The 63,859-nt window shown below is 30.3% G+C and overlaps 4 protein-coding genes and 1 pseudogene across 5 annotated transcripts; 3 read left to right on the forward strand and 2 right to left on the reverse strand.

Moving 5' to 3' along the window:
- Positions 1-3,155: 3,155 nt before the first annotated feature.
- LOC114373788 lies at positions 3,156-5,767 on the reverse strand. Its single transcript, XM_028331332.1, has one exon. The coding sequence runs from the start codon at positions 5,324-5,326 to the stop codon at positions 3,461-3,463; it is 1,866 nt and encodes a 621-aa protein (XP_028187133.1). The 5' UTR covers positions 5,327-5,767; the 3' UTR covers positions 3,156-3,460.
- A 14,252-nt stretch (positions 5,768-20,019) lies between these two features.
- On the reverse strand, positions 20,020-20,394 carry LOC114373286 (cysteine proteinase inhibitor 5-like). The gene has a single exon (XM_028330784.1). The coding sequence runs from the start codon at positions 20,392-20,394 to the stop codon at positions 20,020-20,022; it is 375 nt and encodes a 124-aa protein (XP_028186585.1).
- A 7,022-nt stretch (positions 20,395-27,416) lies between these two features.
- LOC114374836 (adenylate isopentenyltransferase 5, chloroplastic-like) lies at positions 27,417-29,381 on the forward strand. Of its 2 annotated transcripts, none has more exons than XM_028332541.1 (2): positions 27,417-27,701; positions 28,172-29,381. In XM_028332541.1, exon 2 carries the CDS (start codon positions 28,205-28,207, stop codon positions 29,198-29,200), a length of 996 nt encoding a protein of 331 aa, XP_028188342.1. In that variant the 5' UTR covers positions 27,417-27,701; positions 28,172-28,204; the 3' UTR covers positions 29,201-29,381. The 2 variants fall into 2 exon arrangements, with proteins under 2 accessions (XP_028188342.1, XP_028188343.1); XM_028332542.1 differs by having other exon boundaries at positions 28,241-29,381.
- A 12,937-nt stretch (positions 29,382-42,318) lies between these two features.
- Positions 42,319-44,939, forward strand: LOC114373312 (annotated as a pseudogene).
- Positions 44,940-54,892: 9,953 nt separating this feature from the next.
- Positions 54,893-60,241, forward strand: LOC114376460 (probable serine incorporator). The gene is made up of 6 exons (XM_028334590.1): positions 54,893-55,220; positions 55,914-56,153; positions 57,885-57,996; positions 58,077-58,251; positions 59,313-59,550; positions 59,726-60,241. The coding sequence occupies exons 1-6, from the start codon at positions 55,046-55,048 to the stop codon at positions 60,016-60,018; spliced, it is 1,233 nt and encodes a 410-aa protein (XP_028190391.1). The 5' UTR covers positions 54,893-55,045; the 3' UTR covers positions 60,019-60,241.
- Positions 60,242-63,859: the final 3,618 nt, after the last annotated feature.

Raw genomic sequence — 63,859 nt, forward strand, 5'->3', positions numbered from 1 at the left:
AGTTATTACTAAGATTAGATTAGATTGTTAAAACTAAGATTAGATTAGATTGCTAAAATTAAAATTAGATTGGTGAAACAATTAATTTTTAATATTGTTATATTATATTTGTTTAACTTTTAAAAAAATTTGAAACAAATATTTAAAAGATATTAAATTTGTTACTTATGAAAAACATTGAAATCATAATTAAAAATAATTTAATTTTTTTAGTTAGAAAAACTATTTAATTTTTTTAAATGATTAAAATTTGCTATAAAAATATTGAAACATAATTTTTAATTGTACGATAAATCTGTTAGTTATAAAAAATTATGAAACCAAAATTTAATATGATAAGATTGTTCGTTTAAGATAATGATTGAAATCAAATTTAAAAATATATTAAATTTGATGGTTATAAAAAATATTGAAACCAAAATTTAAAATATGATAAGACTGTTAGTTTAAGATAATGATTGAAATCAAATTTAAAAATATATTTAGTTTGGTAGTTATAAAAAATATTGAAATCAAAATTTAAAATATGATAAGATTTTTAGTTTAAGATAATGATTGAAATCAAATTTAAAAATATATTTAATTTGGTAGTTATAAAAAATATTGAAACTAAAATTGAAAATTTAAAATTTAAGTATTAATCACTATATGGCCATGTGGATTTAATTTTTTTTAAAAAAAAATTCGTATGACCATACAAATTGGTAATCCATATGGGTCATACGGATTGTTGATCCATATGAATAATACAAATTGTCAATCCATATGATCATACGGATTGATGATCCGTATGATTCATATGGATTGACAATGCTTATGTTTCTAAAAAAAATTTTACGTACCTCTTCTTCTCCAGTGATGAATAATTATTCAACTTCATCGTATCCTCTTAAACAGTAGACCACCGAAGACAAAAAAACGCTTAGATAAGGAGACTAACTTAAGCTAATAAAAACAACTTACACTAAGGGTGTGAAATTTTGCGGAAAAAAAAAAACACTGCAGAAATGAAAACCTATTTGTAACCAAAAATACTCATAAGGGTATTTTCAGGATTTTTAAAAACTGTTGGGTGTCCCAAGCAGTTGGCTTAAATCAAACCTAGTTTGCAGCCCAAAAATGCCATTGAGTTGAAATACTAGCTCATGCCTAACTTTTAAGTTAAGGAATAGTTTAGGTTGTTGTTAAGTGCAGCCAAAAATATTGCTTGTGCACCCAACAATTTAAGTGAAGTAGCAAAAATTTCCTTCACTTAAATTTTAAAAACCCCCTCCCTCTCATCTCCCTTGCCCAGTCCGTACTTCTTCCGCTGCAATGCTTCTTCGTCCTCCTCCGTCTCTGTGTTATCTTTGTCGCGTAGTTGCCGTTGTCAGCCTTCATTGGCTCTGTTCAGGCCATCCACACCACCTCCGTGGTTTTTTGCCGTCGAGGTAAGGTTTTTTTTTTTCGTGGTTCATTATCGCTTTTTGTATCCGTGTAACACATACAAATTAACCAATTTGTATGACTTATATGGATTACGTAATCCGTATAACTCATACGGATTAACCAATTCGTAAGTTATAAAGAACTTATAGATTAATCAATCTGTAAGTTTTATATAACTTATAGATTCTTTAATCCGTATTTACGCAAAAAAAAAAAATAAAGAACATCGACGTACCTCCAATGTACCTCCGTTAACAATCAAATTAACCACCGCCACAACCACCACCGACGTACCTCCATAAAACTTTCACCTAGACCGAATTGGCACAATGCACCTCTCACGACAATGAAAAAACTAGAAGAAACTAAGACAAGAAACGAATGAGTGCGCTACTGTAAAAAAATTTACTTAAAAGCAAGCAAAAAACACTAAAGGACATTTTGGGAATTTTTTTAATGCTGGGTGCACAAGCAAATATGCCTGATGCACCTAGCAAAGCCCAATAGTTTATGGTAAGCTTGAGTTAGTTACTATTCGAAATATATAGTTTGAAATAAAATGTGAACAGTATCTGAAAATGTTGTTCTAATTTATTTACATATATAGATATAGATGATGATTTGGTTATCTGGTTTTAAAAATTGATTTTGCTTAAAAACTGGTTTTAAAAAGCCAATTTTAGTTTTAAAATGGTTCTAAAAACAAGTTTTAAAATCAATTTGTTGGTTTGAAAATCTGGTCTACACATTTGGTTTTAAATTGAATTTAGTTGTTTTTGTGCAAAAATAAAACCATGCACTCACACACACTATTTGAGTAGCCTAATATTATCCCATAACTTGAGAGCACGTGGAAAGAAAGAAAGAAAAAACTTGAGATCACCTGGTAGCTCCAGCAACGAATTTCATGTTTCGTCATGGTTTGCATACTCCAAACCATAGTTTAGAGATTGAGTTTTATCCACATATATGTTTAACAATGGTTTGACCCTTCTTGTTAACACGTGGTTAATTAAAACTCAATCTCTGATAAAGTAGAAAAAAAGTGCTTTATTTAAAATATCTCATAATTTTGTCTAACTTTAAATCGATGGTAGATTTACTTGCGCTTTCCTATTGTACACACTCACTTTAAAGAGTTAAATCTGTTCAACAAAATAATAGTTGAATTGTGTTTGAACATATTTGGATCCCAAACCATAGTGTGGGTAAAAGTAAAAAAAGAAGTTACGTTGTCCGTTGAAACAAGTCATGATTTTCACAAACTGTAATTCAAATACACCCAACATGATCTCCTTTTTTATTATTTAATTTTCACTTGTTGTTTGGTGGCAAAATGCCAATTGTCATAATTTCTTGTAAGGTGCTGCTCACTCTAATCGCAGAACGTGTACACCAAGAATCTAATCAAGTAGACAAAAATTCTTACTAGAAGGTAGAATAAACTGAAGAGGTTTGCATTTGAAGTTTCACCTTCAGTTATGAATTCTCAATCTCATAATTTTATATTGGTTGTTTAAGAAAATTAGAAAGCTATGGAAAGCCCAACAAGGATCTATTTTGACGTCGTTCCCTGTCAACAAGAAAAGTTACAAAAACTATCTTATTCAACTTATGTAACTAACCACAAGCCTGTATAGATGACATGCAAGTCATTAAACAATTGGTTAGTAACTATGTTGTTGCACACATGTACTCAAATAGAAGAGATTTGCAAATCAAGCATATACTATAAACTTTGATCTTTATTATCCGTAGACAAATCACAAATGTGTTTTGAGGGATATATAAATCCCCTGCTAATCTATAAATGCAGCTCATAAATACACAACTCAGTGCTTATAAATCAATGAACAAAAGAATGCTTAATCTAATTTTATAGTGGAGGCTACTTCCATAGTTTTTTTTATCCAAACACCTGCTATGGTATGCATTATTCTACAGGGAATGCCTACATTTCCAACCCTATCCACTTTGCAGACAAGTTTTTTCTTTTCTGATTGTTTCCTCTCTTCCAACTGAAGCTCCAAGGTCATCTTGCACATAGTGCATTGAGCAGAACATGAGCTAACATGAGATCCACAAAATACTGATGACCAATTTTGCCATCTCGCCACTTCATCTTTGCAGGAGCCCTTCCATAGTGAACTCCATCATTACACCGGTTATCAAAATGCCATGAAAATGTCATATCAAAGTCATCAATCACCCCAGTGATGATGCCAGCTTTCTTCAATTTCTCTATGAGCACTCCATTGAACACCTCCATTTTGTAAGGATTAAATGCTAGTGATCTTGCGTATCCCCCAGTTGCAACTGTGGAACGATAAAAGACTCTTGGCCAAGCTAACCCCCTTTGCTTCACTGAGATCATAACATCTCCCCAGAATGATGCTGCATAGTCTGCTCCAGCAGAAAATGCTCTTATATTACGCCAGTGAACGCCATCATGCAATCCTGAGTTCATGATCACAGTATCTGGGATTGTGTCTTCTGAGAAGTACTTCTTCAACAGATTTTGAAACCCTTTATCTCTCAGAGAATCCAATCCTAGATAGTTTTGTGTTTCATTCCAATGCCCATTAAAAATGCTAGTGATCCTAACTGTTTGAGAAGGGTCTTTTGGGTTCGAAAAGTTCATGTCAAATCTCCTAGGGACAGAATGTATATTGGGCAAATCTAAGACAAAATTGAGCATATTACGTATTGTATCAACATGATTTGAATCACCCCAGAAGAAAATCCATCTATTCTTCAAGCACTTCCAAGCAGACTCAGCTGAAAACATCTTGAATGAGCAGTGAGTTGAATACACCCAACCATTACTCTCTATAACTCCCAACGAACCATCACACCATGGAGCATTACAAGGAAAATCTGGTGCCAAGCATCTGTACCTACCATCATTACCTATTTGGCAGCCATCATTCTTCGCATGCCTTGTCCACCTTCCACACCACACATCCTTGCCAAAATCAGAAGCTTTACAAGTCTCAAGTTCTGGTAACTGAGCACTGCTTTTGTAGAACCTGATTGCAACATTCCAAACCACTCGATCGTAGACAAATCTCCATGGAGTGAACTTCAGACCTTCAAAGTGTCTATAAAGCAGAATTACAGTCAGATTGTAAACCCCAACAAAATCAGGATGAACTTGCAGGGAAATAGAGTAAGAACCATTACTGAAATCTTTCACCAATGGCCTAGATTTCCATGACTCCCCTGCAAGATCAGTCTCAAAGTAATCCCCACCTAAACAACGAGGTTTCCCTAAATCATCCAATGCCTGAAAACCAAACTCATGCACTTCCCCAGCTGATAGCTCTATCAGTTTCCCATCATCCAACCCAGGAATTGATATTCCCACTGTCTTAGAATCTTTACAAGGTTCTCCCCCAGGAGCTAACCATCTTGCTAGAAGACTTGAAGTCAAGTTTGGCTCTAATTCACTTGAAAGCCAAGTTGAATGCCCCTTGACTTCAGGCTTCAGTGGGGTTTTTGTGTCAAGCTTATCAGACACACCACTACTACTATAGTTCTTAGCAGAAACAGTTTCACTGTGCTCAGACAATGTGATGTTCACAAGATTGTGGGGACCAAAAAGGGTAGTAGCATTGGTTTGGTTTTGATTCAAACTAAGTGGACCATATGGGGAGCTATAATTACTCAAAGTGAGATTTTGATGACAGGAGAGAGTGGAATTAGGAGAATGAGACCTTAGAGAAAAAGAATCTTGACGATACCTCCAGCTCCAAGCTTCAATAACGTTCCTAACAGTGAAGCCATCAATGGTCCAAACCACAACCATGCCACCCAAAACAAGAGCAGTGAGCAACCCAAAACGCCAATGAATAGAAGCAGACCAAAGAGCCCTGTGGCTCTCTACCTTTTCTGGCATCACAAACTTCCCAGATCACCACCACACAGCAGCAACAAACAAAACCAAAAAAGCGCCAAAACCAAATTCCAACTTATCCACAACACCCAACACAACAACAAAGAACAAAGTTGTTATCTTTGATGACAACACTCCAAAAGGGTGCTCTCAAAGCAAAAAAAATGTAAATTTTCTCCAGAAAGAAACAAAAAAATAAATAAAAAAATTGTGGGGTTACTCACAAGGTTGGTTTAATGTCATGTAAGTAGTGAAACAAGATTGTGAAGCCACTAACTACGCAGATATGGCTAATGGCTCAGTCACAGTTCTCAGAGATTTTTCCAAACTTTGATACAGCTGTGTGCGGTGCCTTTAATGCTTCATTTACCCCTGTGTCTAACGCGTTTTAGCTTTTTTCTTATTCTTCTTCTTTGGAGCTTTCGCCGAATATGTCAATAATATGGTCCAACCACTGTAGTAGTTATCTAGTTTGTTATGGTCACTGTGGAAGTTGGATTCATCAGAAATTCATTATGAAGACATTAATTATTGGGAGTTGCTGTTACCTCTTTTTTAGGTTAACAGATACTGTAATAGGGTATCATTTACTACCATCCTTTATTAAATTTTATCACTTTAAGAACTTAAATGAATTATTACGCTACTACTTGATATTTTTTTCTGTAAGAATAAAAAATATTTATTAAAAAAATTATAATAACTTACATATTTTAACTGGCTGAATTAAATTTTGGTATTATTTTGAGATTTTAAACTATAGTAAAATAAATAATAAGTATATTTAAAATATGAAATTAGTTTTGTATTATAGTGATACTGATATGATAATAATGATATCTTTACGTGTTTTTTTACTGATATGATAATAATGATATCTTTACGTGTTTTTTTTTACTGATATATCTTTGGATGCGAAATTGCTGATCATACGTTTTTTTTTTTACTGATATATCTTTGGCTACAAATAAATAAGAATAACTATAAGGCTATAAAGGGTACAAAAAAAATAAGACATGCCCCAATATAATCTCAATATAATTTTATTTGATTATCATTAACCTCATAATACACGTCCAAATTTAGAAGATGATATTCATTTGACTTGGAACGCAATATTTTTAAATAAATATAAAATATATTAAGAAAAAATTATAACTATTATGTAAATGTGGTTTTAATTCAGTTTAAGCCAGATTAATTTTAAAATTTGAATTTAATATAGATTCTTGTTCAATTAATGTTTTATTTTAAATTATTTTTTATTTAATTTTTAACCAGTGGTTTAGTCTGCACATAGTATATAGAATAAATGTTTTTTTTTATATAATTAAAATTTAAAATAAGTAAGTAATTTTAAAATATAAGTTATATTATGATTAAAATCATAATAAATAAACATTTTGAATATATAATTTTTTAGATTTATAATTAAAATTTTAAACTATAATGCAAAACTATTTTTTATTGACATTTTTATAATAAAAGAATTATATTTAAAGAGATAAATAATTAAGAAAATCAAACACAACAAAGTTTATCAAGCTGATAAAGATAGAATTGATATCTTATAAAGACGAGTTAGAATATCACTAAAAATCTGTAAATAACTCTATTTTTTTTGTTTGAAATGATTGAGAGGATATTTTTTTATTAATTACGGTGATGGTACGTGAAATATATATATATATATATATATATATATATATATATATATATATATATATAATATCACATCAAGGTATAGTTGTGAAATTTGGGTTGGCCGACCGGTTAGACCGGTCCAATCAGGATTCGGTGTCCTAATTGAATCGGTTCTATTATTAGATCAGTCACATAGTTGATCCAGGATTATCGGGCCAAACTTGGTTGGGTAGGTATTAGATCTCGATTGGACCGGTCCGACCCAACCAATTTTACAAAAAATAAAATAAAGTAAAAAAATGGATCACCTCTACGACATCGTTTTTTATGTCACATTATTATCAATTGTTATTTTATATTTTGGAGTATGAATGAACTTTTTTTATTAAAATAATGTTAATTATATACTTATATATAATAGATACATATATAATTTTAAATTTGTAATATATATCGGATCAAACCGAACTAATTACTAACCCACCAATTGGACTATTGATCTACTATCTCGAGTGAATCAATAACCGAGTCAGGTTTCACAACTATGCTTTTATGTGTCAATATTATTTTAGGTGGGAACATGATAACAAGTAATACCAACCACTAGATCATGATTAAAAATAATTAATGATTGAGATTAAAATATTTAAAAATTAAAATTAAAATTTAATATAATCATTAAATCTATAACAGATTCATCAAACAAACAATTAACATTCTAAAATATATCAATTATAATTAACATATTATCACTATGGTCAACCAACACCACCTCGATCGTCATAAATGTGGTCACTATTGTCACCACCATTGTCACAACAATGATGGTCATGGTAGTTGAGATGGTATTGGTTGACGATGATGGTAATACAGTTAATGTCAGTGATGGAGGCAGCGACAACAATTATGACAATGGTTATGATAGTGGTAGCAAAGATGACGAAGATCTTGATAATAAAGGTGGTGATGAATGATTGATGACGATGGTGATGGAGGCGATAATTATAGTGATGATCGCAACGATGGTCATGGTGATAACAGTGACAATCACGTGATTGATAATAAATTAATTGAGATACTTTAGAAAATGATAATATTTTTATAGATTTATTTGTTATTTTGTTAATCTTCTAGAGATTTTATGATATATTAAATTTTAATTTAAAATTTTAAATATCTTAATTTCAATTATCTATTATTTTTAATCTTAACCTGTTGATATTGATTGTTGTCATGTTCTTAATTTTTTACACAAGAGTGGTATGTGTATATATAAAGTTGGAATTAGATTTTATGATAAATTTTTTTTATTATTTTGACTACTATTTGCACTGAACGGTGTGGTAACGAGGGAGAAACCGACAGATAGAGGTACTGAGATAATAAAGGAATCACCGACACATGGATACATATGATTGGAATTTTGAGGAGGCGACAGCATTGCATTGAAATGTATCATTGGTGGGGTGGATAAATGAGGCACTGTGATTGTGTTCACATGACCTCAAACATGTGTCGGCCAAGCCACAATTTGATACAACTGAATTCTCCCTTACTAAGGATTCCTTACACATTCATCCAGTTACCCAATTGTAAATAGTATTGAATGCAGATTTCTTATGGATTCTTTTTAAGACTAAAATACACATTTAGTCCATGTCTTAGATTATATTCATTTGTTTTTTTATATTTTGAAAATTATGTTTTTAAAATAAGTTAAAATGATAGCTTCAAAATAATTATCGTTTTTAATTTTGAGATACAATTTATTTTTTTAACTCTATTGTGACTTATGCTTGACGTAAAACTTATTTTATTAGATTTGCGTATATTACAATTATAAATATAACATAAAAGGGAATTAAATGAAAAAAATGTAATATTACATGTGAGACTCATATTTATTGCTCCTGAGACCCATTTGGAAACAACTTAAGTCTAATAGACTAGTGCTTGTAGTAGAAATTTGTTTTCTTCTCCCTGTGCACGTTTAAGTTGTCCCTAGATGGAGTATGCTTAAGCCTTATCAGTGAATTCCAAGTGTCATCTTTTTCTTATATATTTTTTTATTAGTATTTTTTATTTTATTTTCTTATATATACATAAAGGATCTTAAAGGAAAACAAGACACCCTATGAAGTACAATAAGGGTTGACAATTTGAATGATTCAGCAAAAAGAATAAATGAGATAGACGAAAAAGGGGAAATTTGGGGAAACTAAATTTAAAATTACATAAATGTTAGTTAGTTTAAACTCATTTACATAAATTTATTTATTTTTGTAATTCATTTGTTTGGACCTTTTGAACTTGCTTTTGTTTTGACATTAGAATTAGGGGTGTTTTCTAATGCACTTTCCATAATGCTTTTTGAATGGTCATTCAGGAAGTAATACGAGAAGTGCATGAAATAATCCAAGAGATTATTCTAGAAATAATATGGAAAGTGCATAAAGCAATTGCCTAAAATTAAGTTTGCAAGAATGAAAGGAAATAGACATTGGATCAAATTTTGGGCCTAAAATTTAAGTCACAGGCCTATCGATTGAATTCCACAAGTGGACCCAAGAAAAATGAATTCTTTTTTTTTTCTGCCACAAAAAATGAATTCTATACATATTCGTTATCTATGCTATATGAAAGCATTCGGGGTATTATTTTGATATTTTTCCCCATAGGTATATATAGTAAGTAATTCCGTTTGAAATACTGTTCACTCAATGGTGGATGCCTAACATAAATTTGAATAATTCTTTGTCGATTTGAGAGTGATTAATCCTTTTGCTGTACTCATTTGGCAATCTTTGTTAATCGAATGATCATTTTTTTAACTCAAATATTCACTCAAAATGGTTCAAAGTATATCCTTACTGCCTTACATTTGGACACAAAAACGAATATTGAACTATCTCTCACTTACTCACATCTAATGCAAAAGGAGTCTTCTTTCCTTTAATTTACATAATGAACCCCCAATTTCGAAAGGGCAATGGTTATAATCTAAATGTCAATATATAAAAGCAAAATGGAAAATATATTTTTATTTTGTTTAGGTTTTAGGATTTTTTTAACAGATATTGATGAAGATAATTAATGAAGGGGGGAAAATTAAGGAGTGTGATTTTTATTCTCCTTCACATGCCTTAATCAATTTTGCTTTCTATAATAATAATAATTAGATTTTATAAACCAAATTAGAAGAGCTTTATTTTGGGTCCAACATTCCCAAAAAAGAAGCAACCACTATCCCTCTGAAACGGAAAGAAGTTGTGTGTTAGAGGAAGAAAAAACAATGGCCAGCCACATGTTCGGGATAATTAAGAAGCAATTCGTGTTGGAAACAAACCCAACAATGACACAAACCAGCACCATTAGTGCAGGCCGAAAAGAAGTTGAAACTATCACTATCCAAACCCAAATTCTTTTTTTTTTGGTCAAGTTTCTCCCATGCTAACCTTTCCCTATGGTGAGCAAAAAGCCTAACATCCCAAATTAAATCCCACCTTCTGATAATTAATTCGTTATTTTTTTAACCTAACCTTTCCCACCCACAAAACAAATTAAGCTCTTTTAACCTACCCAGTTTTTTCCCATGCACGGTGCTCCATAATATATAAAAGGGGAAAAAATAATAGCAAAAAAACTGGATTAACCTCGTAGCTATCCTTCTTCATCACCACCTTTATACCTACCTTGTTAGAGTTGAATTCAGCTATTAATCCATTTGCGAGTCATCAACAAAGTTGAGACTAGATGGAGTTTCAGTTGTATACATGCACGTGCTCAAATACACTACTTATATACTTTCTCTTTCTTTTTTTTTTTTAAGTATACACTACCCATATACTTGAATTAATGTGCTCATTATACGAGTTAACTAACCGAGTTGAGTCTAGCATAAATGATTCGTCTCTCACAGTGTGGTAACTAATGTTTAAATTTTTAGTGGGAGAGGTGGCATATAGTGTCTAACAGTGAGTGGAACAAAATTGCCATGGAAAAAATAAATTAAAATATTTTTTTTTATAAAATTGACAAAGTTTAGATTTTATTCCCGTAAAATTTGTTGTCAATTTTTTATCTCACAAAATTATAATATGTCATTTTTTTAACTTAAAGTAAAGTTCGATTATAATTGAGCTTGGATGATTTTTTTAGATTAATTATGTATATAATTAATATACATAATTAATATAAGTTTAACATTTTTTATATTGATTATATGTATAACTAATATAAAAAAATTATACACGTCACAACCCAGAATTAACCTTGTATAAAAAAGTTATACAGTTGTATACATTATTGATTATGAAAAAATTGTACTCGTTTGTAAAAACATGGACATTGTTGACTTTTAATTTGATGGACTTTGTACTACATTATTAATATTTTTCATGTGTCGGTTGATGATAATTTTATTTTTGGTAGTGAATAGAATCAACACATAGTTTGATATGAGTTTAAGTGATTCCATCAAATGTCTTTCATGTCAAATACTGAACAGACACTTTTCCAGTTGTTACTAGCTAGTGCTTAAAAATCCTTTCATGTCAAATACTGAAGAGTCATCTTTTATATAGTTGTGACTAAAGCTTAAAGATCCATTTCAAACTTGTTCTCCTTGTATTCTATTCATGTTCATGAAAATTTGATTGTTGTACTAGCTGAAAGCAAGTTGGGTATAAGTCCTCTCGAACCTAGATGATTATGAAATTTAGATCTACCCTACTTTATATTAGCATGTCTATACGCAACAATAATATTAACTTTTGAAAACCACCAATAAATCTACGAATAAACGGATACAAGTTGTTTTAATCTATTAAGTGATTTTAAGTTAAAATTCAAAATACATATATAATTATATTAAACATTTATTTAAAAATTATGATTCATAATAACCATATTTAATTAAATAAAATTGTTTCACATAAAAGATACCGGAAACATGTACTATAGAATATTATAACTACCAAAATCTGGCAATATATACGTGCAAGTCGACTCTTTTATTGATTTGATGCGCACTTAGGATTCCCTAGCTAGTGAATGGCGATTGCTGTTGACTATTGCTGAACTCTAATTGATGGATCGTACGGTGTCTCAATAAGAGAATAAAGCAGAAGAGATGATGGCAAAATAAAAAGTCTATAGTGGTGGCCAATTAAAGGTACCTCCGCCGCGCTTCCCTAAAAGTGATATCATGCATATTCTATTTATGTGTAAGCTGCAGGTCAAAATATGTTATAACTTATAACCAGTTGCTAACCATTATTTCTTATGGCCCTCATACTTAGTTTCATATAATTAAATAATTTTAATCTCTTGTTGTGGTCATTATTACTAATTTAAGAAATCAAAATGCACAGACCTCTGAGTTCTTAATGGCCATTATTAGATTTACCACAAATATCATCCACTAATCAATTATATTCAAACTAGTTAGGATTATCATGATCGACAATTTTTTTTTTAAGTATTTAATATAATTGTATATACTCAAAAGTCAAAATAAAAAATACAGGTTAAATTAAAATAAATTCATATAAGTTGATGAATGCTCTTGGTGTGGTAATAATATACGTGTGTTTTAGAAAATGCAGAAATATTTCTTTGTAAAGTGTTTGGCCCCTGTGTAAAAGACATTCCCGTGGATATCATTATTGTTTAAAGCTTGATTATTATAACAGAGTCAAATCCATAAGACCATATTCACGTCCTGGAGTCTTAGTTTAGCATATAAAGATTTGACTATAATGATATATTTCTTAGTAGAAACCTAACCGTGCATGAAGACTAAGGATGGTCTATATTGAGCTATGCATGTGATGCTGGTTTTTTTTTTTACAACCCCACTACATTTATTCATATCGAACACATTAGTCAAGAGACCCACATCCAATGTTGAGTGTGTCTAAAAATTTTATATATACAAAAAGAAGTTGATTGTGGAGGAAATTATTTGCTTAGCACAATACATATATTGATATATATGTTGAGAATTTAAAGGTGAGTGGAATGCAGGTACGAGTGAAACAAGTTTAATATTGGATAGGAATAATATAAAGAAGGTAAGAATCATATAAAATTAGAATCGAATGACACTTGTGCGGGAAAGGTAGGGTCCTGCAATAAACTTATTTCTATTATTTGCGTTTAAAAAGAACAAAATTGTCTTCGATCGGACTCATTTAATTTCCATAGATAGTAGCTTTAGCTAAGGTCTATCTTTGTGGTTTATGGGTATAGTTAGGTATCCATATTTAGACTTGTTACCTATTATTTAATTATTATGTAATTTTAAAAATGTTATTTGATATTTTAATTATAAAAAGGAATTGTTATAAAGCGACTAAAATTAAACCAGATATGCTTCTTGATCAAGAAATTTTAAAGACAAATGTCTGTAATGGGATTCACTTTGGAGCTTCAATGGAGAACATTTTTAACTACTTCTCTGTCTTCTTCTTATGTTACGCGTTTGTTTTATATTATTTTGTGCCTAATGATTATAGCATTGTTTGAATTACTTAATTGCATGCTTTTTGTGTCAAATTTATTTTACTATGCTTAAAGCTTTTGGTAAGATAGAAACCATTCAATTGTAGCTAACTTAAGGTTAACTCGAGAGAGATTTTGTGTTAGAGATATAAAAAACTGAGACATAATATAATGTGCATAAAGTCTCTAGAAACGAAGTTGTGTTGTCCTCTTTTAGAATCTTATGTATAATGCTTAAGTGCTTAATGAGTGCACCTAAAGAATTAGGGTATTCACTTTGACAACCAGGACATGTTGCCAAGTAATTGAGAGAAGGTTCTAATTAAGCAGAAGTTGAGTATTGAACGATTGTCGAGTGAAAGTTTTTTTTAAGTCTTTTGACGGATTTTGTGAACTAAGCCTAGATTTTATCATGATTGAAACAAGTTGAAAAGGTCCACCTTTAATTCAAGTTTACAATTTCAACCAAAAGAACAATATTTGCTCAATTTTTCTTTTAAAATTTTTGTATATTTTCATTTATATATATATATATATATATATATATATATATATATATTTATAGTGTATTTATGCAGTAAATTTTATTAAGGGAGTTTACATGTATGCTCAAGTAGATGATTATAGATTTTATCTATTTTAATTTGTACTAATTATGTAGATGATTTTTCTTTTTCTATGTCGTTGATAAATTTTTTTAAAAAAAATAATGATCAAAAGTTAATTCTAGAGAATTTTTTTAAAAAAGAAGAAAAAAATTAACTTTCACATAATTAATGCCTTGAGAATCCAAAGATAGAAGGAAAATGCAATAAATTTAAGGATTCTAAATATTTGTCTTAGTATTATTTTTGTTATGAACTTTGTGTTTAAATTACAACTTAAGTTTAAAATATATACTAAAATATTACATATTAGATTAAATCTTTTTGTTTCTCCTTTCATTTTCAGTTGAAGCTCCGCCACTAACCATAATGTGTTTGGTAAAAATTTAAGAACATGCGTCTAATCTAAATCAAGCCATCTCTAACCCAATGCTACTCTCTGCAAGTTACGTTCAAAATGCAAGTATGGTTGGAGAAGACGCGGATCCAAACACGCGGTAAATTGCATCGTGGTGAATCCAAGCGCAATATTATGAACACCTTTAACGACTAAAAGCGTGTTTGTTTTTTTTACACTTTAGCAAGAGCGTAATATCATTTGTCGATATTTCTGTATAATTGACACATTGACTTAATTCTTGTTTAATCTATTCGGATACACATGCATGAGCCTACGAGTCTATAGTCTCATACGATGTTTAATTGAATAGTGGGTGTTAACAATGCAATAAATCGACAAAAAATATATATTACACAATATCAAACAATAATAAGGATTACTACTATGAATTTATAAACAAATGATAATGGCAAATCATCATACCGATGAGCGCTGCATGCGCATCATGTAACTAAGTATTATTTAACTTGCTAATTGATTATACCCATACTACCAAGCCGCTATTTGTCATGCATGCGCTGATCATGTTACACTAATACATGCCTTAAAAAAGAAATTGTGGCTGATAAAAAGAAACGTAGCACTTTTTAATTTGGCTGCACCTGCATATATAAAATATTCACTAATTTTAACTGATATAGAAGAATAAAACCCATAACTTTTTGCATTCGATTAAGAGTGTTGACAGCGACATGTCTAGGGAGATATAAAAATGTGAGAGGAGTGAATCTTTCATTTTACAGTTAACACGAATGATTCACTATTGATAATTTATATATGAAATATAATCAAAATTAACTTCTCTAATCCTTTTATTAATTGTCTTACTTTACATTTTTTTTTCTGTGCACAATTTTAAATGAGTATTTCGATCGCACCAAAATTTATTGATACTCATAGGTGGATTATCTCCTTACAACAATAATTTCTTCATACTCACAAGTCACAATTTGAATCATTGACCACAAGCTTAATTAAGGAGTTCAAGTCTTATTCACTTGAACTAATTATTATTGGTAATTGCTCATCTTACTTTGTATTATGAATATGGAATGTGATTTATATTTTTAAGATATTAAATACATTCATTTTATTATTTATTATATTTTTCATAAAAATAGAAATTGTGGAGGATATCATATTACTATTCTTTTATTATTTACTCAAATACTTGCTCTCTTGTGATAATGATCATATATTTATATAGCAGCACAAAATTAGACAAGTAGGCTAGCTACAAAGTCTGGAATCTGCACATATTGACATGCCCTTAAGCACAAATTTACTGCTAATATTGAGTTCTATACGAGTTATTTTAGTGGCAAAATTAACCACTTTGTACAACAATTTAAGCCAGACAAACTAGGCTAAAAGTCTCGGGAATCTGCACAAATTGAAATGTCCTTAAGCAAAAAAATATCGTGTTCTCAATGAAATGAGTACTTTTTTAAGGTTAAACCAGGTTCCACAATTATTTAAGTAGCATATTAGATTAAAAAAAAATAGACAGACACGCATATGGGGATACAAAAATGGAAGTCTAGCTGGGACGAATGCACTGAACAATTGTGGGGTCATTAGGAATCAGAAGAAAGTGACTCAAATGTCAAGAAACGACCCTTGATTAAAGTATGCATTCATTTCATATATATATATATATATATATATATATATATATAATGGATTTTTGCACGGGTAGAGCCTTGGGGGTTATCATGAGTTAAATTTTAAAATGATTGATGATATACCATTGTTGACTCTACAATTCCCATGATTGCCTTTCACTTCAGCCGCATATTGATTATTAGCTGAAGATACGATGAATTGATGATCTCTACATGCCATGGCATATATATATATTGTAACTAAATCTCAAAAGTAGAGACGAGATGACTGTATTGCTTTTTGATTTGGTGGATGTGAAATGGTGAAAAGACCAGAAAATAGAAATCATCGTGCGCTATGCAGATTACACGATTTATTATGGCAAACGCAATTACATACAACTAGCAAGGGATTTATCATGATTCACCATTATTTTGTCAATATATATTAACCAATTATGAAATAGTCCGATAAATATTACATTTTTATTAATAATTATTTTAAAATAACTTTAAGTGAAACAATTTTTATAAATAAATTTAAGTGATTCTAAAGAGTTAATATTTCTATTGTGAAATAAAGCCTCCTTCTTTGTATGAAGACATTCTCTCAACTCTTATAGTCACCAAATAGATATTAAAAAATATTAAAAAAAACCTGTCTGATCATAATTATCGTATAAGAAAAAAATTATTTTAAAATAATTAATTATTATTTCATTTTTTTATTTAACATCAATTAGCCTTTTTTACTTATGTTTTCTTATAATATTAATGATGAACAATAAAATTTATAAATAAATTAATATATATAAATAATTTTGTAAAATTAGTACTCCTTTTTATTTATTTATTATTTCTTTTTTACGTAAAATAATATAAGACAACAACTATTTTTTAAGTATTTTTAAACAAACAATGCATAATTTTTCGTCAGCAAAAGGAACTAACGTCAAGAAACTAGAAGGATCCATGATAACATGACGAGGGTGCGTAAGAACACTTTTCTTAATAAGCTAAAAAAATATAATGATAGAAATGCTTGGAAGAAGAAGTACAGAGTGTGCTCAAATCAAAACTTGGATAACATTCTCCCACACCAAGAACAAAGTAATTAAGTACCTAATAAGGTTACAGAACACTTATTTCTCTTTGAATTTGAAATACACAACTTGTGGCGCAGCAGTTTTTGTGCCCCCCAACGCCAACTAAGTTATATACCGTTGAATGAAAGGTTTGAATAAATTACGTGTAGTTTTTAAAGTAGATTTATTTATTTGATATAATTATATGTTAGCATTTTAGGTAGCTATAATTTGCTGTAGAGATCATCTAGAAAATATTGCTGTAGAGATTTAATTTATTTATGTTTAATTTATATCATTAGTATTATTTAACTAATAACTTTTCCTTACCAGGTTTAAACACGATTTATGGTCATATATAATAAAAATTTGCGCTAGTTAGATTGTTAAATAATCAATTTTATTCGAGATATAAGTGATAGAGTTTAAATTGTTTTGTGATTTTTTTTTGGAGGGGGGGACTTCATATATAATTTACGTCTCTATCCATGTGCAGTAGTAATATGATGCAAGCCATGAAAAGAAATGCACATCAATCAGCATGAAAAGAAAGCAATCTAACTGGGGATACTATAATGTGCTAATGTAATGTTTATATTTCACGCCCCCAACTGAGTTTATGATTGATTATTAGTCTCTTGGATTGATGAGTCAGAATACTCAGAGCAATTCGAGAAAACAAATTAGGCGAGGGTTTTGGGGGAAATATAGACACTAAATTATACTGACATTTTTATTTAGATTACACATGATTGATATTTCTATTTTCTTAACATTTATAATAATAACTACTTACTTTATAAGGATATACGATACATATATGATGAAATATTTTTTAAACAACAAATTAATATAATCAAGTGTTTGACATAAGTGATTAATATTCTGAAATTAAAGTTGAATAATTATAATATTATTTGAATTTGATCTTTTATAAAAATAATTTTTGATTAAATTTTATTTATTCATCGGCTAAACTCATGAGTAATGAACAGTGTCTCCTTCTGACATTTTCATTCAAATGGATTAAAATTAAAAATTAATTATCATAACGTAGGAGGTGCAACCTTGATACACTTCATCCTGTCATGTATTTAAAGTTGGTATAGCAAATACCTATTTAATGAATAGATTTTGTGTTACATTTTTTTTCAAGGTAGCGCCCAAAAAAATACCTAACTATTTAATACATTAAAATAACTTTAAGAACAATTAATATTTGTATTTAATATAGGAAAGATTTGAACAAGTACTAGTCATGGTACCTTATTAAGTATCAATAGAGGAGTTATAAATATATCAACAAACACTTCACCACCATGTTGTCTTAAAAAACATTTCACTATTAGTCTTTGAAATTATAATGATTGGTCAAATTAGTTCCTAAAATTTATAAAATGACAAAATAGTGTTATAACAAAAATATATTTATTTAATACATTAAAAAAAGAAAAATAATTATTCACTAACAATGTGTAACAAGTTTTACATAGTCATTCAATAAAAATTTATTATATATGATAAATTTATGAATTTTCAAAATAATTATCTTAATGTAATTTAAGCGATACTTTACGATTGAATGACAATATAAAATTATTTTATATTATTAGTACATAAACATTAAACTCTTAAAAGGAATCTAAGAATCATTTAATATTTGTATTTATTATAGGAAATATTTTTTAAATGCCATAATTATTAAATATTCATAGACAAATGATAAATGTATAATTAAAGGAAAAGAAGAAAAATATCAATATCTTAATGAAATAAATAATTAAATAAGAGTCAATGACCAATTTAATCTTAAATCGAAATTATAATGATTAGTTAAATAGGTCCCTATAATTAATAAAACGATAAATAATTCTTATAACACAAATATATTTTTTTGATACATTAAAAACATCTAAAGAGTCACTTAATATCTGTACTTGATATAAGAAAAAACTAACCAAGCATATTTAAATAATCACTTAATATTTGTACTTAATATAAGAAAAAACTAATCAAGCATAGTTAGTAAATATTAATGCATAGTTAGTAAATATTAATAGATAAGACATAAATATATTAACAAAATAATTTAAAAAAAGACAAAAAAAATTAATATGTCATAATAAAAAGTTAAAAAGTATTACTCAATAAGACACCTCCTACATTTTTCTATGTCATGATAAAAAAAAATCATTTTGATACATACTTTCTTAATTAATCTATTATAATAATTAGTTTTCATTTTTAATCCATTTTAATAAAAATCCCGTCTATTTCTCCTAAACTGGATCATTAAGACAAACACAATTTTTATGATGCATTAGAATAATGTCAATATAATCCTTTTCATACAATTAAGAAATTAGTGTTGGAATAGAAAAGTGTATAATCTAAAAATATATAAATATGATTTCGTAATTATGTATTTTTTTACACTCCTTTTTAATTCATTTTAATGGTAAGTTACCTTTTTTAAAGTTAATTATCATTTTTAATATCAATATCTTTTTTAATTAATTAAATGAAAATTACCATTTATAAACGTAACCAAATTAATTACGTATGAATTACCTTTATTAAGAGTAATCACATCAATTTATGCCGATAATTTATATTATAATTAATAATTAATTTGATTATAATTAAAAACGAAGGAGAAGAAATTAGTGTGAGAGAAGAAGGAAGATGGTGGGCATGTGAATTTTCCTGAAAAATCATGAGCTAGGAAGACTGGTACGTACACACATAATAACAAATTAAGATTCAGAACACATTCTGAGTAACTTAGCATAAACTTTAATTGGGTCCAAAATGATAATTAATACATAGTATAAGACAAGAACATACATTATTATTAATAGTAACTAGGAGGTGCATCATGAACAGGGATAAAGGAAATAAGGTTCATGTAATTTTCCGTCCACGGCAAATTCCAGACAATGGCTTGGTAATTGTTGGAGGAGGACTGATCATCGCCGGCGGCGACGATGAGTCGAAAGTAGATCCCATTTACAACTTGTCCCTGCATTTCGGCTTTTAGCAGCTTCTGCAACTTGAAAGTCAAACCAGCCCACTCATTGAATGCTGTCACAGAAAATTTAGCGATCTCTATTAGGGCAGGATCGTTGATTTTAACGATGGGGATCCAACCTTTGGGGTCAATTTCCTTCCTAGCAACTGCAGAAGCAAAGAGAACAAAGGCCAAAACAACAAGGCACTCCAATTTCATTGTGCTTGTGTAACTCATCACCTCTTTTTTTTTTTTCTTTCTTATTTTAACTTGTGACAAGTGAGTTATGTTTCTACCATTGCCTTCCAATTTATAGCTCAATTAGTTGCACTGAAACTCCAACATGTTTTTTTTTTTTTATTAACTTCAATTGCATACGTTTAAATAGCTAGACCCATGTGTAAATCTTCAAAAATCATATATAATTTTAACATATTTTTATTAAAATATTTTGAAATATATTTTAGAAGCCTTTTTTATTTTTTTATTTTTAAAATATATATATATATCTTAATAGTATGTAAATTCAGATATTAATTTTATAACAATAATTTATTTAGTAATAATTTTTAATATATATATAAAATATATTAAAAGAATTTTTTTAAAAAGATATATTATAAATGCATAATACCTTAACTTAGTATAATATATACTTAACATTATAATATAATAAATGCTTGACTTAAAATATTGTATTTATAAAATAAATTAATTATTTGAATTTTAATATTTTATGTATCTATTAAAAATACTAAAATTCAAATATTTATTATATTAGATTTAGATATTAATTTTATAACAATTAACATATATATTATATTGTAAATATATTATTTGTCAATGTTATTAAATTAATTATATATTATATTCATTTAACACAGTAATTTTTACTCTTATTTTATTTTTTTAAAATAAAAACAAAATAACTCAAATCAAGCGTTACTTAAGTAATTTTCTTGATTCAATCATGAGTTTGGTTATCGTTAATTCATTTGCCTGTCTATTTTTTTTCTTCCTGGAGGGAGAAATTCTTGGATAGGTGCAACCTCAACACCTCATCCTTATACATAATTAACAAAAAAATTTTATCTATCACTAGTAAAATAAAAGAAGAAAAATGTTTACCATTTATTATATTTTTTTAATTCTTCTAATAAGGACATCATATAATTAGTTTTCTATAATAAAGATTTGATCTTAAGAATATTTCAACATTAAATAGTAGTTAAATACATATATTCATTTATTTAACATTTTTTTATTGACAATGATATATGTTGGGACTAATCTAATTATAGAGCTTTAGTCCCATATTGGTGGGTTTTGGACTTGGAGCTTCACACATAGCCTATATAATGAGTGCCTTGATAGAGCATTCTAAGCATCTCAGGTATATATGTTCTCCTTCTCTTGTATTTTTTTTTTATTCATAAAAGTTGAACATATTAGAGGATTTACAACAAACATATATTTTATTTAATTAATTGAACTAAATTCCTTTAATTTTTTTGGTTATATATAATTGTACGCATAAAGATCAATTAAGACTGAATAATTAGTTTCTCCCTAAAAGTGAACAATAAGAGTGAGTGTTATTACAGAGAGAAGTGAGAGACGAGATGTTGTAATTTCTTCCCCTTAGTATATCTTTTCTAAACAGACTAAGCAAAATTTAAATCACCTATTAATTCAAGTGATGATTGGTATGTCCTTTTTTTGTTTATCATCTTGAATAATAAGAAAGTAATTTTTTTTATGCATGATACGAAAGTAATTTTTGTCCAATCGCGACTAAAATGGTCATGAGAAAAATATTCAGTGGGCAAAAGATATTTTTCTTGTGTACACTCATTAAATAGAACTATTTTATGAAAAATACTTCTAATCATAGAAATTTTAGAAAATATCGATTGTGCGTACAACATCTATTTTATTTTTAAATATTATCTCTCTATATTACTCTTTTATGTAAGATATTCCCTCTTTCAACTCAATTCTCACATGGGCTTGATAATTCATTTACTTAACAAAAAATTTAACAAAGTTTACAACAAGTTGGTACCCACTGATAATATTAATTATATATTCTATCTCCTAATGATTATCAGAATGGTATCATGAACAATTCTTTTGAGTGCTTTACTTTTTATCATCTACCAGTTAGACTCGTGATTTACTATATGATGTTGATTTTTTCCTGATTTTTTATGCTAAGTAATAGACATTAGTTGCTGAAAAATGCAAAAAGGAAATATACGGACAATCGTTAGTGCTAGTTGCTTAATTTGTTATTATAAGCAGTAGAAATACAATCAGTGCTCACTTCTCTCACTCAATCTCAATATTTAAAAAAAAAAGGGAATGGTGAGAATAAAAATGAAGAGAGTTGCTCTTGGAGTGGTGAAATTTTTTCTCTCTCATAAGAAAAAAATTCAACTTTTTTTTTAAATATAAGTAAAAATTTAACTATTTTTATCTTATTTAATAATATTATATCTAAAATACCTTCATTTAATAAAGAGTTGCGCTTAATATCAAATTTCATTGAAGAGTAATTTAGAAAAAAAAATATTTTTAATTGGAAACAATATGATTTAATAAAGTAAAATAAATTTCTTAATCAATATAAAATATTTTTTTTTCTTGTACAAAAGAACACAAGCAATACATTATTATTTGATAAACGAATATAAATTCATTATTATTCATATTCATTTATAAATCCTGGGCATAGGTGTTAAATTAATTAGCACACGTCCGATTGAGGGTGCCTTATAGCACCAGGCTTTCCTTTTGTTCAATGTTCTGGCAAATAATGAAGATAAATGTGTATAATATAAAATCTTCTAGGAATATGCAGTAATAATTCCCTTCCACTTCTCCTTCTCGTATCTCACGTGACTCATTTATTCAATTGTTTCTTTTAATAGAAATATTCTAACTAGTTTGGTACAGGTCTATAAATTTATACTTGATCTTAATCTTATTGAATTCCATATACAAGGATAAGTCATCGATTTATACCAAGACTCCATTATCCTAGCTGCATGCACATAATTGTTTCTTTGAAGGCATAATTAACTTGTTTTTATCTTAGAACTAGAATAGTTTTTATTTTATTTTTAAGAAAGAACTAGAAGACTTTATATCATAATTATTGGACGGAGAAAATTCAACCTACCTTTTTTTGCGGAGGTTCATGCTCGCTACTATTGAACTGAAACTATGAGCTAGCATGAATATTGAAGACTCTGGCTCTCTAATCCAGCCAGAAAATTAATCGATGAGTGGATCAAAGAATTCAATCGTGATGAGTATATGTCACTTCTAAAGAAAAAAATATGAGACAAAGATGAGATGCCGCCGTCAAAAGCACAACTTAATTAATGAACTTATAGATTGGAATGGGATGAAATAATAACTTTACGAATGTGAAACATGTTTCATCCCTATGAATTAATGTTCATCATAGCAATTAAGTCATATTTGCACGACGACAGTTCCAGGTTACAAGTTAACACGTCCCCCTTTTCCCTTTTTTTTCTTACTTCTTATAGGGATCTGCATGAACTATTTCTTTCGATTTAAAATAAATATCATCTTAATTTATTTTACACATATCACAAAAAGTAATAAATATTATAATTTACCATATGATATTATGTGACTTCAATTAACTAACTCACACTTTGATTTCATAAACATGAAATTTTACCATAGTGTTTTTGTTTCTCTTAGCCTAATGATCTGTAAAAAGATTTGAAGGCTTTGGTAGAGTGGTAAGTATTTTTGTTTAATGATAGATGTTAGCTTGTTATTTTTGTTTTTAGAAATTTTTAAAAAAATTCAAATTGGTGATCTCTTTCCTCCTTTATTCCTTCACTCTCTCCACAAGACTAACCAAGGGTGAACCAGGATTGTAAATTAGAGGGGGCCAATAATGATAACTTTTTTCAAAATTTATTTTTATTTGTCACTAACAATAATAGAAATTAAAATAATTAAATTATGTAAACAAATATTTAAATTAATTAAATTTTTATACATACAATACGAATTAATACACATGAAAATAAATAAAAAGCTTCATTTTATGAGATAAGAAACAAATAAAATTAACAAAACATATTTGCTAATATTACAATGTGAGAAAAAGGAATATGCACTAATATTATATCATCATCTAATCACAAATTAATTTGTAATAAGTTTGTAACTTAAAATTTATATAAATACTGAATTGTGATTGAAAGATTACCAATACATAGTTTTTAAATTCTTATAATATACTTATGTAAAATTGTTTTATTAATAAAAAAATTTATTAGAGCATCTACAATGGAAGTTACTTAACAAAAATATATAATTTTGGTGGTGTGAAAATTGTGATTTTGGGTTGCTTAAATTTGGAGAAAATAACTTATATAAACAACTATTACTCATGAGTTGTTTAACTATTATCAAAGGAATTTAGCTCAAATAAGAGACATAAATAAATTATTTATGAGTTAAACAACTTGTTAATAGAAATGTCCATTAAAAAGAAAATTGATTGAGTTACTTATATCAAAATCATTAGATATGATGTACACTTTTACTAATAAAGGAATTTAAAATTTTCAAATACAATAAAATTAAATGAATTTTCAAAAAAATTTCCTATTTTTTAAGGATATTTATTTAACATTTATGGATGGCCTGGAGCCACAAAGAAAAACCAACAGGCCATGTAACCAAACCTTTAAAGTAGAGTAAAATATTATCTAATAATTAAAAATTAGCAAAATAAAAAAATTATAATTAAAATATGTATATTAATTATGAAACTTAAAAAAAAAATGAGGGGAGTCGTGGCGCTTGGCTAACAGATAGGTCCAGCCGGGGACTAACATTATATCTCGCAGAGAGGTAAGAGTTAAATTATAAAACTTTTTTAGTTCTCATCTATAACTCAATTGATAATCTCACAAAATTCATCCTCAAAGAAAGATAGAGAGTTTTAAGTGTAATTACACCCTAAATTCTTGATAATTAATCTTATAATCAATCCAAAAAGTTAAAACTTATGAAAATATTTTAGATTCCACCAAAGACCCAAATGTGATAATTGTAATGGTTACTTAAATAAAAGAATTTGGCCGAAGTCCATAAGACAGAGAGGGTATATATAGTTTGAATTTTGAAATCAAATAATTAAAATGAAGTAGCTAGAATTTTATTTATTTATAATAAAAATTCAAGTATTCTAATAATACATTAGTCACTCGACTAATGTAAATTTAGTTGAAAAAAGTTAATAATTTTCTAAATTTTTTATGCAATAGAGTTTAAATAGACGTCATATTTATACATTTAATTACTTTCTTTAAGGGAAATAAATTTAATTACTTGAGAGAGATATATCTTGGAGATTAATTATTCCAATAAAAATTAGGAAAACTTGTCATCAAATAGTCGACGAGAATATATTGTCATGTCAAAAATCAACTTAATAAAACATAACCCAAAAAGTAACGTATAAACACCAGCTAATTTTTCGGGAAAATATTTGTTGTACAAACATGATATAAGTCACAATTCAAGTAGATTCATGACTTAACGAAAATCGAAAGTGTGTGAGAATATTATTTTGATGGTGGGATCCAGTTAATTAAGCAGTATCCATTTTATAGCTTGCAAAGTCTGTTGTGTTGAAATTGCATTTGATTATGTAAATAACTAGAGTACAGTGAGCCGTACCACAGGTAAACAGAATATTTCCATAAAATATTTTAAATTTATCAATTTTTTTTTTAAAAATTTGCATTAGAAATTATTTACATTTTAAATTTTTTATAACTTTTTTGGTGGGAATTTTTCTTACAACTGAATCTTTTGTAGATTAAAATCCAAGTTATACTTTTTAAAAATAAAATCTTGTCAACAAAATGAACAGCGAATTAAATTTGCTGTGCATAGTTAAAAGTAAAAAGAAATATAGAATTTAAAAATATTAAATATTTTACATCATTATTTCCTTATTCAGTATTTGTTAAACAGCAATAAGCATTTTCTTTAAAGTTTATTTGTTTTACGAGTTCTTCAAAGTTTAAATAAAGAGCGTTTCATGCACTCTTTAAAACACTAACAATCAACCACCTTTTATTTCTACTAAGACTCATGCGTCTTGACAGCGCGGTGAAATTTTTTTATGTGGTTGAGTCTTTAACTAACTTCATAAGTGGAAAATTAAACAAAATATTTAAATAAAAAGCATTCCGAGAATTTAATATTCACTAACTAATAACAAAAAGAGTTTTAGAAAACAAGTGTGAGGGTGCAGTCAACGAAATTAAAGTAAACTGATATTTATTAGATACAAGAACTATAAAATTTTAAATTTAGATATAAAAATATAAATTAAAAGAAAAAATACAAAGAAATATCACTATTGTTAAATAATTAAGGACAAATAAAACATAACAAAAATGTCTTCTTTGTTATAAAAGAATATTTTACATTATTACATAAAAATGAATTTAATAAACATTTTAAAATTATAGCAAAGTTTGAAAATAAACTATTAATCTAAAATGATATGTCAAAGTTTAAATTTATGAAATACAAATTTATTTATAAAATTTTTGTTTCAATAAATAAACAAATTAGAATAAACTAAACAATCCTCGTTTTCAAAAACTAAAGACATAATTCATAAGTTTAATTCATAAAAATGGTTAAATGCAAAATGATAAAGAAATATCACATTTAATATTCCTTTCAAATACCTAACTAATATAATAATTTTTTTTTTCTATATTTCTCTTCCTATTACCTTCATTTCTTTCTACTTTCACCGGGTGTCACTTGACATATAAGATGTTTAAATATTATTTTTCATGAATATATTGTAAAAGTACATATATATTTTTGTATAAAAAGTTAAAATGTATAAATATAATTTTCTTTTAAAATGGATAGGAGGGCCAAAGGCACTTTTTGGTTGGTTGGGGTCCGCCGCTGTGGACCAGTAATCCCTGTATACCTTCGGCTCTTACGAATCAAGCTGCTAATAGTGTTTCTTACGTGTTCTATTCACAACTCATTACTTCTTATCTCCTTTCATTACTTTAATTTGTTGAATTCGCAAGGTCAAGATCGGAAAAGCATTATTATTCAACATTTCATTTTCATGTGAAGCCTGAAGTGGGCCTTCACAGGTTTTCGTTTCTATTATAAATACCAGTGTGGGCTTCATTTGCTACGCCAGAAAATCCACGGATCAGTGAACACTCTCACTAATCCACCCATCTCCATAATCGCTCCCCGCAACAAAAACCTTCTATTCTAATCAACTACTTCCTTCACACTTCACACCCTTACAAATTTCTATCAAACCAATTCATATTCAACTCAACACACAAAAGAATCATCAAATCATACATATATACTCTTCTTCCTCCTCCTCCAAAACCTGTGTGCACAACAACACTACTACTTTATAGTAATTTTTTCTATCGCTCGCCGCATCTTTGACACTGACGGTACGTACTCTTATCGTGGTCCATTTAAATTACATGTGGGGTACTGTAATTTCTTCCATTTTTACTATACTCTTCCCTACTTTACTCCTCCCCTGCTTTAACCTCTCTGTTTCTAAGCAAACAAAACATCTTTCATTCCCTCCATAATCCATATTATATATACACATACTATTCCTATATATCCATTTAGACTAAGCTCCTTTTGTAGATTTTTCCTCCTTCCTCCATCTCCCTTAGTAGATTCTCCTAGTTTTCTAATAGGTTAAGGAAATTATAAATCAAAAAATCAAATTTGACTCGTCACTGGAGTACTTGTCCATTTGGTGATCGATTAAAATTGAAAAAAAAAAAAAACCAGTGGCAGCAAATTGTTTATAAATTAATACTAGCATGAGGTGAATTGTTTAAATATAGTGACATGGATTACGCAAAGTGAATTAAAAAAGATGAATGTTTGGTGAACTTTGCAGGTATAGTTTTTTTTTTTTTTGATTAAAAAAAAAATGAACATCTCAATATCAGCCTGCGCCTGCAAACAGGAGCTGCCCCTAGTAAGCTTCCAAAAGGGATCACTATCGATGGAGTCGTTGTTTCATAATAGGAATAAGGAGAAGGTGGTGGTGATAATGGGGGCTACTGGTACCGGCAAAACGAAGTTGGCCATAGACGTGGCCAAACACTTCCAACCCGCGGAGGTAGTGAACTCAGACAAAATGCAAGTCTACGAGGGCCTGGACATCACCACCAACAAGGTCACCGAAGAAGAGTGTTCTGGGGTCCCACATCATCTGCTTGGCACTGTTGACCCCTACATAAATTTCACCGCCAACGACTTCTGTCGCCACGCCACTTTGGCTATCGATTCCATTGTGGAAAAAAATGGCTTACCCATCATCGCTGGAGGCTCTAATTCTTACTTAGACGCGTTGGTCAATCATTATCCCGAGTTTAGGTTAAGGTACCAGTGCTGTTTCCTCTGGGTTGACGTGTCACTCCCGGTTCTCCATTCTTCCCTCCAGGCACGTGTGGACCGCATGATCGAAGCTGGTCAAGTCAACGAGGTTCGTCAATTCTTCGACCCCAGTGTAACCGATTACACTAAAGGGATACGAAGAGCCATTGGTGTGCCCGAATTCGATGACTTTCTAAGAGCAGAGGCTAATGGAGGCGTTGATGAGAGAACAAAACAGAGACTTCTTGAGGCCGCCATTGCAAGGTTGAAGATCAACAACTGCACGCTCGCCAACCGTCAGATTCAGAAGATCCACCGCTTGCACGGGCTGTGGAAACGGAACATGCACCGCCTCGACGCCACCGAGGTTTTCCTTGGGTCACGTGACGCCTGGCACGATCACGTGCTCGCCAAGAGCTTGATCGTCCTCCACAAGTTTCTCTACGGGGAGAAGAAAACGCCGCACCACGTCGTCCCTGCCGGAATCGTCTCTCACAAAGATGTAATTGCGGCGGCGGCGCCGGTAGCAATGGCCGCAACGCGTTAAAAGAGGAAGAGGAAGAGGAAGACTAGTAGGGCCAGAGAATCTATATTATACACTATATACACCATTGGCGCATGCTGAAACACTATGCCATTGCATATCTTTTTTTTTTTTTTCTTTCTTTTTTTTATACCATATTTCAGGTCATGTCATTGGTATTAGTAAATGTTTTACTTACTATATATATATATATATATATATATATATATATATATCTATATCTATATCTATATATATATGAAGCACATAGACCCTAACTTCTTATCGTATTCGATGTCTGACACGCGTTCATGTCAGTGTCCAATACCGACACAACATCCTTATTACATTTTATATTTTGGATATTACGATATTCACGTGTTCGTATCGGATTCGTGTCGGTATCGGTACTTGATAAATATATATGAATATAATATTTTATTTAACTTATTGACAGATTATATATATGGAAAATATTAATGGATTTTTTCTTTATTTAGGGTTACATCAGTATCAGGAATACTTAAGTGTATTCCGTATAAATTAATTAAATAAGTTGTTAATGGAGCTTAGCATATACAATCCCTGCTGCTTTGTTGGCTAACGTTGTGGACCTACTACAGTGTAACCGTTGCACTCGGGAAATGCTTGTTAAATTAGATACTGATGTGACGGAAATTTTTATTTTATCTTTTCGCGCATGAAATATGATCTTCTCACTGCATATTGTGCCAGGGGATGTTATTAATAATAATCATTAGGAAAAAATCTGAAAAAAAAAATCTATTTGAAGCTGGGGAGATAAGTTGTTGTCAGTATCAATGAAAAAAATTATTAAAGTATACTTTTTTTTTTCTTGAGTTCTTTTATTTTTAACTGAGTAATTTAAAAAAAAAAAGTAGCATAATAAGAAACAGTTGATGTACCCTTCAATTCTGTGGTATATAGCCTGAAATTACTTAGCAAGTTGCTCTATTTTTTTTTATTTTTTTTCAGTTCTTCAAATCTTGTAGCTACTAGTTTTAAAACAGTTGAAAAGTATGGTTATATTTAACCAAAACACTTCCCTAAAAAAAACAAAAACACTTTTAAATTTGAAGGTAACAAGTGTTTTTTAATCCAAGGGGAGACTCATATTCTTATAAGGAGAGAGAATAATTGAATGGGAAAGAAGTGAAGCATACTGTGAGAGATTAAACGCACTCATTCAGAGTTTATACTTCACATTGAATCTTGCGCTTAACTAACTGAGTTAAAGAAAAGATAACAAAAAAGGGTTTTTTCTTACATGTTTAGATTGTTATAATTTAACAAAATAGTAATTTAAGTAGAAGTGAAAAAAAAATTACATTTTCATTTAACAAATTGGAATTCAAATAGAAGAGAAATAAAATCAACAACTATTAACATAAGTGATAACAACTTATATAACTTAATTTAATGATTCAAGATTCAAATTTTGATTGAATTTTTCTGACAAAAAATAATTTTAAATCATTTTATGCTCATATTAATTAAAAAAATAACAATTTTTTTAAAATTATATATAAATTCCGCACCTCCTTTCTTTATTTTAATTCAAGTATTTTTTCTGAATTCTTTTTTTTTCACACAATCAAATTGTTCCTAAAAAGTTGTAGCATAGTACTACTTCTTGTGCGTTTCCTATAGCATCTTGTAAAAAATTTGCATCCCAAGTCCCCAACGTTGGACTTGGAAGTACCTACATTTGGTGGCCGTACAGAGGAGAAGCATTATTGGGATCCGTGGAAAAAACGGTTTGAAGTGGCGTAACTGTAAACTACTATAGTGAAAGATCAAAAATGCTTTTTACTTTCTGCAACAAGGAGCTTGATCACCTTTTTCCGTACTGATAGTTTGTGGTGCGCCTGCATCAAGCACAAGCAAAAGTTTGGCTTCTTTGGAGTGGGTCCAATTTAAAAATTAGAAGGTTGAATTTGATCACAGTTACTACTTACTGGTGATTGATTTGTGATAGGAATTGGAGTATAAGTCCCCATGCCCCACTAGTGGTGTGTGGGGCCCCAGAAGGGGAATAGGGGTGTTTTGGTCTTTTCCATAATTTCTCCTGATCCAGGATTGGATTTGGGGTTGGACTTGGTTAAGCCATGCCTCCTTCCCACCATGAAAAAGACATTGTAACATGTACTCCACTACGTACATTTATTATTCATATGTCCGTTTCATCGACTTAATGCATTCTCAATCACCGTCTATTCAAGATCCAGCGGGTGAGAGAGCCCAACCCCAGTGCAAGAAACAGCAACGCATGATTTGATTGAACGTACTTGATAATATATATATTTTTGTGATGATGGATAGATATAGATGGATCAACATGAGTTGAGTTGATCGAGCTAGCTGGGTTGTGATCATTTTCAACTAATGATGGGTACAATTCCTCTAAAGTTGATACTAAACTTTTCGAATGCGGTATACAATTCCTCTAGAGAATATTTATTTATTATTCACGTTTTAGTTAACTACTGGGTCTGTATAATTATTATCATTTTTTTATTACGTGAAACAAAGTTTCTATATATTAACTGATGCGTGAGTAAAACTATTCAATGAATTACCCACTATATTCTTATGCTAAGTGTTTATTGGGAATCTTGAAAAAGAGACAAAAGGGGAAGAAAAAAAAAAAAAGGTACGTGGGGGCAATACTCTCGCAGAAGCCCTATGTCTTCTTCATCTCACATGATTCCAACCAATATATAACACACAGCTCGCCTTTATACTCCCACTCACCACCCCATATTTTAAAAGCTAAAGTGGACCCATATTACGGGCATATTTTTTTTTATATATAAAAAATACACCTTTTGTTCTTAATTCCCCTACCTCCCCTTTGGAGTATAGAGAATTTTACACCAAAAAAATTGCTAGTACTAAATCTGGGAAATCCTTGAAAATTTTGACAAAAGGAAACGTTTACATATTTATATTTTAACAATGCAATTGTATGGTCAAAATCACCTTTAGTAAAGTCTTGGCCTTTGCATCCCATATAAAAAGAAAAGGGAAAAAAGACAGTATGAGTAATGATTTTCCAACGCTTCCATGAGCATCTTGGTCCACATCAAACATGCATAGAATATATATTTTCCAAAGGTTATAATATAAAAAGTATAGTATCTGTTCTTATCAGTTCAGTAACTAGTATGAAAGTGATTTATAGGCATTTTCATCACTATCAAATTATCTATATTTTAATTAGTAGATATCATTATCAATTTAAGGTAACTATATAGGGCTTCTTGTGCCTGCCATTTGTAAATGCTGGAGTACACAACTTGTAGTATATTATCAATATTACATTGCAGCCAACGGGGTTCCTGTCTTTACAAGCCTCGGTGGATCACTAATTGTCTATTGAGATCGATTGAAAAGATTATTAAGGAAATGCAAAATATATTATCCATATGTATGAACAAGTTCGTATTATATTACGATATTTTAAAATTTAATTTAAATATGTCACTCATCTGAACAACTATATGCTGACGAACTCTGCGTCTTAGTGGTGCATCATGTACGATAATGTATTTTTCTTTTGTTCTTGAGTTTGGTGCAGTAACCAATATGATTTTGTAGTCAATAATAAGCTTCTTAAAGATAGAATCAGAGAAAAAAAAATCATATGAAAATTACCAATTTCTTGTACGAAGTCATACGTGTCTATGACAAGCTATAAACGTCAATTCAAAATACCAAATAAATATAAGTCCGTCGGTTTCGTTAATTCTGTATAACTCCACTTGATATATTAATTTTATGAGACACGTATACGAAGCTGTTTGTTTTAATAGATACAAACAGGATCAATGAATTGATGAATTGTTATTAAAGTTATAAAGTAAAAAAAAAAAACACTTACTGTATTTTGCCAAGATTTATTGATTTTGCTCTTGTAGAATGCGAGTAATTAATAAATTAAAGCCTAAATAAAGTAAATATTTGACATGCATGCATACACGTTGTGTATGAGAACAAGAATTATTGTTTAACAAGTGTGCTCCCTGACTTGAAAGATGCTAGATGGGAATCAACAAAATAAAGATGAACGAGAATTGAAGGAAGATTTATAAGCACTTCTGCCCTACAGCTTTCATGCATGCTCTTCCTTGCCATCTGTCATCACAAATGCTACACAATCTCTAACACTGTTGTAGCTTCTTTCTCCAAAAAGACTAATCATCAAGTAACACCAAAGAATAAAAAAAATCGGGAATTAATGAATCTAAGCTAATAATAGATGAGCTAGCTCTAACATGGGCATACATTCTATATGCATCTTCTATAGTAATCAGTTCCATTGCACTTTTTTCATAATAACAGAAAGCAATATATGCATGAATATATAGAATATCTTTGTAGGTCATGAGTTAGACACGGTACAAAATGCTAGCCACGCACGGAAGGGTAAACAAAAGAGAGTACTATGAATTTTTCCTCCTTCATTCTCCCTCCATTTTTAAATTTTTGTCCTCTTATCCTGAGTGATCACAAAATAACAAAGTTAAAGCTTGATTGAGATAGGATATCCAAAAATCCCCTTTGTCTCGGAATGATCGACGAGCGAGTTGTGGTATATATAATGAAATGAACTTGTGTGTGTATACCATAACCGTATATGGAACTTTTACGGCATTCGACTACATAAAAATCAAAGGGTACTTACGTACAATGTGAACGCTAATATAGTGATAAAACAGTGTCTCCATCAGTCGCTATCTATGTGATTATAAACATATTTTGAGTACACACAAGAGGACGCAATATATTATTCTACTATTCACGAAAAACGTTAAAACTTCATCGTATAATAAATGTTATGCAACCTTTGTCCTAAGCCAACCCGACATAATGTTCCGAAAGGAAGTACTAATAGGCCTCTACGTACTATGTATACATAATTCGATCGACAAGAAAATATATTTTAAATTTAAGTAATTTATTAAGCTATTTAAACTTGCTTATAGAATTAAATCCCTGAACAATATTCATAAATAAAAAACTTCCCAGAACAACTATTTCTATTTACTATTAAATTAAAATACGTTCATTTGATGATAATTAACTTAATTTCTTATTTTAGTTGTTTTTAAGACACGCCACGTATTATTTTTAATTTATTTTCTAAAAGATAAATTCAAATTAAGTATTTCAATTTGACATTGTACATCTTTCCCATTTGAATTTAAATTCAAAGACATTTATCTTTTATATATTACATATTAATATTAATTAAAATAAAAAATAAATAAATAAATACAAATGTACAATGCATGAAATACTCATTGTCACGTGTTCGAAATATATCACAACCAGAGACAAAATGAAATTTTGTAAAATTAATGAAGTTGTCATCAATTAATTTTTTTTTTAAAAGTAATTGAAAAATCCTTTTACTTTTATAGAACTGGTTTTTGAAAGAAAGAAAAAAGAGTCCAAAACTTAATTTTATTACAACTCAAATACACCTATTAAAAATAACCACTCTTAGTTAATTTATAAACTATTAATTGTTTTAAAATATTCAGTTAATTTAAACTAAAATATTAAATTAAATAAAAATAGAAAGAAAACAAAAATATTATCTCGACCAAGAGCTTTCCTATTTCAATGCATTCGTCAATATAATAAAGAACTCAAAGATACGTTATTTTTAGAAAATGTTTGTAGCTAAAGAGAGATATTGAGTTGAGGAAATCCTCCCCCCCCCCCCCCCCCCCCACCCAATTGCTCAGTATTGTATCTGATGATGGTAGGCCTATTGGCCCTTCTTCTTAATAAAGCATCGTCATTATAAAAAAAAAATTGAAGTTAGTTAAATTTAATTAATATAGTATTATCATGTTATCACAACTCAGGTTATCTAACTCAGCAAAGAAAAAAACAACTCAGTTTATCTTAATTTAAAACATAAAATTAATAAAATGCCACGTCTAAATTAAATCTTTTTAATTTTTAATTTTCAAAAAAGACAACAACAATAACGTAACAACGAAAATGCATGATAATCATAATAATGACAACAATTTATTATTTTTTTAGCAAAATAAAAGAAACTTCAAGAGCATTAAATTGACACATTTTAAATGTCTGTAATTAAATTATTCTAATAATAAAACGTCATACTTAAATTAACATATCCTTGTCATTATGCTTTTTTTTTTAATAAGAGTAGTTTTAATAATAATGACAAGAATAAAAATAACAATTTATCATATTTTTAAAAAATCAGAATCATCAAGTTTCATAATAATTACCACATCCCGAATTTCATTAATTATGAAATTAATAACGCATGACTTTTAAATTGATTGCTTTTTTTTTTTTCGTAGAGACTCTCTAGAGGATTATTGCATGTCCAAACTACAAGTAATTCCACCCAATTACAACTGCTCATCTAGTTCCTACGCGCATGAGTGTTTTCCATCAAGCAGGAAAAGTGACCTAAAGAGTACATTCATGATCTCTTATCCAAGATAAAAAAAAATTATAAAAGAGAGACATTTTTTTTTGACAAATTGTAAAAGAGAAACTAAGGAGCATCAAACTATCACATATTAGATGTGGCTAATAAATCATGATTAATTAGTTTGGGTATTGAAGATTAATTAATGTGAATAATCTAAATAAATAATTGGGTTTTAATTGATCCTTTTGTCATTATAAGAAAACCTCCTGGCCATTACTTGTTCATGTAACCTCATTTAAGCTTCAAATTGGCGGGTTCAATGTTGTTTAAGAATCATGTTTATATAAAAGAAAAAAGCCTTTTGAATTGAGTGTTTTGTTCTTGAAAATTGAATCCAACCACAATGCAAAGTCCAACTCAGATGCAAACTCAAAACAAGCAATCTCGGGACGAATTGAAAGGAAAGCAAGGAAAATAACGGAAAGGACATGAGAGGAGAAAATGACTTGTTGAGAAAGGTATGGAATGCAAGAGAGACAATGATCCCACCACTCTCAATTCCTAATCTTCTCAGTGCAGAAAAGATTCTTACTAATGTTGAATGTCATACAAATGCTCATCAAGAGGGTTTTTTTTTTTTATCGAAATGTTACTGTAACTTTTCAAAGCGTACGTTTTAGCACTCAGAAAATACACTTTCGCTACTAATTCTTCAATGAATTATCTAGTCAATTTATTGCTCCCTAATAGTTCATAACACAGTGCCTACCATACATCTAAAAGTCATCCACCAAACTATTTTCCTACTCTAAAAATCATTTACTATTTAATTATCCTTCTCCCTTGTAACGTGAAGGTGATTCATCCCTCAATGAAAGTTCTAATGTTATTCCTTTGCATATGAATGCTGTTTTGATGAAAATAAATGGAAAAGCCCGAAAAATATGCTTTTGTAGGTACATCCACATTCCACGTTGCCCCCCTCAAGCTTTCTTCCAAAAAGAGATTTAGACTTCTAGTTAACACTCTTCGTCTACCATACATCTAAAAGACTCAATAAATAAAATGCATGAAGAATAAATTCTAGATGTTTGCTAAATGCATGGGCATAAAGTTACCATTCTATGTCTAGCAATGATTTCCTTATGATATCTTTTTTTATTGTTCTATTAGAAGTTACTCTCTCCCAAACATCTAACTTCTAAAACTAATGCGTGCATCTTTTCTTTAAATCTTATTAGAAGTTATCCTTTTCCGAGCATCTAACCCCCAAAAGAATGTAAAGATGAAAATGCAAGATAAAATAGAAAAGATCATAGAATAGAAAAACCTGAAAAAGAATCTTTTTGCATTGATAAACCTGAAGTACACCATACATTGCTTGGCTTTTTAGGCCTGTCAGATCCTAACTAGGGAATTAGTCACTCATGGCCATGAGGGCTTTGCAATGAGAGGGATGAAAGAAAGAATGGATACAAAAGAAAGAAGAGAGTAGGAGTTCTCAAGCTTTAGGTAGTAGTGAGGATGTTCTGAGACTCAGTGTGTTGTTTCCCCTTGGCCTGATTTTCTATTTATAGCTACCGAAGTCGATCTTGGGCCTTGGTAGGCTCGCTTAGCATGACATCCCTCGCTCAGCGCGTGTAGATTGTGTGCTTAGCGAGCTCCTCTCGCTTAGCGCGTTATGTTCTGTTAGATCGTCGCGCGCTTAACACATACTATTTCTGTTTTGCCCGTTTAGTGCCTGTTGCGCGCTTAGTGCATGTGCCTGTTTTACTCGCTTAGCGCCTGCTGTGCGCTTAACGCCTGTGTCTCCAGTTACGTTCGGCGCGAGCTGTGTGTTGAGCGAGACGTTGGGTTGGGCCTTGTTGTTGGTTTCTTCTTTTCTTCGTTATTTTTCCAACTTTTTGCTTTTAGTACCTCCAGTTTTTATATCTGCAGCCAAAATTCAATGAACATCAATTCTTTAATATTTAAGTGCAAATAATTACTAAATAATTATTTTTTAAGATAATTTTGTTTGATTTTCTACTATCAAAGTACAATTATTTAACTGTTATCATTCTTGCTTAACCAAACAATTTTGTTTACTTCTGAAATATCTATACATGCTAAATCTCTCCACCAATAAATACTCTTTACCTCTCCCATATATTAATTCTTGTAAATTTTAAACCCCATGACTCTATTCCAGAATATCTTGGCCTTCAACCAAATCCATTTCCCGCCGTGCTAAGTTAAATTTCCATAAATTCTTTTACGCCAATTGCCTCCTTCCTCCTTAGGGCCTACAAACAAGTATATCAACTCATGAAATTTTCTCTATTTCTTCATTCTTCTTCCACAAGAAATTAATGTCTTTGATTTTTTAATTTGAAGAAAAGAGAGGAAATAAAATGGGAGCTAAGTATATATGGACGACATTGATGAGATTAATGAAGCCAACCAAAGATAATTTTTTGTTTCTCCATCCTATCAACCTATTTTGCATCAAATCAAATAAAGCATCCCATGTAGAAAATTTTCTTGGATTCAGTCCTGTAGAAATACCTTAAATACTTAAAAGGAACATCCCAAATGTTACAATTTAGAATTATAGCAGCTTGGGGTAAGGTTAGCTCAGTCACATTAAATTCAACCATACTAACTTTGAAGTAATGATCAACCTTTAAAACCAGAAAGTCAATTTTCAAAAGTCTCAAGATACATTTCATAACCTATACATGAGTCACGTCAGAGTCACCCACGAAGATGCTGTCATTTGCATGCTGGAGGTGATCAGAAACACTGTCCTCCCCATGAATAACGTACACACAATACTAGAAGAGTCCTTGCTATATATGTAAGGTACGAAAGAAGATTATTGTACATAGCCTTATCTATATGCATTTGCATGAAGGCCATTGACATTAACCGTTGAAAATAACACACTTATATAACTTCTGCACTTCTAACTAAGATCAGATAAGTTTCTTTGTAAACACTAAAAAGAAAAAATGAAATAAACTTTTTTCTCGTTAGCTAAATCTAGCTTAACAAAAAACGTGTCATGGGATCTTGTTTGTCCAAGTTTGGATACTGTTAAGAACAAGAAAAAGGTGTCATGGGATCTTTTGTTTTGAACTATTTTTGTTGGTCTGCCAGTACAAATTGATACTGATAGTGATACTATAAGTATCAAGCGCGCCTGAATTCACAATCTCCACTTGTCACTAAAGCCAAATCTATCAAACATATAGGTCAAAAAACCCAGCTAACGGAATCGTACGTTTTTTGTTTTGAAAATGAAACACGGCCTTCTATGCCTCCCAACATAATCAACAATCACATTTTGTGACATAAAATCGATTTGACATTGCCAAATCATTAAATTAAATCCGAATCCCTATAATTGCAATAATTTTAGCAGCCTATAAACCGTCAGTGCAATAATTGACGATAGAATTTGCACTCATGACACGACACTTTTGCATTTTTGGCACGAGGATTTGATCAGAGCCCAATTTTGAGCAGGTTCTAAGTATGTGCGAGCTATACATACATGCATGACGAAAACGAAAGGGGTCATCATTTATTAGCCTGTTCAAAATGCATACTTGGATGTGGATATGACCCTCTAACCACCAATCCAGTAACATCAAAATACATCAACCAGAATACTACACGTGTGCATGCTTTTGCAATAAGAAACAGATTAAAAAGTCAAAAGTGTGTCTAGGAACTTCCAATTTAGGTCATGTGTTCGTCTCTATTTTGAGTAACCTGATGCCGGATTAATTGTGGAGCATTCCATTGCAGGGTTGATCCCTTTGTTTCCTTCGTATATCCTTGTGTACTTCATATTCTTCGTTTGGTGAATAATTATAAGTCTATCCAAAGCATAATTTAAGTTGTGCATTATTCTAAGTCTTTTTCTCTACCCTACTGTCCCGGCTGCTATAATTTCGTTTCTTAATTTTGGGCTAATTTGTGGCATTTTGCTAGGCTAATTAGCTTCTTCGTAGCATGTGTCTTTAGTGGGTGAGAGTGATTTGTGTAGTCCACATTAGTTGATTCTCATCACTACCAAATTATAAAAACGCGTTAGCTAGCAGCCTAAGATTCTACGAGAGATCAGGGAAAGAAAAAAACACGCTTTTGGAGGCACTAGAATCTACAAGTCTACACTCATCAAATCATTGTAAGCTCGAAAATCAACAAGTTTTTGACGACATGCAGAAACAAAGAGAGCAGAAAATATGATACTACACCGACTTATGGTGACATGATATATATGAATTATTATATGAGATAAACCCTTCAGTCAAATAAAGTTGGCAGGGACGTTCTAAAGCAACATATATAATCACATCAGGCCATCAAGGTAAGGATCAAAATATACAGTAAGTTTATAAATATTTTTTTATAATATACAAAGTTTGCAAATTTAACCATTGAATTATATTATACTATTTTAATGATTATACATGTTAAATTTTAGATGAACTAAACATTCATAATTTTATAGCTAATATTTATATATATTTTTAAAAAGTATTGTTTTATATTAAAATAAAGTTAATTAATTGATAAAATATCAAATAATTTTTAAATTATATGAAAACTTTATATTTGATTTACTTAATGCAATCTCTTTAAAATGGTTGGATTAATAAAATTCAATGTTTATGAAAAGCTAATAAGTGGACTAAGTTAAAAATGTTTATGAAAAGTTAACAAAAGAGTAATTTAAACACAAATTAACAAAAAAGTTAATCTTAAGGCAAATTAATTTCTTCCTTGAATATTAAGCATATTCAATCAGTTTGGTGGTATAGGCTCAATCAGCCTGTTCGTTCGTGAGTTTGAGGCCAATCGTGCCATAACCCAGGAAGATACAAAAGGGTTGAATTACTGCATGTTAATTCCTTTGTATTATATTGAGGAGTGTTAGGAACAGAATAAATTTTTTATTAGTTAAAATATATTTAAAAATACAAATATATAGAGATGTCTATTAAATAAGATAAGTTTTATAATTGTCAACAATTTCAATGAGTAAAAAAGTATCAACTAATAAAAGATCGAATGTGTTTAAAAGAGTGTATCATATTTATCTTTTAAATTTCCCACTATAACAACAAAACATTATCTTAGTAGATAAGATCAGTTACATAGATTACACATATTATTTAACTAATCTAAAAATCAAACCTTGAGAATATTATTTACCATAACATCTTCCTTTCACTAACTCCTCTAAAGTTCTTCTTGGTCTTTTTTCTTTTTTCTGGTAAGACTGAAAATCATATAATTCACTATTCTCACTAATGTCTCACGTGACCTTATTTGAATTTGCCAAAATATCTTTATTATCTTTTTTTTGTCATTTTCTCCTTATCAATGTTATATTAATCCTTTTTTTTATATAATCATTATTATCATATTCCTTCTTTTGTGGACACACATCAATATTAACAATCTCATTTTTATTATTTCCATTTTTTCCCTCACACTATTCTTTTAAAGTTGAATATTCATCATCATATAATATATAATATATATAATATAGTTAGATATAAAAAGTACAACAAAACTTGTTTTACCTTATAAAAGTACGATAAAATTATTCTTCCCTAGCCTCTTGGAGTTCTTAGCCTAGTATTTACTATTTTTTAGCCTTTGGCCCATTTGACATAATAGTTGGTTTTCAACCTAAAGAATAATCTAGTCAGTTGTTTTTTTTTTTTAACTTTACACTAGTATACATTCATGATTCATCTTTATTAACACCTCTTATATTCAAATTCCACGTTGCAATATTGAAAATTTTGTATTTACTTTTCTTTTGATAAATATAAAATAAAATAAGTTCAAAAATAATTAAAAAAATATACATATATAATTATGAATTTAATTAAAATATAAATTTATAATATAAATATTTTTTTATATTCTCATTCAATTATAAATTTTATATATGATAAATTTATCAGTTCTGTGGTAATTATATATCTCAAAAGTTATGATTAAGGTTATTTAATTTTTAACTCAGTGATAATGTACAAATGTTTACAAAAACGTTACATGAAATTTTATACCTATCATACATGTATATAAGAAGATCCATTCTCATCATCATTGTTTTTTATGCTTTTAACTTCTTGTTAGTTGATTCTTTGATGTTTTAATGCCTTGACGTTGTTTTCAAGAAACCAATAAAAAATTGTTGCATAATTTTCATTCTTTGTTTTTTTTTTTTTTTGGTTCGGGTGAAACCTTGTAAGTTTACGAGATGTTTTGACGCTAAAATATTTATAAAAGCAAACATTTTTTATATTTAAAAGGATGAAAAACTAAAATTGACTTATAAGATTTTTTTCAAATTCACTTATTTTCTTTTAAATATAAATTAAATTTATGATTATTATTTTTATTTTTAATAAAATAATAAAATTTATTATTTATCATTTTATCTAAAATTAAATTATTTATTTTGATAAAATTTTCTTTTATCATTTATTAATTAAAAAAATATTTTTTAAATTGGATTAATTAAGTTTTTTATATCGAAAAAATAAAACACCTTTTGATTATTATCTAAAAATTTATTTTTTTTATCAAATAATTAGTTTTATTACCTGTAATCTTCATTTTATCATACACAATATTAAAGAGTATCAACTCTTTAATATCCACGCATCCAAACGAAAAAGGTCCTTGGTTCCGCCACGTGTCCAAGGAGGTAATTGCGAGCTGCACTGTTGCTGGCAGTGGAAGAAGAACACTCCAGACCAGAGAACGAATAAGAAAATAAGAAGAAGAAGAGCGAACGAACGACGATGAACGTGGTGAGCGCGTTAATGGTGACTCGGAACCAACTCGGAGCACCTGAAGGCATACCCTTCGGATCGGTATGGTTGTTCGTCTACGCCGGGATCTCCTTTTCCCTCGTTATCTTCGCCGGAATCATGTCAGGTCTAACCCTAGGTCTCATGTCTCTCGGCCTCGTTGACCTTGAGATTCTTCAAAGCAGCTGTTCTCCCTCCTAGAAGAAACAAGCAGGTTTTTCCTCTTTTCTATTTTCCGTCTTCTATTCCGTTTCCTGTTTTTCAGTGAACGAATTTAAATATAATCTTTTCGGATTACGAAATTACGAATTCTCAATTTATTTGTTAATTATGGAGTTGTATATAAAATTTTGTCTGTGTTATGTTTTGTGTTTGTGCATGCAGCGGTTATACTTCCGGTGGTTCAAAAGCAACACCAGCTGCTAGTGACTCTGCTTCTGTGTAATGCTGCTGCCATGGATATAGGTAATTAATTGAATTATTGCGATGCTCCTTTTCGAATTAGTTTCTATTTTTAAGTTAGAATAGTTTGAATAACATGCCTTGTTTTTGGAGGAGAGGTTATTATAATTCCAGTGGATTAATTTATGTTTCATGCAATGTTTTTACGAGAAATTACTTTGGAATTACGACTTCTGTGAAACTAGCTTCTTGCAAATGGTTGTAGGTGGTTAAATTGAAACAATGACGTGCTGTGGAAAAAATGGATTAGGCAGATTAGGATAAGTTGTCCAAAATGGTTACGTTGATTGGATTTGTTCTAATAGATGAATCTGCTGATTGGATTTGTATATAAATTTCCTTTATCACCATATTGATTTTTCTTTGGTCAGACTGCCGAAGAGGCCATGACTCCTATAGTCCTATTGAATCAACTTTTTCCTTGGATGTTAATTCAAAATTGGACTGGTAAGTATCTTGAAGCATCTTAGTGTATCTTCACTAAATTTTTTCATTTGGATTACAAAGACATAATTCTTCATTAATGTGCATGTTACTATTCAGGTAAATGTTTCACATGTGGTCTCCACAATATGCCCTTCTTATTTCCTAACTGGGTTGTTCCCTTATATACCTGACATCCTTCTCATTAATCCAAATGCCAGCAAGGCAGCAACTGATGAATGCATCACTCAAGTCACTGGAAACATAGAACCAAGAGATCATTATCTGATATATTTGTCTATTTACTTATTAAATCACCCATAGGCTATATAACCTGCAAAGATTGATCAATTCAACTGACAGTGGTTAGTTTAGTTGGCAGTCGAGTAACTTATTTGGTCTCACAGTGGATGATATTCTTAAATAGAATAGGTTGTAAATAGTTTATTGAAATTTACTTGGAAGATGGATCTTTGATTTGAAGAGGAACATTTGCTTATTTTGTAAGGGCTTTTTGGTTGCTGAAGATATATTGTCCGCTGCACCATTTACTGGAACATGTGACTAATATTTACTCTTGCAATTTTTATCCTTTTAAACTATGTTGTGAATCTCAAATCAGGGAGGCAATGGGGAAAATTCTTGCTCTTGGGCACGGTCGAGTTCCTGTCTATTCCGGAAATCCAAAAAACATTATTGGGCTTCTTCTGGTGGGTGTTAAATCCTCCCCATTTTAACTTTAATTTAGTCTATCCCTTTTTATTACTTTCTAAATTCTCATTTCTTCACTTAAGTTATATTTAACTAGGTCAAAAGTCTTCTCACTGTACTACGTGAAACAGAGACACCTATCAGTGCTGTTTCCATCCGGAGAATCCCACAGTATTTTTTTGTCAAGGGGTAACTCTCAATGTTAAATGGAGTCACAATCATTATTTTTATATCCTTGACTCGCTCTTATGGAAGAGCCCTTTGTATTTGTGTAATGTTTCTCATTGATAAGATTATTCTCTCTTGTTATTTATTTTAAAAAAAATTAATGTCGAATATCAGTAATTTGTGTAATGTTTTATATTATATTACTGAGTTCCATCAGATATGCCTCTTTACGATATACTGAATGAGTTTCAAAAGGGAAGCAGCCACATGGCTGCTGTTGTTAGGGCTAGGGTAAAGGAAAAATGATTCCTAAAACAACTGGTGAAGGGACATATGAAGAAAACATAGGGGTTGGTGGGGATTCACGATTGACTACTCCATTACTACAGAAGCAGAATGAGATGTCAGAAAATGTTGTTGCCAACATTGACAAGTTTTCAAGGCCTCCAAGCATTAACAAGTCAACTGGTTTGCAACGTAGTGATTCCCCGACAAATGGTTCCTTTTCAGATAATATTGAAGATGAAGTGATTGGTATTATCACTTTAGAAGATGTATTTGAAGAACTTTTGCAAGTAAACTACAGTAATTTGAGATATTCCCCCACCCTGAGTACACTAGTACATCTTTATTCCCTCAATACTGATTATATTTGTTTCCAATGATGCAGGAGGAGATTGTGGATGAGACAGATGAATATGTTGATGTTCATAAGAGGTAATTAAGAATATAAACTTTCAAAACTTAGTCAGCCGAGTTGTATGAAACTGTTGAAAATCAGAATTTGAATGTTACATATTTTATGGCTGCTTCCTCTGTAGCACGGGCTCCATCAATCCGAAGATTGACTGTCCAAAAGGGAGCTGTAAGTGACCAATTATTACACCTTTTAAAAATGATTTTCTGCTTGAATTGAGAAAAACATCTTTTTACCGGGAGTGGGAGGAGGGTGGTTATACAGGGGTTTGGGTTAGAGCTATTAATAGGGGCCAATCTGGCCCACAGGTGAGCCAACCCAACCTGGCTCACCTTTGTTGCAAGCCAAGAAATTGCCAACCCAGCTCAACCCATTTAAGTGTGTTTGTTTGCCTGTTTAAAATCCCTTGCCCACATAATGTGAAAGGAAAAAACTGATTGATTCACGTTGAACAATTTCAACTGATACAGAATAACCTCAGGTGAAAGGAAAAAAATGATGTTTTGTGGACCGTGACCTATTTTGACAGTTATAGTGTGGGTCTGCATCTCTGCATGCCCTACTTTTTTTTTAATGTTGAATGGTTGCACTGACGTTTGAACCTAGGACCTCATGCACTGAGGTTATAGTCTGGGTCTGCATCCCTGCATGGCCTACTTCTAATGCAACTGTAAATGATTTATTTTATTGCTGGATAAATTGAAATGATTTATATCTTGGTATACTTTTTTCCATTAAATGCTTCAATGCAGGACAGAAGAATTAAAATGAATTTAAAAGTGATGGGTTCGGTGATGAGATTATTTGTTTTGAAGTTTGTTTATGATGATTCCAAATTTTTATTCCAGATAGGCATTGTGTGTTTGTGTAATGCGTATATCTTTATAATATCTGGTCTTGATTTTAATCATTCAGGGAGGTCAAAGCAAGCCAGGGCTAACTGGAAGAAATCTGCAGAGGAGGAGGGATCGAATACAAGGACACAGTGAGCTCGTTTTTTGTTTTTTATCCGGAAGGGGCTACTATTCGTACATTTGTGCATAAAGTGTTATAGTGTATATCAAAAGGGTGTTCATACAAAGGTGATAAATGTTAAATTTAATGGTCAATATCTACCTTTCTTCTAACAAAATGTCTTTTCACTTGACATGTATCATATTTCACTCGTTAAGTTTCATTTACTCTAAAATATACTTTAGCTATGAATAACATCATATAATTTTCCCTCACTTTTTAAATTCATTAAAATAAAAAGTACTCCTTAGTTATATATTTGTGTTCTTTTTTCATATGCATGTTAATCAATAATCATTATATTTGTGTATTTTATAATTACGAATTATCATTTTGATTAGTGAAGTGTAAAAATTCAATTTAATTGTCAGCATTGGTTTTGTATAATATCATATTCTTTTTTTCTTCTGAATCTTACTGTTTCTATTGTATGTTTTGACATACGCGTATTAGTTATTTTGAATTTTAAAATTTTAACATTAACCTCCTTTAATAACTTATTATGATATAAATAGATATGTAAAATTTTCATTATCTAATACATATTTCTAACGTAATTATAAATAGAATGTAAAATTCTATTTTTGTTGTTTTGTTGAGTTTCTTTTTTTATTATATTAATAATTAATAAAAAAAACTGAAGCAAAATAATTAATAATTAAAATATATTAGTTTAGTGTTATCATTATAAAATAATGCTACTATATGAGATAATGTCATTTAAGGATGATGACGATATGTAAAATTAGTGAAATCTTGTGATGATATATAATCATTAACCAAAATTAATATACTTGACATCAAAAATAGGAAAATATTTCATGATAATTCAAACAAGTGTTTATGTATTTATTTTTATAATAATTTTTATTGCTCCAAATGTATTGATAATGTCAAGGATTGACGGAGCACTAATAAATTTTAATGGACCAATAATTTTAAGTAAAATAATAGCGGCTGAAATAATTAATTATTCCAAGATTTAAAATATTGACAAAGTACTAATATTTTTAATGGAAAGCGAAAAAAATGATTAAAATAAAAATTTTGAAAATAAAAAAGATAAAAATAATTTTTTAAAAATTTATTATACTAAAATGATATATTTAAAAACATAAATGATCAAAATGAAACTTTTAAAATTTAATATAAAAAATAAAAAATACTAAAACATAATAAACTAAAAATGATATTTAATAATTTTTTTCTTCAACTATTGTTTCTCATTTTGGATAAAGCTACTCAAAATTAGGATGGATAAGGAAAATTATCAAGTTTATTTGCCCAAGTTATTATTATTTATCTTTTAAAAATTAAATAAATTTAGATAATAAAAAAATTATTTTGACCTGACTTAACATGCCAATAAACTAGGCCAAGCAAATAAGACATTTGAATTATACACCTTCCAAAGGAAACTAAATAGACAAAAATATCTTGCCCTATTTCTTTTGTCTTCTTTCTCAGATAACTAATAATGTGTGTTGATCCTCCACACCACCTTATGCCACCCTCCTCCCTGCTCTCCAATATCCTCTAGTAATGTCATCGTCCACCATTGCACCAGCTTCAAACTTTGATCCCATTGCACCACATACCACTCATCATTACAAAAACCACGGATCAAAATAGCACTATCGATCGTGCCACACACCACCATCGTGCAACACCTAAAAGGGAAATCAGAGATCCAAAGCTTCATGCGTTTGCTATTTTAGACTAGGAAAAATACTTTTCAGAATAGTTAGTCTGAGAGTGTATATATATTTCGTAATACAAAAAATTCTTTCCAAAGACACTATTTTGGAATAGGATTTCTTTTATTATGAAATAGTTATTCCCGAATAAATATGTACTTTTGAAACAGCTATTTCATATTAGAAAAAAAAAATCCTATTTTGAAATAGGATTTTTTTTTTTCAGTAAAACTATTCCAAAATATGATTTTTTTCTATTATCAAATAGTTATTTCAGAATACATATATATTTTTGGAATAAAAAAAACCTCATTCTAGAATAATTTTTTTGTTCCGAAATAATTGTTTCAAAAGTTTATTGGGAATGATCCTTCTGGTATACACATAGAGGCTAATATGAGTTCTCTTGGGGGGTTTGACAGAGTGGGAAGGAATGGGGAGCAATGAGGCACAAGAAAGAGGATCAGAAAAGGGTGGGAGGAGCTCGTGGAGAAGCAAAATGCTCCCAACAACTGGTTGCCGCAACCTTACAAGGTAATTTGAGAATATTTTAAAATTGGGAAATGCATAAAGATTCAACTTTTCACCCCTTTGCCTGTCAGGGCCACCCGGCCTATTTCATTTTACAGTTTTAAGTTTGTAGGTAACATATTAAACAACACCATAAAAAATTCAACTTTTAATTTGATTTTAATGGAAGTCACGGGGTTTGTGGTCCAATTTCAAAGTTAATGCTCTTTGATTTTTCTTTAGTTCAGAAGATCATGGTGGGTCACCTGAGCGATGCACCAGTAACCTTGAGAACCATTTAAATAAGCCTTACAATTGCAGTTACGATTATGCTTCTGGAAAACTGACATTGTGAGTGAAAGGACCTGCAAATTGTGAGGAGCTGCACTCATTTTTTTTGCTATCCAAATTCCCACATTTTTCATAAACTTGATGCAATTGGTTGCATGCTTGCTACATCAAAATGATTGAAATAAGAACGTAGTCTCTTACATATATACGGAGTTGCCGAGTTGGGGAAAACATGCTTCACTTGGGAATAAAATGGAGACCAAAATGATGATCCCTCTGAATTCAATGTCCTTTCTTAATCGATTTAATGGCTATGTTAATTAATTGACTCATCAATTTGACTTCAGATTCTTTTTGGCTGTGTTAATCAATTATTCGACATATACACACCCACATATATATATATAGAGGTATTTTAAGGGAAAAAGAGTCCTTTCATGTAATATTTTAGAAAATAATTGGTTCACCTTTTTATTTTTATTTATCTGAATAACAATGTTTTTTATCCTATTTTTCTTTTACTTTAATCTATCTTGTTTTATCTAATTTTTCCCCTAATCTAAAGAAAGCATAAAGGTTAACATCAATTATTGAAGTGAGATTTTAACTTTAATTAAAAACCAATATCAAAATATCTGTGATGCTCCATTTAAATTTTATATATAAGTGGCTAGAATAACATTTAGTAGAAAGAATGTGGTTGGTTGATTCAACCAACAAATCCTTTAATATTGTGATGAGTACAACTCTTGATATCATATTACAATACATACATATTCAAATCTAGAACCACTTCATTGGACCATGCTACTGAATTGGTATCAAATCAACTCAACAATATGCCCATTTTATGATCTTTTCCCTTAATCATCAGACACCTTCATTATCGCTCCTACCACCTTGGAAGAATCACTAGACACCTCCATATGATATAAAATCTAGTTTTCTGCTCCCGGAAATGCCTTGAAAACCTTTTCCATAACTGAAGCTTAGGAAATCTCCATGACAAGAAATGTCTGGCCATGCAGTTAAAGGCTAGACAACAAAAAAGTTTAACTCCTTGGAACTTGATATAATTTCTATATATATAAAAGAAGGTGGTGGAGAAAGTAGTATGAAATTGTGTAATACTAGGTGCGTGTGGCTTGAATGGGCTTGAGTGGAATATTAGATGTCAAAGTGGTCTTTGTCACACTGTCCCCCTGCCAAAATCACCCTTGAAAAGGACTTGTTTCTTTTCATCTTAATTAAGAATACTAGAATAGCCAACCCTGTCGGTATTAGCCTATATATATTATCTACCATGCACCTCTCTGACTTTATATGTAGTATATTCGCATAAAAACTGCATTGGCGTCTTTATTTATTTCACCATTCCTTTGTCTTTGTATGTATTCTCTTAGATAGTTTCAATCATTGCACAATTAAAAACATTTTATTTAATAATGAAAAGACATTGTCCCGCAAGGATTTCACCTGCGATAGAGAAGCAATATAGCATTTATAAGTGAAAATTGAAAATTATTTGATCGTATCCTATTGTCGATGTGAGGATCTTATTGGAAGATAATTTGTAAATATATTTCTGTAAGCCCTCTTGAGACTTTGGTCTGTCTTTGCTCTGATATACTCTCAAGAAGGACATTAAATTATAATTACCATTAACAATCCTGTCTAAGTTACATCAGTTTCTGCTGGAATGAATGAGTGTTTCTAAGCATATTCAAGAAGTGATACAAGATTCAAGCAATGGTTTACACCAAAAAAGTTCCTTTGAAAATATTATTTTCCATATGTATGTTTTTCAGACTACACAAACAAACACTCAAACACAGAGTTGTTCTAGTGGGCGGGGGGCCAGAGAGAGAAAGAACGAAATCGAGAGAGAGAATTTACACTTCTGAGTTGATTTTCAAACCTCAACTTGAATACAGTTTGAAAAGTTAGATACAAAAGATCCTTGATTGCTAATATAAACAGTCAAGTAGAGTAATCCATTGAGGTAGATACATACAGCAGCACTTAAATGCTGATTGAAAAATACTCTAAAATATGTTTTTGGCTAAGAGTACTTATGCCAATTAAGAAGCATAGAGATACATATCCTCATAATATAAAGCTTCCCTCTTTGTTGCTGCACGATTCTCCTCCACTTGGCATATCTTCTACCACCCATGATTTTCTTCAGTAGTACTCTCCAATTGCATAACATGTGTTTCTCCGTTGCTCCTACAAACTGGCATGCCACACAATTTATGGAAGGTTAAAATCCGATGTGGCAAGAGGGAATATCCGAATTAGATTCACATTTAGAATTGCAATGCCTCATCCAATGTTAAGACTCCGCCTATGCTTGAGTTGGACACCAATACACGTGCTTCCAAATTTCAGCACAAATGCATATAATATAGCTTTTTTAGTTTAATAATGCCGGCCATTGGTGATTTGTCGTTTCTATGAAAAAGATTAGCAAATTCAAAAACACCACTACCCTTATCTTAAACAGTGACTAACCTCATCACATCATAATCCAATCTCAAACATCAAACAAGAGTCTCTTTAACTTCTTCTTTTCAAGAATTTCAAACGAGAGACACATGCGAGGGCTTGTTTTTTCCACAACCCTTTGGGGATGATTCCAAAACTTCACGTGAGATCCACACCATGCAGGCTCATTGGTTATAATGGGAGGAGCTGATGAGTTTGTTCTTCTTCCTCAAAGCATGTGACTTGTAAGCTTGTCAAATAATAATGTCTCACTGTTTTGGAAAAGATTTGAAAAAGGAAAAATTAAACGCTCCCCGTATCTTATCTTAAATCACAAGTATCATAGATAAGATATATGCAACTAATTCTTTGTGGCCCTGAAGGATTTATCCATAGATATCCAGCTATATTATGGGGCCTAGTTAAATAGTCATGATCAAATTTGAGCCACTGAGAGGACTAGAAATAGTGGTGCACCAATGAGGGTGGTGCATATGGAAGCTAATAGCTGAAGGGTGAGTATCAACCCATGGGGACATGTTATTTCAAAGGGTTGGAGTTTTGTGCTGTTTTTCGTCCGAAATGAAAGAAAAGAAAGCTCCAGGCTGGTGGCAAGTCTTGGCATACTGTGCCTTCAATTTGTTGGCTGTCTTGTGGGATATTCAATAATGAGCACTGAGTTAGATGATCTGTGCAGTTTCATGATGTGACTAACTGAGACCACACACGAACAGTACTGTGCCAGCATTCCTTTTAGGATAAACACACCATGCATGCAAATGAGTTTTTAATCCGTGTGTCAGGAAAACCGGTTTATCAGAGTGATAGAGAAAGATATTTTGTCATGTTGAATTTGGAACACATTCAGTAGACCGTAGACATATAGAACGGAATAATTAGCACATATACAAGTTTTGTATTGTTAGAAAATCTCATATTATTAAATTTTGTAGTGTAACTTATATATTTCAATAATTATATTTAATTTCAATTAATTTCAAGATGAAATCTAATATGATATTAGAATTTATAATAAGTGTTTGTAGTCTCGTCATGATGAGACTTAAACGTAAGAGTAAGTTTATATATATATATATATATATATATATATAAACCTATAAGCCAAAGGTTTAATTAATACTAAAAGCAGCCTCTTTGTTTGCATGTATCTAACTTAGAAGGTGGAAGCCTAGTGCATTGAACCGCCCCATTATAGAGGTCCTATCATATTGATTATCGTTAGGAACAAAGGCACAGTGAGTTTGACAAGTCTAGGATTGAGAATTTTTCTTTATATGTGAGGAGTGTGGTCTCAGCTGATACCCATTAGTCATCACATGGACATGCTGCTGAAGGGTAGGTGAGATCATAGACTCAAGTATCACCACAAGGGTAATTAAGCTAAGGGAATATTGCTACAGGTAAATAAGAAAATTGATGTTTCAGTAATTATATTGGTCATTTGCAGGCTGGCGGCTGCAGATTTCCATGTCATATGATTAAATTGGTGGATTTTCTTGTTCTCTGTTACTTTTAGTATTTTCTCCTTATCCAAAAAGAAGACATAATCCTGCGATTGACGCATATGAATTTGCATTATATACATAGAGATAGATCTATTGACAGTACCAATAAAAATAAAAATTGATCTAGTGGATAAAAATCAGATTTATATCTCATAAGGATATGATGTGAATTTAAATCCCGCTATTAATAGGCTATTTGTAAGTATTTCTCGTTGAGCCTTTTTATACATGTTCTAGTGAATCCATAAAAAAAGATTCAGTACGTCTAAAGATTTACACTAACTGTATACTGCTTTGATATATATTGTTTTCTTGATTTCTTATTCGACATTTCATGGAAATCGTGAATAATATTAAACTTTCTTTTTTCCAATTCTAGGATAACTGAAATTTGTTTTTTCAACTGTGAGATCTTCTAGTACTCTTTTGTACTTTGGTATTTTTATATTGTCGGGGTATATTCAATTATTGGTATTTTGTTAATCAGTACAAAAAGGTCTTTTGCTCAATTAATAGAATAGTATACAACCAATTAGAGCAAGGAAAATAACACTTAGACACCCAATAATATACTATTAATTAGTCACTTAATGATAGAAATAAAAGAAAAAAATGAATAAATATAGTTAGCTAGACATCCAAATGCTATTCTACAACTAGGGAGAGAGAGAAAAAGAGAAAAATATAAATATGATAGGTGATATAATATGACAGGGAGAGATAGAAAAAAATGACACTTATTGATAGGTGTTAAAATATTATTGTTAAAAAAAATATGTATTAATCATAAGTAAAAGTCTCAATATTAAGACACCTTTAAAAGCTCAACATCCAATAGATATTTTTTTTTCTCTTCTTATCAAATCACAATAATATCTATCATACATACATATCTCACTTTTCTTATCTCATCGTACTACCTATCATACATACATCTCTCTCTTCTATCTCTTTGTCTCTAGATGTATAATAACATTTGAGTGTTTATTGATATTTTTCCCATAAATAATATGATATTATAGAAAGAAAGATATAGGAAGAAATTATGGGTATAGGTTAAATGTCCAAATTAAATATCATTGCTCTTAGAGCAATATCTTTGTATTTGTCGATTTATTCTAATAATTAGTAGTTATATAACAAACTCAATGACCACCGAGTAACATGAAATTATTTTAGTTTATATTAACCAGTGATTTCAAACTTAAATTCTAAATGTGTGTAATGTGTTTTTATCCAATTTAATGATGCCACTACTAAGTTACAAACTTGATTCACACATCCTAAAATCACTTTAATCATTATCATGTAGTAATCTTGACAATTTAAACATGACTAATTACATTATCAACATATGATTTGTGTCAATACAAATAACGATAAAGTATTTTTGCAACACTAAAAGACTCATTCTGCTGGTTACATTGATTTTTATCTAGAAACTAGAAATATTCATCATGACTACAGATTCATGGCTTTTGTAATTCAGGGATACATATATATACCTTAACATTCCAAACTTTAGTCAGAATTGAGCCTTTATATATGTTGGATTTTCATAAAAGTTCTCATTAAGTATACAATACACATTTGCCCCTAATGGGACTTTAGTACGTTTTTCTTTATTGTTGTTCATAATAAGTTCCTCATTTATTATTATAGGTAGTATGTTAAAGTTGTCTAAGATTTAGATCCATTAGATGGATGATTCAATTGTAAACAATTTAACATTTTTTGATAAGGCTAGCGAATTAGAAAATATTGCATAATCGAGTGACATGATTATATATATATATATATATATATATATATATATATATATATATATATATATATATATATAATTTCAATAATGACCACTTTATAATGATTAGTTTATAACGACTATACTACGCAGCAAAAAAATAATAATTTATAACGACAACTAGTTGTTTAAATCTCTATTCTAAAATTGTAAAAAAAAAGTCTCCATTCTAAAATTAAGTTATTTATTTTAATTATTATACTATTTATTTTTAGTTATAAATATTTAATGATTTTAATTTATTTTTCATTTAAATATAGGTTAATTTCAAAAGTATTTTTTATTATTTTTTTAAAAAAAATATGCGTTTTTTTACTTTTATAAAAAATAAGACCCTAATAATTTCTTAGAAATTTTTTTATCCTAAACGTGTTTGATAAAAAAAGACCCTCTTTTTTTTTAAAAAAAAAAGAAACGAAACTAGAAAAAAGAGCTGGATAAAATCTATTCAATTTATTTTTTTACATTATCTATCTTTACCTGACGTTTAATTTTTTTCATGGCGTAAAGTTTCTCTCTCTCCTTCATTTTTACTGTATAAAAAAAAGGCGGGTAAAAGGATAAAGTAAAAAAATAAAAAATTTGATCGCGAGAATATCAATTTCTGTTGTGGAATAATGAAATGTTTCGGAGTGGATAAGAATGCAACAAGTGTTTCCTTAAACGACGAAGGGAAGTTGTCAAACGACACGAGCAAGCTATGCACAGAAGCAGTGTCTGTTAACTCGATCAACACGGTGAAAGGAGAGAGAAAGTGTAAAGAAGAGGAATTATCTGCATCAATCAACCATCATCATAATCATGTCTTGCTGTTTATCTTGCTGCGCGTCTTTGACCTGTGGTCTCTGCACCTCCACTGCATCTTGCATCTCCCAAAAATCCGCTAGAATCGGTTACTGTGGTCTCTTCGGTGTCTCTCTCGTCGTTTCGTGGATCCTCAGAGAAGTTGGAGCACCCCTCTTGGAGAAATTCCCATGTATTTTGCATTCTTTCTCTAAAGTTTTCAATTTCCCAATTTATTTCCCATTGGGGTATTTGTTTTCATCACGAGTGAAGTAGGATTAATTGGATTACTATTGCTTCACATTCATGCCCTAGTCTTTCAGAAATTGAATGCATTCATCCGTGATGCTGAATTTGACTTCTGGGGCAGCCTCATTTACCACATGTCTAGATGTATATTCAAGTTATTAGAAGAAAGGTTGAAATTTTTGTCTAATAGAAAAATGTAGATAAATATTATTAAGTCTATGTTTGGTTTTGAACTTTGGATAATATCTTAAGAAGAGATTGTTTAATTATTCTTACTAGTGCAAAAAAGGCACTCTGTGCCTGGATTTGGAAGTTACACACACACGCATATATAGTTGGGTGTTATTTGTTTTGAAAGATATAATTGCTGTTGGAAGTTTAAATAAAATTTTGTAGTGATTTATAATACTCGAGGGTAAAAATGTTCAGAAGAAAAATGACATCAACTGGGGTTATTACCTTTATATAGTGAATTATTGAATAATAGTTATAGATAAGGTGTTTTGAACCCCCAAAAAAATGGGTACATTGTTCGTGGAATGAATTGATGTTTTTCATCCTTGAAAACCTTCTTCTGTGCTAGGCATTTGAAAATTTTTCCTTTTTAATGTGGTATTGCATTAATTCTTAACTACAGGGATAGGTGGCACATCCGATACCAACACAACGGAATGGTATCAAGCACAAGCGGTTCTTCGAGTGAGCTTGGGAAATTTCTTGTTCTTTGGTATCTTAGCCCTTATTATGATTGGTGTGAAGGACCAGAATGATAGACGTGATTCATGGCATCATGGTGGTTGGACTGCAAAAATTGTGATCTGGCTTTTGCTTGTGGTCCTTGCATTCTTCCTTCCAGATGCCATAATATTAGTATATGGTATGTTTTCTTGGCTTTACTTTCTTGCTGTCAATTCTTAGTGGCATTGGTGATTGAATATGCAGTCCGACTCTTGAATTATTAAGTTCGTGCAGAATGTATTTTTCATTGAAAGGTAGTTTTCTGGATATATTTGATGACTCTGAAATTGAATTTCAGATGTTTGTACCCCGCCTTGCCCAACACCTATCAGAATTTTTGTTTGATATTTTCATTTTGATGCATTGTCAATGTAAAACTCTTTTACCCTATCAACCAATGTTGATAACTCATTTAATATGTCTATGTTAACAACGACATGATGTATCAAATTCATTACATTACGTAGCAACATATCATTGGGTGCAAATACGAAACTGCTCGACCTCGGAAGCTAATTCACGTGTAGGCAGTGCTGTCTGTCGTACCATTGACTCTATCTATTCATTGAATCACTTTCATTCATTTTTTTATAGGCTTGCTCCTTTTACATCAATATTACATCTAAATCAAATTCATTTTCTTTCGGGTCAGAGATTTGTTCTTTTGCTCCTTATATATTCTAGACTCTGGATTTGGAGAAAAAGCACTCATGAACAGCTTAGCTTAGAATAAGATTTCCATTGCAATTATTAGAAATGGGTTTAACTCAGTCCTAAAGGCTAGTTCAAGGGAGGAAGATTGGCCAAATCTTTTATAAGAGTATTTTGGCCATGTTTCTAACTAATGTGAGACATCTTAACACCTTGCCCCCATAGTTTTGAGTCTCGATAGCAGCTGGCTCCAAAAATGCTATGGCAGGATAGTGCTGTTTTGAAATTTTTTATAGTTTATATAATGTATAATAATAATAATAATAATGATGATGATGCTGCTGATTGTGATGATATATACTTATAAATTCTCAAAAATGATAAAAATTACTCAAAACTAACGACATTCATAATTAATAATAAAAAGTCATAGGTATCTTAAAACATACAAGTAAATACCAACAGAGGTCAAATACAAGTTTCCTAGATAGGAATCATCAATCATCATCTTTAAATCCAAATCATCTTTAAAATTTTCACTAGTATTACAGCTGTAGATTTCATTTTTGGAAATTGAAATCCCAAAAAAGCCCTAACTTATTTGTTTAGAGGACCTTTTTGGAATCAACACATAGTGCAGCTATATTGCTGCTACGGCCATTATTCAGCCCGCTATGGCTGCTAAACTAAACCACTCTGCTACAGAAACCCCTGTATTGGGCAGGGGCCACTATGCCACTATAGTGGTGCTATAGCATGCTATTTAAAACCCTGTTTGCCCTTATGCCTAAGACTGGACTTGGGCAGGTGTTCAACATCAAGACTGTACAGACTCTGATATTACATAAAAATGGATTGAGTCTAACTCAACCCCCAAAGCTAGCTCAAGAGGGGAGGATTGCCCAAGGATTATAACTAGTATTTTGGTCATATTTGCGGCCAATGTGGGACTTCTTATAGCAACAAACAAATGTCCTTTTCTGGTTTTACTATTGGAAGTATGATATCAAAGGTTAATATATCAAAAGGAGTCTTTGTGTTAAATTTTTTCATCTTGTTAGTTTGGTATATATTGCTGTCTAATTGCATACTGTACCAATATAGAACTGTATGGGAGGTATGATTTTTGAATGAATTCTCTTTTTAAGAAAAAAAAATTCCCAATGGAAATTAAACCTTAATTTTAAAATTGACATGTGCATATCTGTAATATTTACAGGATTCATAGCAAAAATTGGGGCTGGCTTGTTTTTATTGATTCAAGTGATAATTTTACTTGACTTTACTCACACTTGGAATGATGCGTGGGTTGAGAAAGATGAACAAAAATGGTATGCTGAATCCCCCCCTCCCCCCCCCCCCCCATGATTTCTATTTTTCCATCGTTGTTCTAATAATTGTAGTTGTTTAGGTATATTGCTTTACTTGCTGTATCAGTCGGATGCTACATTGCAGCATTTACAGTGTCAGGAATCCTTTTCATTTGGTTCAACCCTTCCGGATATGATTGTAGCCTCAATATCTTCTTCCTTGTCATGACCATGATTCTTGCTTTTGTGTTTGCAATTATTGCCTTACACCCTCAGGTAAGGACTAGAAAAACTTGTAAGTAATTGAAACTCTATTATATTCAATGCTCTCGTGCTATATGAATTGCTAGGTGATGATAGAATATCTGAGGGCTCTGCAAATTCCAATAATATATTGTTTTGTATGGTTAATGAAGTCCTAAAATCCTATCAGCCTTTTGGTGGCTTCTTTGACAATGCAGAAGATGCCTGTGGCTTTCTCCCAGTTTACTGGTTTTCATATCTCAAGCTTAAGTTTGGCAGTGGGACACATGATTTCTCTTAGTATAGGAAAATTATTAATTTTCTGAATGAGTTGTGAAATGACAATTAACAAAAATCTACATATAGCAATGATGCAGTGGTAAAAAGTGGAAGATGAAGTTACCAAAAAAAAAAGTGGAAGATGAAGTTACCAAAAAAAAAAGTGGAAGATGTAGCTTAATGTTGAAAGAAACATCAACCAAAAGATAATTCTTTTAATGAATGCCACATATCTTTCTCTTTTATGGACTCATGTCATATTTAGATGTTTCTGTGGTTTTGTGCTTACTATCTTGATATGTATCAAACTAATTAATCCTTAACCCAGAGTAGCTCTAATACCTGCCTCCTTCCTAGCAACATTTGTAGGAATGATTACAATTTACAAGGTTAAAATTCAATTTTCCCCCCCTCTTTTTTCCTTTCAAATGAAATTCTCTGGATTTTTGGTATTTTGGTATGCTGTTTACGTAAAATTGGAAAATTACAGACATCATCAGTTTTGGTCAGGGATATTACCAGCAGGTAATACCTTGTTAACATATTTATTTATTGGAGTACATTGTGCCACCTAAGAATTGTTTATTAGCATAACTTGTTACACCATATTGTAAAGTGTAGACAAAAATTAGAAATGAGGTCAGCAAATTACTTTGAATAATGCCCTTCTATTTCTCAATTTTATTTGGTTCCTTGGGAATTATATTTGATAGGTTTGTAAAGAAAGTGTGGTACTTGGTTTTGTCCATGTGGACTTGTGTATTAATTTAGTTTTATTAGTGAACAAATAAATAATAATTGGTGTGCAAAAACAGGTGAATGGGAGCTTGTTGCCTGCGGCTGTGGTTTCTCTTTACTGTGCTTATGTGTGCTACACAGGGCTTTCTAGCGAACCTCATGACTATGAGTGCAATGGTCTCAACAAGTCCAGAGCGGTCAGCACAGGCACACTCGTTCTTGGCATGCTAACAACAGTGCTATCGGTGCTGTATTCTGCTCTTCGGGCTGGATCTTCAACCACATTCTTATCTCCACCATCTTCACCTAGATTGGGTAATAAAAGATGTTTGGAATCCTTTATGATCTCTTATCTTATGATATGCTGTTATTCTGAATTGTGGATTTGATTCAAGTTATTTTTTTTTATAATAAACCCTAGCGAGAAATTGAGTCGATAAAAATTTTGGAAGTCCTGATGTCTCAATTTGCATGTTACAACATATTTCAGGTGGGAGCAAACCTCTTCTTGAAGAAGCAGAAGAAGGAAAGGCAAAGAAGGAGGAAAAGGAAGCACGCCCTGTTAGCTACTCGTATTCATTCTTCCACCTAATATTTGCCCTGGCTAGCATGTATTCAGCCATGCTTCTTTCTGGATGGACCAGCACATCTGAGAGCTCAGATCTCATAGATGTTGGTTGGACCTCAGTCTGGGTTCGAATCGGCACTGAGTGGGTCACTGCTGGGTTGTATATCTGGAGTCTATTGGCTCCTTTGCTATTCCCTGATCGTGAATTTGTTTGACTCTCTCATCGCTAGATTACTATACTCTCTGACATTCTCGTTGTTGGTGTTTTGGTATTGTAAGTTATGACCTTCAATGTCTACATCTTGGAATCTTGTGTGTTGCTTGCAATACATGATATATGTATAGATTCACCACTTCATGTGAGATGTAATGTAATGCATTTTATATCTACTATAAGTACATAATAATACTAAATGGGCTGAATAAATTAATAGTCAACTGACCATAGTTTTGCTGTTTGATAACTTTTTTTACACCAATATAATTAACATCAAATTTTAATAAATAACCATATAAGATTTATTTCTTATAATTTAACTGCACATGTTATTGCATTTTTAAAAGTTTATCTTATTATTTAATTATACACAATGCTGAATCTAAAGGAACGCATGGTCTTCTAAAATAGTAAACAATTAGATAAAGGAACGTGTGGTTGATGGCAGGATTCCGTGGATTTAAATTAAAGTCCACTATGTTATGTTCGGTTTACTTGCCTCTTCGTGATCCTCACCAAAATGTCAGTAATATATCCACTTAAAAATGTCGACGACTGGAACTTCCTTTTAGGTGCATAATATAAATAAATCCTGACCAAAGTTTGAAATGCCATAGTTGGTTGTCAATGGCAAAAAAACCATCATCAAGACAAAAAGAATCGTGGCATCACCAGTAAATGTCATGCATTTTTTTTCTTTGAACAATGGAAATGTTTCTATTCAAATAAATCTAACCAAACTAAGAATGCCCCCGACACATTAATATTCAATGAAAATGAAATGGGTATCTTGGTTCTTGACATTCATTAGACATTTGGTCAAGCTGAAACGTTTAAATGGCTAATTCGGCACTCACTTTTGACACATGAATGGTCTGTCTAGATTCAAAAACTATGTCACAAACAAAGCCAAATAATCACAATCACAATCACGATCTTAGAACATTCCTATTAGAGCTTTCACCTCGCCAAACTTTAGTAGCATTGCTCCATCTACCTGAATCCTGATCTCATGTGCCTTTGCATTTATAACCACCGCGCATACCAAATCAAAAACCATTCATTCACACATGAAATTCACAAAACCCTTCGCTGAATACTATATTTGAAACTTGCAACAAACGGACATAACACGCTCTTCATCACAAATATTTATATCACTGTCACTTTGAACCTCCTCCCATCATAGTCAAGAATCATCATGAATAAATGTCTCAATTACCTGTCATTCCTAACCAAGCATGGAAAACAATCAATCACTAAGATCTATAGTCAACTCCCATAATACTCAAAATAAAAAAAGAGAAAGAAAAGAAACCATAATAAACAAAAACTCGTCTTCAGTTCATACTCGTACAGTTACAACTTACTGGTAGAAAAAGCAAAGGAGTTGAAATCCTCATTAACCTATTAGCAATCACCAACACACCTATAATAGAAATGCAGAAGGCCTGTACTTAACTACTTAAGCATGTTAGACCCATCCCTTATGGGAAGAAGAGAGAGTTAACCACTTTTTGTAGTTAATTTGCCGGAAACTGTAGGTGTTAAAGATTTTTAAATATTTTTACTTTCTTTAGTAAGTGTTATAGATTTTTAAACATTTTTTTCTTTCTTCACAATACGAATTTAAAATAAATTTTAAGATTTATTTTGAACTGTGAGTGATCCTAATCTTGCAAGATGTGTAAACTAATTCTAAACTGTGTTTAGTTTTTAACTTTTTTTTTTTACTAGATGAAAAGTTTATTTGAGTGTTTGATAAATAAAATATTTTTAATAGTTTCTATCATTTTTTTAGTCGTAAAGTAATATTTTTTGAAATGTTAGATTCTAACTTTTAATTTTTTATATTTATTCTCTATTGGTCTTTTAAATAAGCTTGGTAAAAAGATTGGGTTTAACGTGCATTAGAAAGAGGGATTTTACTAATAGCATTAGCATGCTTGGGTCTCTCTTTGCAAGGTGTTGAATGTACATTCACGGAATCAATTCTTCTGTATATTTGAAACTCAACGTACGTACAAAGATTGGAGAACAATTTTTCAAACATTTGACTGAATCAAATTTGTCAATCCGTTTCATTCAACGTAACGCCAATCCAAAACTCTCCTTCCTTCTATGTTTTTGCATTGGAACGTACGAAATTTCTATTCAATATACTACTGAAATGTATACTTAAACATATCCTTAATCGATCTTGAAAATGTTAATGCTTTATAGACACAAATCACATATAAAGTGTGTTTTTTTATAATTATTTGAGTGTTTGATAAATAAAATATTTTTAATAGTTTCTATCATTTTTTTAGACATCACTTGAAGTAATATTTTTTTTGAAATGTTAGATTCTAACTTTTAAATTTTTATATTTATTCTCTATTGGTCTTTGAATATATATTAAATTTTCTTTTAAAAAATTTCTATTTAAGATAAAAATTTATTATTTTTAACTTTTTTTCATATGATAGGGTTATATCATTTTTCACCTTTTTATTATATATGAATATATGATATCAATAGTGATATATAATAAGTTTATGTAGTTTTTTATAATATTTTTTAGATATTTTATAAATAAAAAACTATAACTGTTTAAAATTAATTTAATATAAAATTATAAATACTATAAAATATATTTTTTATCAAGAAAATCATATTAAAATTTATCTATAAAAACATTACTTAAACATGTCAATTTATGTAATTTTACATTTTCAATTATTCCAACAAATAATTTTATCTAATACTTATGATTTTTGCTATCTTTTTAATTTTCAACTACTTTTGTCCAATATAACCATAACATCTGGTTGGATATAATAAGATTATGTACTTTCCATCTTAGCTCATATTTGTATAGATTGCTTTTATTTTATTTTCATGTAAAAATATTTGCTTTTTATCATGAGGACATATGTGAGTTAGACTTTGTGTGTGTTTGATTTCACTTTAAATTTTCTAAAATCACGACAAAACATCAACTGACGTGACTTTAGGTAAAACTTTACATGTTTAATTTTTCATTAAAGAATTCATTTTGCAGTCATGATTGATTTTAAGTTGTAGGAGTAATTTTTCATTGGATTAAAAGATTTATACCGAATTTTCTGACTAAATTACTTTTATAATAAAAATATCTAAATTTAAAATTATATTACTTCAAACTAATTTTGACCAAAATTAATTTTGCCAAACAGTTTATTTCAGATTTGTAAAAAAAATTGGCCATCTTCGTTTACGAGTCAAATGGAGAATATTAAATTTGATAGCTTTTGATTATTAGAATTTTATTTTTAAATTACAAAATCAAATTTTGGTGGTCACAAGCTACCATAAATTATGAATTTATTATTCTCTGGTTGACATTCACTCTTTGCATTTGCATATACGGAGAGGGACTAAAGAAAATATTTTTCAAGTTTGAGGGACTGAAAAAACAAATTTTAATTTGAAAACTAAAAAAATTATGACTCTAATTTAAGGGATTAAAAATATATTAAAGTTATAAAAAATATAATTTTTCTTCCATACCGAAAAGATATAAAAATATTAATGTATTCTTATGCATTTTCTGTTAAATATTTTTTAATTAAAATGCGAGGATGATGAAGAAGACTTTGTCACAGAGCTCAACAAATCACAGAATGGACGGAAAGAACCAACTTTTAAAAAAAATGCTGAATTTATTTCACATAAATACCACAATAAATTGTTATTAAAACTCGTGAGAAGACCCACTGTTACCCTCTTTATGAAGGCTCTTGACAAAATATAAATATTTCTTAAAAGATCCTCGTTAAAAACATTCAATGGAGGTGATCTTATACTCACATTCA

This window comes from Glycine soja, chromosome 11 (genome assembly GCF_004193775.1).
Source record: "Glycine soja cultivar W05 chromosome 11, ASM419377v2, whole genome shotgun sequence".
Lineage (NCBI taxonomy): Eukaryota > Viridiplantae > Streptophyta > Magnoliopsida > Fabales > Fabaceae > Glycine > Glycine soja.

Excerpts from the sequence above, each read along its gene's own strand:
- LOC114373788 (XM_028331332.1), bottom strand. The coding sequence starts at position 5,326 with ATGCCAGAAAAGGTAGAGAGCCACAGGGCTCTTTGGTCTGCTTCTATT.
- LOC114373286 (XM_028330784.1), bottom strand. The coding sequence starts at position 20,394 with ATGAAATTGGAGTGCCTTGTTGTTTTGGCCTTTGTTCTCTTTGCTTCT.
- LOC114374836 (XM_028332541.1), top strand. The coding sequence starts at position 28,205 with ATGAACATCTCAATATCAGCCTGCGCCTGCAAACAGGAGCTGCCCCTA.
- LOC114376460 (XM_028334590.1), top strand. The coding sequence starts at position 55,046 with ATGTCTTGCTGTTTATCTTGCTGCGCGTCTTTGACCTGTGGTCTCTGC. Across the intron at positions 58,252-59,312 it reads TTATTGCCTTACACCCTCAG|GTGAATGGGAGCTTGTTGCC; the intron begins GTAAGGACTAGA and ends GTGCAAAAACAG. Across the intron at positions 59,551-59,725 it reads ACCATCTTCACCTAGATTGG|GTGGGAGCAAACCTCTTCTT; the intron begins GTAATAAAAGAT and ends AACATATTTCAG.